At 38.9% G+C, this 72,089-nt stretch overlaps 1 protein-coding gene and 1 non-coding gene across 2 annotated transcripts; one reads left to right on the top strand and one right to left on the bottom strand.

Moving 5' to 3' along the window:
- Nucleotides 1-3,443: 3,443 nt before the first annotated feature.
- Nucleotides 3,444-3,574, top strand: LOC122730254. The gene has a single exon (XR_006353446.1). It is a non-coding gene; the product is annotated as a small nucleolar RNA SNORA31 (small nucleolar RNA).
- A 50,328-nt stretch (nucleotides 3,575-53,902) lies between these two features.
- TMEM229A (transmembrane protein 229A) lies at nucleotides 53,903-56,014 on the bottom strand. The gene has a single exon (XM_043969285.1). The coding sequence runs from the start codon at nucleotides 55,608-55,610 to the stop codon at nucleotides 54,168-54,170; it is 1,443 nt and encodes a 480-aa protein (XP_043825220.1). The 5' UTR covers nucleotides 55,611-56,014; the 3' UTR covers nucleotides 53,903-54,167.
- Between the last annotated feature and the right edge of the window lie 16,075 nt (nucleotides 56,015-72,089).

Raw genomic sequence — 72,089 nt, 5'->3', positions numbered from 1 at the left:
AAGGAGATCACGACCTAATAAATTTACAGGGGCATCAGGCATGAGTAAAAATGAATGTTCCACTGTTAAGGGCCCCATAGATACCATGCGAGGATTCAATTTTGCCACTCTCTGGCTCTTTCCTGAGACTCCCACTACATTCAAAAATCCTACAGGTCTACACCCAGCATCTGGTTTGCTTACTAATACTGATTTAGAGGCTCCTGTGTCTAGCAGACAATCATAATAAGTCTCCCCCACTTTTAAGGTGACATGTGGTTCATTACTCTGGGGAGGTGAATGGACTGGCACAAGTGCATTCAAAAAATCCGGATCTGGGAATATATGGCTTTCATTATCTATGTTCCATTCCTCCCCAAGACACCATCATTCCTGTGTCCTCTTCTGAGGGGGGTCTTGGTTACCATTATTCTGGTACTGCCTTTCTGTATTCCTCCAAAAAGATCTATTTCTATTTTGATTTCGCCTGTAATTAGAATTAGAATTTCTTCTCCAAGTCCTACACTCTCTCAATTCATGCCCCTCCTTACGACAGTAACAACACACCTTAGTGTCCTTGTTCCAGTGTCCACATGGCTGACTAGGAATCGCTGGTGCCAGAATGCTCTGTTTAGGGTGATCTGGATCTTCCTCACGTGAGTCAAAGACATAATTTGCAAGTTCCTTAATTCTATCTACTGAGAGATTTCTCCAGTCTGGACATTGTTTCAGAAAGTATCTGCGTATTTCTGGCAGTGAATTATAAACAAATGTGTTGAGAATGATACAGGAATCTCTTAAATCTACTGGATCCAATCTGGTGTACTGTCTAGCGGCCTCACAAAGTCTATCATAAAATCTGTTTGGTCTTTCATTAGCCTCCTGAGGTAGGCTTAAAAATTTCTGCCAGTTTTCCGGTTTTCTAGAGCAAGATTCCATTCCCTTCAGAAGTGTTTCTCTAGCATCTTTTAATCTTTGGAAATCCCTATCATCATTATAATTCCACTCTGGATCCTTTAGAGGCCATTCCACATCGGCCTTACCTTTCGCAACAAGGGCATTTCCTGCTGAGATAATATCTGTAATCTCAGTTGGGGACAGTAAAGTTTCCAAAAGGCAAGTAACATCAGCCCAACTGGGTTGATATGCATTAAATATAGTCCTTAACTGTGAAATTACAGTGTTTGGATTTTTCTCAAAACTAGGGATGATTGATTTCCATGCGCTCAAGTCACTTGGTCTAAAGGGGCTATATTTTCTGACTTGAATTGGCACTCCCTTCTTACTATGTTCTATAGCTTCCTGCAGAGGGAGTAGTTTCTGCTGATCTGATTCTGAACTTGGATCATCTCTAGTAGAAACAGCCATTTTGAGGTCTCTCTCCATATGTGAGAGTTTCCCCCACATCATAACAATGATAATAACAAAAACAATGATAATAACAAAAACAACAAAAAAACAACAAAAAAAAATAAAATCCTTAGTCGTATGAACTATGGATGTGGTATTAAAAGGTATTTCAATTGCAGGCATAAAATTTCTACTTATATTAAACGTATTTTCCCAAAGATTCTCACGTATACTATTATACAAAAGACCTTTTGCTGCCTGAATGAGGAAAAAACCAATAATGTTATGAAGGACCATTGAGTAAACTATTCCTCTAAGTCGGGATGTTATGCTGTCCCAATACATTCCGATGAGAAAAATCAAAGGGATGGTAGAATATTCGAGCATCTTGCCCTTTAAACTGGGCTGGCTTTTCTGTTTAAAGCAAGACTTTTAGAGGCTTAAAGTCTTTAAGGGAGATTAGACAAAGGGAAAGTCCGCGGGGGGGGGGGGGGGGGGGTATTTGGAAAATCCACCGAATTAGCCGGCTTATGGCCAAACTAGGGAGGGTGGGAGGGTCCTTAAGGTCCCTTCGGGGTCGCCAAACTGTGAGATTTAAAATTGGATATTAGATCATAAATCTCCCCTACTTAACCCTTCCCTTAACTCATCTCCCAGACTAGTAAATGGAAGAAGCTTCTGGTTTTCTAGATAGAGCCTTTATTGTATATAAGGTGTTGTTGATTAGAAGGATAGGAAAACAGAAATACAGTACAAATCGTCTTAAATCTAGGCTTAGTCTATATTCCTTATAAAAACTCACCAAACCGATTTAGGCCACCTTTGGAGTGAGTCAGACCGTCCGTGCCGCGCCGCCCGGAGTCCCGCCAAGCCGGCAAAAAAAAAGGCTACTCCCCTTCTCTCCACCCCGGAAGTCAAAAAACCCGGCAGGCAGTCTGACATGCGCAGCAGGCGGACTGTACCCGGCAGGCAGTCTGACATGCGCAGCAGGCGGACTGTACCCGGCAGGCAGTCTGACATGCGCAGCAGGCGGACTGTTCATCTCCTCCCCAAAAGGGTGGTCCTTGAAAAACTGGCGTCTTTCAGTTATCCTAGCCGACTGTTAAAAACTTTCATATTTTACCACACATGGTTATTGTTGGTTATTTTTAGGTATAATCCTCCCTAGGTCCTTCACACACCCAAGATCAGACTGGGAAAAACCTCATTATTGGCTTCCCCATTGGAGCCTGTCAGTTTCAGAACTTTGTCTATGATCAGCTTTTCCTCTATAAAATCAAAATCTTGCCTCTCAAGACAAAGTACTTGTGGGACACAGCTCAGCCAGCTAAGTAGTGACTGTAGATTGTCTGATTTTTATTTATTTATTTTTAAAATAATAACTTTCTGCTCACCAAGTGAGATACCCTGTTAGGGTTAGAAATTCCTTGTAACTCTTTCTTGATGTATGATTATCAGGTCAGCTTATGACATTCCCCTGCACAAGTAACTCCCTATTGTCTCTAGCTATAAAAAATAAACTCTTCTGTTTGGCACCTTTAAAGACCTTCATAATCTGACTCCAGCCTACCTTCCCAGATTTATTCCACATTACTTTCCTTTACACACTCCACAATGATTGGCACATAGTACTTTATATTATATGTCGGTTGATTGATTATGAAACTATACTCCATCAGACTCATTATAAGGGGTTCCTTTTCAACAAGCCACCAGCAGAGGTCTAGATCTGAGGGTCTTTGTTTTTTTTCAGCTCAGAGATTCTTTTGTTGTTATTGTTGTTGTTTCCCAAGTAAATGAACAGTAAGGGTCTAGGTAAAGATAGAAAATCTTTAGATAGGACTACCTGTGAGGCATGAAGCTCTACCTTAATTCTTTGTTTCAAATTCCTGTCTTTATTATGTATGCATGACATATGACAAATATCTCCAGGCTTTGAGCTAGGCCATACATCAAAAGGCTAGCCATCCTAACAAGGAAACAACAACAACAGATCAGAATTTCAGAAAGTCTTCTGTATCAGCATCAGCCAGGACAGTTTATATCAGAGGCCAGACTTGTACCAAGGTCTTCTTGGCTCTGTGGACAGCTCTTTATTCAAAGTATCACACAGTATGCATCTCTTTGACAGACCTGGAGCAGTTATGTCTGCTTTTACGGTTTCCACTAAGATGCAAGAAAAATTTTCCTCATGCTTTCTTTCTGCCTGATTGTGGCAGTCTAGATTGAATAGGGGAATACATCTTTATGTGAATATTTTTAGAGTCCTTTTATAATTTTTATTTTTGGTAGGCATTTTGGAACAGAAGTATGACAAAAGTATCCTAGCTCTGCCAATTTGCTAGACTTTTTGAGGTTGAGCAAGTCCTATAAGATTAGTTTCGGATAGAATGATTTAGAATTTTTGAATAATATAGGTCAGATTCTGAAATAGTAATTGTTGCAGGATGTGACCATTTTGATGATATGGGGCAGAAGTATGACTCTTAAAGTCTGAGGTCTGAACTTATTTCCAAGTCTAGCTTGCAGTTAGAAGCCTCCCACCTAAAGGTAGAGGTCGATTATACCTGGAAGTCCCAGATTGATTTTTTAAAAAGAAGCTCAAGTGTTGAATCCTATAAATAAAACTGAGTTTTATGTCTGAAAAAAAGGTATCACACAGCCTCTCTTGAACTATGATGGCCTATGATTTTCCTCTTATTTTTTAAAAAGTTTTTATTGATGTTTCTGTTTCTTACATTTACCATAGTTATCCTAAGAATCCCTTCCCTTCCCCTCTCAGAGAACCATCCTATATAACAAGTGTTTTTTTTTCTTTTAGAAAGGAAAAAAAGTTAGTACAACTTATCTATAATTTGAAAAGCTCTGAAAGCATGCACAAAGTGTAACATCTGTAGACAGAAGGATGTATTTGTAGTAGCTCTGGGTTCAAGTCCTATTTCTGACCCTGTGCTTCTGTGACCATGGACAAATCATAATTCCTTTTAAGTTTCTTTCCTCATTAATAAAATGAGGATAGGGGCAGTTAGGTGGTACAGTGGATAGAGTTGTGGGACTGGAGTCAGGAAGACTCATCTTGAATTCAAATCTGGCCTCAGATATTTACTAGTTATGTGATCCTGGGCAGGTCGCTTAACCCTATTTGCCTTAGTTTCCTCATCTGTAAAATGAACTGGATTAGGAAATGGCAAACCACTCTAGTATCTTCGCCAAGAAAACCGTATATGGGGTTAGAAAGAGTTGGACAGGACTGAAAAACAACAACAACAAAACAACAAAGACCCAACAAAATGAGCATAACAAAACCTGTAGTAACCACTTCACCAGGGTTATTATGAAATAAAAATGAAATAAGGCTTAAAAATGTTTTTCTAACTTTAAATGCTATATAGGGCTTATTTAGCCTATGCTGACTTTGGAGATCCACTGCAAAGCTGTTGCCATTCAACCAAACCAATTCAACACAATTTATTAATCAATCAGCCAGCATTTATTAGGTTGTACCATATGCCAGGCACTGTGTTAAGCTTTAAGGATACAAAGCAAAAGCAAACAGTCCCAGCCTACATTAATACTCTATTTTGTGCAAGTCAATATGTTTTAGGTGCTGAGACACAGCCATAAATGTGATTCAGACACTGCTTTTAAGAATTTATGATCAAATCTGTGAAGGCAAGTTCACAAATATGTATAAGTGCAAAGGAGAACTCCAAGCAAAATACTATGAGGAATTTGAAGACAAAAGATTTTTGGTTGAAGGAACTGAAGATATTTATCCTGGAGAAGAGATTATTTGGGAGGGACATGAAAAGTAGGGCAGGATAGTTGTCTTTAGCCATTTGAAAAACTCTGGGTGAGGTTGGAGGAGAGGAATTAGACAATCTGATTGGTCCCTGAAGGCAGAAATAAGAGAAATGGGTACAAGTGGCAGAGGCAAACTCAGGATTAATCCCAGGAGAAATGTCACAGTTGAACAGTCTAAGAAGAAATGTTTATTGAATGACTGACCAGTAAACTGACTGTTGGAATGGACTCCCTCCAGAGGAGGCAGGTTCCTACTCCTTAGAGGTTTATGGGCCAAGTCTGGATGACTACTTTAAAAAATAGGTTGTAGTTAGTTTTCTTGTTCAGGTGTGTGTTAGTCTAGATGGCCTATGAGATCCCATCCAACTCTGATCGGAATGGGGAGTGCACCTGTGATTTCATTGATACTTGAGTTTTCTAGATGAATAAAGATCCCTTTATTGATACAGGATGGCACCTTCTCTGAGGCAGCTAAGTGATACAGTCGATAAAGCAGCTGGACCTGAGTTCAAATGCAGCCTCAGACATTTACAGGCTTTGTGAACCTGGGCAAGTTGCTTAAATTCTGTAGGCCTCAGTTCCCTCTATAGTAGCACCTGCCTCCCAGGCTGTTGTGAGAATCAAATTGGTAAAGAGTTTAATAAATGCTTGTTTCCTTTCTGCTCTGCAACATATAGTATTAGAGAAATGCTTAAAGCACTGAAAGGTTAAGTGATTTGGCTGGTGTCACACAGCCAGTATACGTCAGAGACGGATTTGTGCCAAAGTCTTCTTGCCTCTGAAAACAGCTTTTTATTCAGTGCATCACACAGCCTCTTTCAAATTCTAAGAATGTATGATTTTATTTTATTTTAAAAAAGTTTTTATTGATATTTTCTGTTTATTACATTGTCATAGCTATCACAAATATACCTCCCCTCCTAGAGAACCATCCCTTATGACATTATTATTAGTGATTTGGTACAATTATTTTAGAAAAGAATAAAAAAGTCAGTACAACTCATCAATACAATGAAAAAGTCTGAAAACAGGCACAATGTTTAACATCTATGGACCTCCCACCTCCATGAAAGGATAGGTTTGGGGTATCATCTCTTCTCTTTTCATTCAAGTCCTGTTTGATCTTTATAATTTTGTTACATTTCCTTTTGATTTTAGTTATTCTTTCCATTTACCTTGTTGTAGTTATTATGTTTTTGTGGCTTTATTCATGCAGATCTTTCCATGCTCTTGTGTATTCATCACACTCATCATTTCTTACAGCACTGTAATATTTCATTACATTCATGTACCATAATTTATTTAGCCATTCCCTAACTGATGGATATCTACTTTGTTTCCAATTCTTAGCTATCACAAAAGTATTGATATAAATATTTTGGAGTGTATGGGGACTTTTTTGACTATCAATGGCTTCCTTGGGGGCATGGGCCCAGGAATTGGGTCTCTGATTCAAAGGGTATGGACATTATAGTCACTTTATTTGCCTGATTCTATATTGTATTTGTAGGCAGTTGTACCATTTCACAGCTCCATCAATGGTGTATTAGTGTGCCTACCTTTCCACAACCTCTCCAACATTGACTGTTGCCATTTTGGGGTCATTTTTGCCAACATGCAAGGTGTGGTTTACATTTCTCTTATTCATGATCTGATACATTTTTTTAATGCGGTTGTGAATAATACCATAGAAGGATTTTTTTTGGAGAAATTTGTTCATATCCTTTGACTTTTGACCTTGATTTATTTGTTGGGGAAAGTCTATTAGTCATGCATAGATTTATTAATTACTTATATTTCTTAGATAGCAAACTCTTTTGAGAGAAATTTGATGCTAAGATTTTTTCCACTTAACTCTTTCCCTTCTTACCCTAGATGCATTAATGTTGTCTGTGCAGAAGTTTTTTTGGTTTCAAGTAATCAAAGTTTTTGTTTTATTTTATCCTCCCTGTGCCTATTTCCCTTATTGGTAAAATGAGGGGACTAGATTAGCTGACTTCTAAATTCTTCATAGATCTAGATCAAGGTACTCTTAAGTTTGGGTTAATGAACTTAGTTTGTTAGAGATATTTCAATAACTCTATTTGAATATAGTTTCCTTTTTAATCCTATGTATTTTATGTCTTTAAAAATATTATTTTGAGAAGTCCACAGTTTTAACCAAACTGCTAGAGAGATCCATGACATTAAAAGGTTAAAAATCCCTCATGTAGATTTATGATTCTATGATCTCTTCTCTCTACTCCCATTATAACTATCCTAGCTCATACTCTTAGCTTTCCTTGACTAAACTTCTTTAATAGCCTCCTCACAGGTTTTCCTGCTTCTAATCTAACATTTCTCCAACATCCCTTTTATAACACTTCCTGAATTATCTTCCTCTTATCATTTTATTCCCAACCTACTTTTTCAGATTTGCCTCATAATACTTCCTTTCACATACTATACTTTTCAATCAGACTAGAATCTCCGATCCATAGCTATAATATCTATATGATCTATTTCTCTTCTAATTTTTAAATAGTATGATCTTTAATATTAAGGTCACATATCAATTGAGGATGCATTGTGAAATGTGGTGTAAAGTGTGGGTATAAGCCTAATTTCTGCTAGACAGCTTTCCAGTTTTTCTAGCAGTTAGTTTTTCCTTAGGTAATTTATGTTTTCTACTTTATCATGCACTTTAGAAGTCTTAATATTTCTGACTCTCCCTTATCTAGTCTGTTCCATTGATCTATCTATTAGCCAATGCTGGATGGATTTGATGGCTGCCAGGTTATAATATAGTTTGAGGTCTAGATGCGCTATTGCTACTTTATCTCTACTTCTGTTCATCATTTCCATTCATTTGCCAGATCTTTTGTTTTTCCAAGTGAATTTTATTATCATTTTATCAAGTTCTGTAAAATATCCCCTCGGTAATTTGACTAGGCAGCTCGGTGGCACAGTGGATTGAGTGTTAGGCCTGGAGTCAGGAACATGAGTCTTCCTCAGTTCAAATCTGGCCTTAGACACTTACTAGCTATCTAACCCTGGGCAAATCACTTAATCCTGTTTGCCTCAGTTCTTCATCTATAAAGTAAGCTGGAAAAGGAAATGGTAAAACACTCCAGCATCTTTTCCAAGAAAACCCCAAATGGGGTCACAAAGAGTCAGGCATGACTGAAATGACTGAATAACAATGAAATTTGATTGATACAGCATTAAAGTGTAAATTAATTTTGGTAATATTGTTATTTTTATTATATTGGCATGGCCTAGCTACAAACACTAAATATCTCTCCAGCTACTTAAATTGTTCTTTATTTCATTAAGGAGCATTTTGTAATCTATACCAGTTTTTTGTGTGTTTTTGGAGGTTGATCCAAGTCTATGATTTTCAGCTAGGGTTGTAGATGGTAAAGGAAATCTTCTTTGAGATGGCACCTGAATTGAACTTTGAAGGAAAGGAAAGAATTCCATTAGATGAACAGGGATTGTCTTTTGTCTTTGTATCCAAAATGCTTAGCATGGTACCTGGAAGATAGTAGGTGCTTAATAAATGTTTATCATCTGAATACATTCCAGAAATGGGGGAGAGAATGAGAAACTGTACAGAACAGGGAAAGAAAGGATCAGGATGTGGGAAGCAGAATAGTCTTGACTGGCTGAAAAGTACAGTATGTGTAGTGACTTCCCTGAGCTCTCCCCAAGACCCCTTCAAATACCTTCAAATAATGCCATAAGAAAAGGACAGTATGTGAAAGGGAGTATTATGAAGCAAATCTGAAAAAGTAGTTTGGGAATAAAATGATAAGAGGAAGATAATTTAGTCAGTGTTTGAATGAGATGTTGGAGAAAGCTTAGACGAGAAATAGGAAAACCTAGGAGGAGGCTATTATAGAATTCGAGTCAAGTGAAGCCAAGGTTATGAAATAGGATATTTACAATGGGAGTGGAGAGAAGAGGCCATAGAATCATAAATCTATATATAGAAGGTTTTCTTAAGCTTTTTATGCCATGGACCTCTTTGGTAGTCTGGTTAAGGTTATGTACTTCTTTTCAGAATAGTATTTTTAAAGGCATAAAACAAAATACAGAGGATTAAAAAGGAAGCCAAATGTATTCAAATAGTTATTAAAATATTTCTAACAAACCAAGTTCATTAACCTAAGGTTAAGAATACCTTTATCTAGAGCTATGAGGGATTTAGAAGTCAACTAATCTCATCCTTTCCTTTTTACCAATAAGAGAAACAGGCACAGGGAGGATAAACTAAATGAAGTCATTAACAAAAATGATTAAGTACTGTGCTAAATGTTGTAGGTACAAATTGCTGCAAAAAGAAAGAAGTTTCTGGCTCTCAAGGATCTTACATTCAGATGAGGAGACACAACACATAAAAGGGAGCTTGAAGGCAGGGAGGGCATGGTGGTAAAGTCTGGAGATGAAGAATGGCTGCTCTCAGCCTTTCCTCAAAATGGAGGTGCGAGGAGGAACTGACTGGTAGAAGAAGGGAGCCACAGGGCCAAAGAGAGAACATGGTTGAATCATGATGGTAAAAGAAGGAGAATGAATGGCTTGCTTAAAAATATAGGTGGTAAGTGTCAGATGTGGAATTTAAATCCAGGTTCCCCAACTCGAGTGCTAGCATTCTTTTTCACTATGCTTTCCAAGGGGACAAGTGTGAGAAATATTAGTGAGATAGAATTAAAAGAACCTGGCAACTAATTGGGTGTTTTGACTTCAGGAAAAGAGAAGAGGATGGATGACTTTGACATTAAACGTTTGGGCGACTGGAAGTAAAGCATAGAGGAATACAGATCATATAATTTCCCTCATGCAAGCTTCAGGCAGTTTCAGTTGTGCCAGCTATCCTGACTCAAGAGATTGATTACCTGCTGAAGCTGCAGGATACTTGTACCACTGTAACCTATGGCTTAGTTTGAATAGAAAAACACACAAGTAAAAAGCTCTTTGATCTTTGATTTTAACAAATGGAATTGATCCAAATGCAACTGCTTGAGCTTACATGGGCCCTCCCTTACTATCATTGGATGATCCAAGCTTGATTCACAAGCTAGGATCTGTCACAAACTTGTCAAACAGGCTTTAAAGAAGCACAAAAGATAATTTAATCATTTGGGGATTTTTAGAGAAAGAATGCATAAATAATCATTGAACCAAGAAAACTGCCTCTTATATGTCTCTTGGAAAGAACATTTCAAACTCCCTCTTCACATAGATCTATTCTTCAAATAGAGCTCCCTGGCATGAAAATTCATTGGTAAAGCTGAATGCATCTAGTCCCATTCCCTTATTGTACAGAAGAGGAAACTGAAGGCCAGAGAGGAAATATAGGGGACTTGGCAAGTACCCAAGCTAGATAGTAGAACTGGGTAACACTCTGTACACAATACTTCATCTAACTGTGAGAAAAGAAATGAGGGGACAGAAGATACAAATTTGTTGACAGGCCACATGGAGCCATGGGAAGACCTTTGAATCTAAACTGTGACACTACCTCCCTAATTCTGTAATGATTGACAAATAGCTTCACCTCTATGCATTTCAGTTTCCTCATCTATAAAACAGGGCTAATATTTAACAACAATTCACCTTTAATGCTATACTAATGAGAGTACTATTCAATCAACAAGTATTTATTAAATATCTATTGCATGCCAGCCATGGAAAATACAGACAAAAGGGAAACAGCCCTTCCCTTGCAGGAATTTACAAGTTATAAGGGGAAACAACCTGTATGTGTAATATAACTGCTACTGTGCTCAGGGAGTCTGGAGTGCCTGTCCTCTTCTAATGAACCTTCTAGCTCTGAAATACATGTTTTCAGGCTAGGTTCAATCCTTAGTAATCCCTGCAGAGAAGAGTCAGGCTCATTTTTTCTAGAACTCAGGCTTTTTATGCCTCATCCCCTACTACAGATCCTCAGGGTAATAATGTAGATTTGGTTCATGTCTAGGTTCTCCCCAAATAGGAGTGTAAAAATGTATTTGATATGCAATGTAGATAAGGTATTGGACAGTTATTTATTTCTTTTACATAGAAGAAATACTTAAAAAAATGAACATTCACAAGTATGCATTGGTGAAGACTTGAATGTGAAATTGTATTTTAGGATTACTACTCTTTTCTGGGAGGTTGATACTTAAAACAATGCAAAGATTCTTAATCTTTTCTGTGTCATGTACCCCCTGGCAGTCTGGTGAAGCCTATGAATCCTTTCCCAGAATAATATTTTTAAATGTGTTGTGGAGAAATAGGTGGGGGTTTAGGATAGGGATAGGGGTTTGGGGTTCTTAGGAATTCCTCTTTAAAGAATTATACCCTCTTGCACACAAAACCAATAGAATAAGATAATAGTTTATTTAGGGGCTGGGGAAAGGAAACCAAGAGAGAAATCCTTGGACTTCTTCTCATGGGGAGAAGGCATTGCACAGTGTATGGCTCTGAGATACCAATCTCCTTGAGCAGGAGATAGGCAGATACTTTTTTTTTGTGAGGCAATTGGGGTTAAGTGACTTGCCCAGGGTCACCACAGCTAGTAAGTGTCAAGTGTCTGAGGCTGGATTTGAACTCAGGTCCTCCTGAATCTAGGGCTGGTGCTCTATCAACTGTGCCACCTAGCTGCCCCAAGACAGATACTTTTATAGAGGACTGATGGGGGTGATCATCTGACTATGGAAAGTTCCCTTATTGAGGGAGGACCATCCCCCACTGGGGGTAGCTGGGGGAGTTGGGTGAGGGGTGGCAGAGTATCTCTCAAGCCATCTCTCTCCTCCTCCCACCACAAAGGCCACAGCTAATCTTATATCCCCAGGGATAGGGGAGACTGGAATGAAGGGTGGTGGTCCTGGAGCTAGCTCAGTAGCCATTCCAGTGTCAATTATCTCTTTAGGTGTGTCTGTCCTTTGGTTTACTTTCTCAAGGAGAAGGTTCTTTGATGTACCCCAGAAAACTTCTGGGGTGCTAGGCTCATGACAAATGCATACAATAAACCACATAGGATTACAAAGAAAATGCATTAAAAACAAAGAGGTATTTTTTTTCCTCTCCATGTTCACACATGTCCTGAAATCTATTCATGGGTGCCTTGGAGGTTTTGATAACAACCATGCATTTGGTCTGTGATTTAGTGAGACTTTAATAAACATTTTGCCTTTACCCTGGGTTTACACTGGTACTCCCATAGTGTCCTTTAGACAGATCTGATGAAGAGGGGTTCCCCTGATTTTGCCCATTACATCTTAATAAATGTATATAGAACATAAGTGGATACAAAATATATAAAAGGTAATATTGGGAGGGGAGTTAACAACTGGGAGAAGGAAGAAAGGCATTATATAGGAGGTGGCATTTGAGTTAATCTTTGGGGAAAAAACCCTAAAGATGATAAGAGGTAGAGGTGAAAAGAGTGCATTCTAGGCATGTAAGAATAGCTTGTACAAAGGCACAGAGATGGCTGATGGGAGGTCAAGTATACAGAACAGTAAGAATCCCTAGTTATAAAAAAATCCAATACAGCCAAAAGGCTTTATGTATGTCCAGAAAGGCAGGCTCTAGCAATGACCTGCAGGGCTTAACATACCAAACAGAGGAGTTTGTATTTCATACTAGTGGTGATAGAGATCTGCTGAATTTATTGAACAGGGGTGTTAACACAGTCAAACCTGTACTTTAGGAGTAGTTATTCTGATCATTGGAGTTGAATAGCATTCACAATAGTGTTGCCTCCATCTCTGCCTGAACTCCAAAGCTAGGAGAGACAAAAATGAGATACTAGGAGGAGAAAGCAATTTGGAAAAAGTCCTAAGGCCTAGAAAAATACAAAGATTGTGGTGGTATCAAAATAGAGGCCCATCTCCACTTCCCCTGCTGATTATTTCAAGTCTAGGTTTGAAATTGTTCTCACAATCCAAACAAAGCTACATTTTCTCCCCACTACAAGTTAAGCCACAAACACAGATTCTATTAGGGCACATTCCCATTAGAAAAGCTTGAGTCTCAGGGAACTTGTTATTCCTGGAAGCAAAGACACAATACATTACAAAGGTTTTTAATTGGCCCCTATTCAAAATCTTTACTTTTGGGTCATAGAATTTGCATGATGCTGGGTCCCAGAAACAACAGAAGTGCTGACTGGCAGCTTTTCATTTTCCTGGCCCAAGGGTGGAAGCTAGGCATACTTTTGTACAAATTTTACAAAGCCAAACACACTGTCAGCTCTTTCCTGATGAAAATGATGCTAAGCAGGCGATGTCCAGGATAGAGGGAGACATGAGCTACAGTTGGAAAGGCTACACTTTAACCCGAGATGCATCACTGAGTTACTATGCAACACTCTGAAAGGATAAATTCTTCATTTACTCATTTGGAAAATCTAGAGGAAATCCCTGTTTCAAATATTCAGGTGGATTCACATCATGTGATTTGCTTACAGTGGAGCTTCACCTGCAAACAGAATGCCAGCCTCTTGTCATTCACAATTATTATTGATGATTTCCCAATTGTATTAAGATATAGCATTTGTAAAGCAGTCAGTGGAGAAAAAGAAATTAAATGAATAAAAACTGAGCAAGTTACCACTTTTGCAGAGGAAGGCTCCTTCAGTCAACGGTCTTGATTAATTCACCAATCATTTAACACTGGTTCTTTCCATGATGACAATGACCAACAAGCTTTCTCAGGATCACAGGATTCAGAGTTAGAAAGGACCCTAGAAAACATCTGGTTTTTATTCTTCCCCTAACAGATGATGAAACTGGGGCCCAGAGAAGGTTTTGACTTGCTCAGATAAGTTAGCACAGCAGAGATTTTAATCCAAGTTCTCTGAAGCCCGGATTCAGGGAACTTGCTCCTGTAACACAGTTGCTGAAATGGTTTCTGAACATTGCAACCAAACAATGTTCCATAGAATTACAGCATCTTGGAGCTTGAAAGCCCTTTGGAATGATGACTGAGCCCAATCCAATCTAATCCATTCCTATCCTATCCTACCCTATCCATTCTTATCCTATCCATTCCTATCCTACCCTACCCTATCCTACCCTATCCTGTCCTATCCTGTCCTACCCTGTCCTACCCTGTCCTACCCTGTCCTACCCTGTCCTATCCTATCCTATCCTATCCTATCCTATCCTATCCTATCCTATCCTATCCTATCCTATCCTATCCTATCCTATCCTATCCTATCCTATCCTATCCTATCCTATCCTATCCTATCCTACCCTATCCTATCCTACCCTATCCTACCCTATCCTGTCCTACCCTGTCCTATCCTATCCTGTCCTATCCTGTCCTATCCTGTCCTATCCTATCCTACCCTGTCCTATCCTATCCTATCCTATCCTATCCTATCCTATCCTATCCTATCCTATCCTATCCTATCCTATCCTATCCTATCCTATCCTATCCTATCCTATCCTGTCCTGTCCTGTCCTGTCCTGTCCTGTCCTGTCCTATCCTGTCCTATCCTACCCTGTCCTATCCTATCCTGTCCTGTCCTGTCCTGTCCTATCCTATCCTATCCTATCCTGTCCTGTCCTATCCTATCCTATCCTATCCTATCCTATCCTATCCTATCCTATCCTATCCTATCCTATCCTATCCTATCCTATCCTATCCTATCCTATCCTATCCTATCCTATCCTACCCTATCCTACCCTATCCTATCCTATCCTATCCTACCCTGTCCTATCCTATCCTATCCTATCCTGTCCTATCCTATCCTATCCTATCCTACCCTGTCCTATCCTATCCTATCCTATCCTATCCTATCCTATCCTATCCTATCCTATCCTATCCTATCCTATCCTATCCTATCCTATCCTATCCTATCCTATCCTATCCTATCCTATCCTGTCCTGTCCTGTCCTGTCCTGTCCTATCCTATCCTATCCTATCCTGTCCTATCCTATCCTGTCCTACCCTGTCCTATCCTATCCTGTCCTACCCTACCCTATCCTACCCTACCCTATCCTATCCTGTCCTACCCTGTCCTATCCTATCCTACCCTATCCTATCCTGGCCTATCCTGTCCTATCCTATCCTATCCTGTCCTATCCTGTCTTATCCTGTCCTGTCCTATCCTATCCAGTCTAATCAGAATTTCCACACTTGGGAGCAAGAACTATTTTCTTTTTGTCTGTATCCCCAGCACCTAGTATAGCCTGGGCTGATAGTAGGCACTTAATAAATGCTCATCCATTCACTAATTGATTACAAGGTACTGTACTAAACACTGAGTATACAAAGACAAAATAAAAACAAAAAACCCAGTTCCTGCCTTGAAGAAGAGATATAATATATAAACCACTATTTTCTCTATTTTCTCTCTCTCTATCTCTCTCTATCTCTCGCTCTCTCACTCTCTCACTCTCTCTCTTCTTTCTCTTTTTCTATTTCAGGATAGAGTGAGAGAACACTAACAACTAGGTGGCCCAGGAAAGACTCCTCTTAGGAGATGGTACATGAGTGGAGGCTTAGATGAAACTAGGGATTCTAAGACACAGATCTGAGGAGGGAATGCTTTTCTAGGCATGGGGTGTGAGGAGGGGAAAACCTATACAAAGAGTGAGAGATGAAATGCCTTGTTTGAGGAGTAGCAAAAAGGCCAGTGTAAATGGCATACCAAGTGTGTTAAAAGATGACATGTGAAATTGTTTAGGAAAGGTGGGTTGAAATCTGATTGTGAAGGGCTTAAAATGCCAAGATGAAGAGTTTGTGTTTTGTCCAAGAGGTAATACAAAGTCATCAATAAGTCTTGAGCAATGGACCAACATTATCAGATTTTTACTTTGGAAGATTGTTTCAACAGCTTTGTGCAAGAAAGATTGAGGAGGAGGGAGTTGTAAAACGGAAGTCCATTTAGGAAGCTGTTGTAATAATTTAGGTCAGATCTGATGAAGACATGGATTGGGGTGTTGACTGATGGATAGAGAAAAGGGAATGGATGTAAAATATTTTTCAGAGATAGAATTGAGAAAACTTGGTCACCGATTAGATAAGGGGAGCAAGGGAGAAAGAAGAGTAGAGGACAATTATGAGGTTGAGAACCTAGGAAACTGGAAAGATTGTGTTGCCTTTAATGGAAATGGGGGATTTGGGTGAATAGATTTAGGTAGATAATGAGTTCGAACCATGTTGAGTCATAGATTCATAAGGAGCATCTAGGTACAGATGACTAATAGGTAAGTAGAGAGGCATGAGTAGAGCTTAGGAGAGAGATAAAGCCAGGGGATATATATCTAAGAGTCTTTTGCACAGAGAATGATAATTGAATCCTCTGGAGTTTATGACATCATCAAGAGAGCATAGAGAGAATAGAACAAAAGCCCGGACAGAGTTCATTGCTTCAGCTTGCAGATGATGGAACTGGATATAGGTTGTTGATATGATTTATCTAGCCATGGTCATATAATTAATTAGTGGAAGAGCTAGAACAAACGTCTGGGTCTCTTGAAGCCTTGTTAGGAGCTATTCCTACCATGCTATACTACTTTCTTTAAAGTTCATTTCTGTTTATCCACTAATAATCAGAGCTTAAAATAATGAACTCAGAGATGTGAATGAACTCTTTTGCTTAGCTCAATAAATGGTTAACAATTAAGTGGTTATTTTGGAGAAAGAAATGGCAAAACATTCCAGTATCTTTGCCAAGAAAACCCCAAATGGGGTCACAAAGAGTCAGATGTGACTGAAACAACTGAACAACAAAAAGTGGTTAGTTGATCAAATTTGCATGTATCACACCATCTTTATAAGTGAATGATGAGGGGCAGCTAGGTGGCGCAGCGGTTAGAGCACCAGCCCTGGAGTCAGGAGTACCTGGGTTCAAATCTGGCCTCAGACACTTACCAGCTGTGTGACCTTGGGCAAGTCACTTAACCCCAACTGCCTCAGTAAAAAAAAAAAAAAACCAAACCAAAAAAAAAATAAGTGAATGGTGAAATCTAAGAGTACCATTGTATTCTGAATAAGTTTTGTTGATTTTAAACTTTATTATGGTTCTTTTAAGAGGTTTACTTAAGCAGTCCAGTTTTATAGACATACAGGAATCATTTACTTTCCCATCAATGTATTACTAACTTTGTGACACTGTTGGCTTGAGAACAATGGTTCTCAGATGACAAGCTCATGCAACAATAGCCAATATCTTCTTTAACTTTTAAAGAAATTCCAATCCACAAAAATGAATCAAGCACCTATCATGTTGAAGACAGTCTGCTAAGGTATCAGGGACACATAGATGGAATAAAAGAGTTTCTTCCCTCAAGGAACTTACAGTAGAACAGTAGGGATGTAGTATGTGCACAAATAAGTCTGATGCAAGCTAGAGAGTATAATAGGGACAACATAGAGATCCAGAAAAAAGGTGGGATCTAATCTACCTCTTAGACCACATAGCTTTTCAGTTTGGCTAGAACATAGTATAATGTGAAGGTGAATAGTCTGATAAAAGATTGAAAAGGCAGGTGGGAGCCAGATTGTGGAGGGTATTAAATAGAAGGTTACAAAGTTGAGATTTTGTCCTATCAGCAAGAAAAAAGAATGAAAGTTTTTTGAGCAAAGGGGTAATGTTTTTCAATGCTTGAAAGTTGAATATGGCAACTATGTGAAGAGTGGTTTAGGGAGGGGAACCTCAAACTAGAGAGATCATTCAAGAGGCTACTATCATAGTCCAGAGGAGATACGATGAAGGTCTGAACTGCTACTGGTGACCGTGTGAGATGGATGGGAGGGAAGCTACTTGAGAGCGATGGATAAAAGTGGTATCCTTTGTTAGGAGTTAAGGGGCAAGATCTCATTCTCCTTGGGTGGGGATGGTGGAGCCCCCATTCAAGCCCACTGACAAAAAGGATCAAGAATAGAAAATTGTGTGAAGACCAAAGCTTTTGCTTTTTGTTTTGTTTTATTTTGCATATGGACATGGAAATTGCCTCTGAATGAAGGAGTTTTCCAAGATACATAGCAATATGTGAGGAGAAGGCTTTAAGCTATCAGATTCAAGGTCTTTATTAAACTGTTTCTTTGAATATGTCATATAAGGATTTTTCCTATTATTGAGGAAACAGGAGAGAAATAAGATTAGAAAGCAAGGTTGTATGTAAGTTTTAAATGAAAAGCAAAATAGGTGTTCCATTTTTCACCCAAGTTCTCTTTCAATAGTGAGCTCCTTCAGTTCTTTTATAATGTTAGCAATGAGCAAAAACTCCATTTATTCATAACTTTTCAGGAATGCATATGTTGTGTAGGTAAACCTGTAAGAACAACTGCATATGCCAAGTTTCCCAAGGGAAATAATTTATTCACAGTGAAAGTACACTAAAATAAAAAAAATACTGTTTTCAAGATGATCCCTATGTGCATTAAGATGTAAGTCTCCAAGTATTGGAGTTTTCCAGGGTCATGGGCATTTCCCGGGGGCTATGATGAAGACATTCCTTCATATTGACTACTTCCTGTTATTCTTGAGACATGTTCAGTGAAATCAGTAGTGATTAATTCAGCTAACATTGAATAGCTATTGAGGCCTCTATGGAAATAATTTGGTAGTTCAAGATGAATTCTAGAACATGTACTATAGCAGCAGGTCATTCATTTTTTCCCCAAATCAGATAGATGTGTTGCTTTTAAAATGGATATATGTGAAAAACATCTGGATAATTCTTTTTGAATCATGATGGACCTCTTTGAGATGGCCATATCAAGATTAGAATTTGAATTGAACTTTTTGTTGTTTTTGTTCAGTCATGTTCCACTCTTCACAAGCCTATTTGGGGTTTTCTTGGCAAACATACTGGAATGGTTTTACATTTCTTTCTTGAGCTCATTTTATAGATGAGGAAACTGAGGCAAACAGGGTTAAGTTGCTTGTCCAGGATCACAAACTAGTTAGTGTCTGAGGCCAGGTTCAAACTCATGAAGATGAATCTTCCTAATTCTAAGCTCTGTTCTCTAACTACTAGCTACTGCCTAGCTATTAGGAATGATCCTTAGTTGTTTTTTTTTTCCTTTGCTGCTCAGGCATCATCAAGAAGTAGGCATTCTGGTATAGTGCTGTATGCTCTGGGACTAAGGAGCATCCCTAGTATTCTAGTCCCTGCTCTACTTAATCTCTCTCTGGGCCTTAGTTTCTTCATCTGTAAAAAGAGGGAGTTGGTATCTCTGAGGTCTCTTTCATTTCTAACAGTCCATAGCTCTACTTCTTATTGACTTAATTTAGCACTTTTGATTGCTGATAAGATAGAGCTGTTCCCCCTGGGCATCAATATTTCCAAGCTTACTATCCTATTTGAGGATACATTATTTCAGTGGTATTGGTATTTCTTCTGCTGTCATAGACCCCTTTCTCATCTCAGTGTCTCAGTAGATAATCTTTACTTTTTGCTGTGGCCACAAAATGCAACAGGCAGTTGGGTGACATAGTGTTGGAGCCAGGAAGATTAGTGTGAATCTTGCTTCAGCCACTCATGTTACCCAGGGAAAGTCACTTGACTTCTGTAAACCCTTAATTTCCTTACTGTAGAAGAGGGATAGTAAAACCAACTATCTCAGATGACTTTTGGGAGAACCAAATGAGATCCTATATGTAAAGCGGTTTGTAAACCTCAAAGCATTCTATAAATATTAGCTATCATCAATACCACCTTTTGGAGCTAACCTCTAAGAGTGGACTTGTGCATACGAGCTTATAGCCCCTAAACCAAAGATTATGTCTTTGTGGTTTCTCAGGAATACTATCCATATTTGGAGGTAAAGTTTGCTTCCTCCCCTTCCCTTTATCTTTTTTTATTGGCTATTATTAGTTATTTGTTTTACTTTTATTAATTTTTTCTTTGCAAGTCTGTTTGGGACCTTGGGATGACTTTTGTAAGCACTGAGGCAACACAAAGATATACATACATTTTTTTGTGGGGCAATAAGGGTTAAGTGACTTGCCCAGGGTCACACAGCTAGTAGGTGCCAAGTGGCTGAGGTCAGATTTGAACTCAGGTCACCCTGAATCCAGGGCGGGTGCTTTATCCACTGTACCACCTAGCTGCCCCTATAAATATGCACACATTTTCGAGAAGGAAACTCATTGCCTGGGTATCGTAGTGGGTAGAGTGCTGGATTTGGAGTCGGGAAGACCTGAGTTTGAACCCTTCCTCAGATACTCTCTGGGCAAGTCATTTAAACTCTCTTAGCTTTAGCTTCTTCATCCATAAAAGAGGGATAGGAGCATCTCCCTCACGATATTTTTATGAGGGTCAAATGAAATAACACATGTAATATATTATGCAAATATGAGCTATTATAATTGTCACCCTGTGGTTTGCCTTCTGCTGATGAGCCACTCTTAATTTAGCCAGATTGTTCTGTGCTACTAGGACACAATCTGTTACTGAGACCCTACATGAAGACTCTCCAATTTGTTAGGCTCTGCCAGAGCTTGTGCACTTTTGGCATACTAGCTCTAGACGTCCCTGCATCTTTTACACATCCTGATGTGTAAAATCCCTACTCATCTGAGTAGGATTTCAGTACATTTGTTAATGAACTGGTCAAAGTTCATATGAAAATAAGTTAGACTTGTATGTTGTTCAGTAAAGCATCATCTCCTTGAGGGCAGGGTCCATTTAGCCATATGTCTTTGTAAAAAAGATGGTGAGGGGGCAGCTGGGTGGCACAGTGGATAAAGCACCGGCCCTGGATTCAGGAGGACCTGAGTTCGGCCTCAGACACTTGACACTTACTAGCTGTGTGACCCTGGGCAAGTCACTTAACCCCCATTCCCCCAAAAACCCTCCCCAAACAAAACAAAACAAACAAAAAAAGAAAGATGGTGCAACATGAAGAGAGCTAGACTCAAAGTCAGAAAGAATTGGGTTGAAGTCCTTCTTTTTGGACACAGTGGCTGTGTGATATTGGTCAAGCCACCTCTCAGTACTTAACCTCTCAGTGCCTCTAAGACTATAAGTTGCAGAGAAAGTACCAACTTGTATCATGTAGAAGGAATGTCCTTACCTGGGAATTCCCAATACTAATGAAATCACTAGGCTAGTCCCTATTCTTAGCATGGTGCCTGCCACACACTAGACACTTAGTAAATGTTTGTTATATTGGAGTAGTTTGCTATTGATGCTCCCTGCTTGACTCAATAGGCTGTAAACACCTTGAGAGTAGAGACAGTTCTGTTCTTTGCTTTTATGTACCCAACTCCTAACACAGCCCCTTGTACATAATAGGTGCTTAATAAATGTATGCTGATTGAGTCAGTTTTTACATATGAGATAGCTCTTCTCTCAGAAGGTATTCTGTTCTCTATACTAATTTTGTTTAAAACAGAATTCAAGAAAACTCCATGGATTAATTTAGCCTACATTCTCTTCCTTAAAAATAAAAACCCAGATTTAGACATTTATTCCTTTGCATTTCTCTTACTTAAAATAGTAAACTGGGTTTATTATTCTAAAATTCTTTCTTAAACCCTCTCATAGTTATATGTGTATTTTAAGGTCTTATGATTTTATCATTGTGGGGGAAAATCTCACTGTGGAAATTCCCTTCACTGCTGTAGATAAACACCTCAGAGAGATCAATGGTGTGGTGGTAGATAGATAGATGATAGATGATAGATAGATAGATGGATAGATTGATAGATAGATGAATATAGATTGATAGATGGATGGATGGATGGATGGATGGATATAATATTTATTAAGTACTTATTATGTGCTAGGTACTGTGCTAAGTGCTGGAAGTACAAATGCAGGCAAGATAGTCCCTGCCTTCAAAGCATTCTAAAAGGGAAATACAACACAGAAAGGGGAGTGGGGAGGCTGACATGGGTGAATGGGGAGCTTACTCTCCTTGTGGCATGGTGTGGAAATGACTACGAATCAGCACAGAGTCTTGGTTCTAGGCAATACAAGACAAAAGTTCATCTATCAGATCTAAAGGCAGAATCAAGATTCAGGTGATGGAGAGAAGAGTATGGCTGAAAGCATTCAGACAACATGGTGTAAAGATGCTTGGGAAGTAAATTGTTGTTAAGTTGTTTTTTCAGTTGTGTCCAACTCTGTGTCCCCATTTAGGGTTTTCTTGACAAAGATACTGGAGTGGTTTGCTATTTCCTTCTCCAGCTCTTTTTACATATGTGGAACCTGGGGAAAAACAGAGTTAAGTGACTTGCCCAGGGTCACAAAAGTAGTGTCTGAGGCCAGATTTGAACTCTTATCTTCCTGACTCCAGGCCCAGTGCTCTATTCACTGTACCACCTAGATGCCTTCTTTAGTTTAGTAAGGCCCTCCCTAGTCAAATCCCAACCTACCTTTACAACTTCGTTTCACACTAATCCCTAATAAGCCCACTATAGCCAGAGTCATATCATACATGGTATTTCTACCACATCCCCCCACAAAGTTTCCCTGCCCTGGAATAGACTCTTCTTTTTCTATGTGAATACTAGCCATCCGTTAAAAGTCTAGTTCAAATCTCATATCCTTTTTGTACTTGGCCAAAAGGTCAAGAAGTGATCTCTCATATCCTTTTTGAAGATGTTCCTGACCATATTAGCTCTCAGTAGGTAAAACACAGGACCTATTTGGAAGATCAGAGTTTGAATCCTGTCACAGATATTAACTAGCTGTGTAACCTTGGCCATGTCATTTAACTTCTCTTAGCCTCGGTTTCCTTTATCTATAAGATCGGAATTATGAGATCTCCTACCTCATATAATTAATGAGCTAATGTGTAAAGCACTTTGCCAGCTTTAAAGTGCTACAGAAATGCTGCTTGTTGTTGTAATTGTCTACCCCTTAGAATTACTAGAAATTATTGTCTTGGACATTCATTTGGCATTTATATCCGATCTTGAATTATTAGGTATATCTTTATGTGTGCATGTTTTTATAAAGCAATTCCCTAGGACTTATATACTAAGTCATAGATCGATTGCAGAGGTTTTCACACCAGGAGTTCCCCGTGATGAGACAATCTCAGATTCTTTACATATTCCTGCATGACAAGTTATGGGTGATTTGCCAAACTAGGTCATTCAAAGTTTCCACACTAGAAGTTCCCTGCATAGAGCTATTTTTCATCTTTGTGTCTTAAATGTCTAGCATAGTAGCTTGCACATAGTAGGCACTTTTTTGAAGTGTCTTCAGGAATTTTAGGTTTCTCATCCATGAGAAATGAAATCGCATTTTAATAATACACAAATATGTAAAAAAATCTGTAATTTCCTTGGCATAGGGAATTCCAAGGAGGCAGTTCTTCCTATAGTTGATTTAATTTCATTATGTCATATCTAAAACATCATACCTCAATGCTAAACTGGAAATCATTCATCATTAGAAGTTTGGCCATCAGGTGAAGATTTTTGGGTGGGGGGAGGGTCTCAACTCTTTATCATCTACTGGTCAAACTTCTTGTGATGAATACCTTTCCAATTATTTCAGATGGTCTATGGCCAAAAGAAGGGCACTCTTTTATCAAGTCCCTATAAAAATATTTTCCATTTTAGTGGAACCTACCAGAATCTGTGGTCTGCATTCATAACCTTATAAATGTATGTTTACCCTCAGACCATAATGAGTCATTGGAAGGAAGGCTTTAGAAGAATCATACCTATAAATAGCAATCAACAAATATCTCTAGCACCACCAAGTGATAAATGACATCATCCTTGCAAAATGGTTCTTTCTTTACTGCACACTCAGAGAAACACTTGGATGTTGTGGCATTTGCCGCAACTAGAGCTTTTTATTTGCACTCTGAGCAAAGGAAGCAGCTACACAGGTGGGCTTTCCAGGTGGTAAGCAAAAGAGCAGCTTCAAATACAAAAGTATAAATGTCTGCATTGGTTCTCACAACGTGTCTCACTGCTCTGACCAGAGAAAGATCACAGGAGTTTTCTTCAAGGGAATATGAGCCTTTTAAGCTTCCCAGGTGCTTTGTAGAACATATTTTTGGCAATAGGAGCTACATATTTCCAGAGTTAATGAAGAATTAGGGTGATAGAGAAAATGGATCAATATTTAAGTAGCAACATAAACAACAAGAAATAATATGACTTTTAGATAACAGCACTATTTTGAGACTGGTCTATGATTTCGTTAGGCTCTTAGGCTAAAGTGGGACTCTGTTTCCAGGGTGGAGGGTGCACTGTCCCAAACTTCAGGGGTTTTTTGCAACTGTGTTCAGAAATACTTCTAGGGACCTGTAAGCTTTTCAGTTCTTCCAAGGTAGTATGATCTTAGGAGAAGTGTGTTTATTACTTTCCTGGCCTGTGCTCTGGTCTGTGAGTGACCACAAACACTCTTTTCTGCCCTGGAACTGTGATGGGGGGTCCCTGCTCCACTGGGGACCCAAGCTCTGGTGTGCTAGAGCTCCTCCTTGCCTTGGGACTAAGACCCCGAATAGCAACTTGGATCTGAGAATGGTTAGAGCAACATAGTCCTATCCTCAGTGCCAGAAAAGAGACCCCTGTCATCTCTTTCTGACCAATAATTGTTCGACCTCCTTACAGTCTGAGGGCTGAGAGTTCCAGAAACAGTTGCTGACACTGCTAATTCAATGGCTCCCAAGGCCTGCTCCTGGTTTGCTGGGGCCTGGTCTGCGCCCGCACAGCCTCCACTCTCACAGACCTTTTCTGTTGACTTTCTAAGTTGTTTTGGGCTGGAAAATTGTTTTGCCCTGTCCTTTTTTGGGTTCTGCTGCTACAGAATTTGTTTTAGGTCATTATTTAAAGGTGTTTGCAGAGGCTTTGGGGAGATCTCACATGAGTTGCTGCCTTTTTTTCTGCCATCTTGGCTCCACCCCCTCTTATGCCAGGATAGAGGATCATTTAACAAACTGATCAATCAAAAAGCATTTATTATTCACCTATTATGTGCCAGATATTATGGCACTGGGGATATGAAACCCCAATGAGACAGTCCTTAGGCCTCAAGATCCTGAACTTCCTGTCCACCCAAAGATGGTCACCTATGGCATAATTTTGAATATGTTGTGACAATTAAGCTTTTGTTTCAACTGTAGTGTAAAGAATTAATTGTTATTTGAGTTTTTATGGCCCCATCTTTTGGCTGGAGTTTGAGGAGACCTCGGCGTGCACACTGGCCTGGGGGCTCTGGGGTGTATGAGATGTTAAGGGAGGACTAGCACCTGTGACATGAGGGCTTGCTGACTTCTTCTCAGAGCTGTTCATCCACCGTTGTTGTCCAACCAGTCACCCATCCCTCATCTGTGGCTCTAAGAAGCTGTAGCATACACAGTGGCCATGGCCTAGTAAAACTTCCTCAGGCAGATGGGCTAAACCAGGTTCAAGGTAAACAGGCCTCAAATCCATCAGTGCCTTAGGGGGATGTCTACTCCAAGCATGTGAAGACTTCTTCTAGTGGAAGGGGCAGATGAGAACAATTTGTTCCAATGGCCATGAAGATGGGTAAAGCAGGCACTATGGGGTGTTTAGAAGATGGTAAGACATTAAATATGCCAAAGTCAACCACTGCATCCTGAGCCATTGCCAACCATCCTGACTTCTGTCTTGCCACTGGACTTTGATGACTCTGGAAGAGAAAGTGAGGTTGATGATTCCCCACCTCCCTGATCAAGATATCCCCCAAGCTGTCATGGGCCCTCTTCAGAATGAAGGACAAACAACATCCACAGCCATCTTCTAGGCTTGGAGAGAGCAAGGTTTCATTGAGACATGGAAAATGTTCTCATGCTGGGTTGGGGTCAGTTCCATTTATGTCTATGAAGAAACCCTGGGAATACCTTATTCACCTTGTAGAGTGCATAGCATCCAACCCCATCTATGTACTACAATTTCTTTCTAGGCCCAATGCTTGGAATGTTCTCCTTTCTCATCTATGCCTTGCACAATTTCTTATTTCCTCCTAGGCTGAGCTCATGCACCAACTTCTACACAAAACTTTTCTTGATTTTCCCAAACTAACCCCTCCACCCCAATTTTGGATTTATTTTGAATTTTCTTCTGTTGCTACTTGTTGCCTCCCCCCATAAGTCTTGAGATCAGGCCTACTTCATTTTTATGTTTTATTCTGAGAAATGAATTCAATACCTGTCATATAATAAGTGTGGGGACTAATTTTTAATTGGGGAGTGCTAGCTAAGCGGCTCGCCGCAATATTGGGGCAAGGAAGGAGACCGGCAGCCTCCCTCAGAACAGAACAAGATTTATTTTAACAAGAATGAACTTAAAAAAACAAACAACAACACACAAACAGGATCAGTAGGATCAAGGGAAAGGAAATAAAATGGGGAAAGGGAAATTATAATACCTGAAAAAATACCACCGCCCAGGAATCAGCTGAAAATGTGCAGCAGAATGCCTGCCACTTTCCAGCTTCCACCTAGAATGCCCAATTCTCCTCCCCCCAAGCCTAGAAACACCTCACACAGTCCCAGCCAATGGGATGGCCTCTCTGACAGTCACATGACTGCCATCACTAGGCTTCCAATCATTATAATTTTGCTAGGCCCATGTAGGCGTCAGCGAGTGGTGATGACGTGAGGTGCCAGAGCCCTGGCAATGGCTACAACCAGTGGGTGGAGCACTGTGAGGTTTGTGGAACCCCAGGCCAGTGCGCGCTGAGGCATAAAAACCTCAAATAACAATTCTTTACATTGGTGCTTAATAAATGCTTGTTGCTTGCTTTCTTGATCATGAAATCTTTAGTTTTGAGTCTACCTCATGCTTCCTAGAGAAAAGACAGGGGAGAGGCCATGGTCAACATTAGGGTCTGAACACATTTTATAGACATTAAATTTTTTTCAGAATAGGGATGCCCCCACACAGATCAGGGTCTCCTCCACGATAATTAGAAGAATTGGTCTGGATCCCCTGACTGCTATAGCAATCCCTTAGAAGACTGTCATGTTTTCACAGGGCCTCCCTCAGCATCCCCCTTCAACATCTCCAATGAGAGATCATGTCACTGACTTATTCAGTATCTTCTATCCCATATCATTACTTTTTCTCATTCACCACTAGTACTGGGTATAATAAACGTGTGCCGACCAATGATTATAGGCCAGAGGGCAACAGCTTGAAGGGTGACTAAAGTGACCATGATAGTGGGCACAGACCATCTCTGGGCTTAGCTCAAGTCACACACCCATGAACTCTGGAGTGACTCCATGTTTATCCAGTGGGCACTAATTGCCTCTTCAGTAATTGTCAGGACTCCCTTCTTTCAGAGAACAAACACTCAAATGACATATTAATTAATGTTATAATTCTAATGCAGCCACAGCATTAACACCAATTCAAAAGGTGAGAAGGAAGCACACATATTCAAAGCTTTCTAAGGTCATCTGAACCAGAATTGGGATTTTATGCCCTATGAGAAAATAATATGTTTTGGACCTTTGAACAACAAAATATTATCATATCAAAATTATTCTAAAAAGAGGCAGCACATCAATTCTGCCCAATTTTATGGCAAATTATACATAAAAGAAAATGAGTAAAAATGTATTTTTTTCTGTATATAATGGGTGGGGACTCGATCTGTGATTTCAGTGGTTTAGACAACTATCTGGTGAGGAAATGCTTTCACCGGTGGGAAATTTTCTGCAACTTAAAGTCTAAATGAGTTGCTGGAGGCACAGAGATTTTAAGTAACTTACCCAGAGTCATATAGCCAGTATGTTTCAGAGGCAGGACAATATTTTAAAGACTATCAGTCCAAATACTATGCCTGGCTGTCTCTTATAATGCCTATAACTAATAAAAAGTAATGATACTAACAACGACAAAAACAACATTTATATAGTGCTTTTAGGCCTGAAAGTGCTTTATGTATATTACCTCAGTTTACCCTCACAACAACCAGGAGAGGTAGATGTTATTATTATCCCCAATTTACAGATGAGGAAACTGAGACACAGAAAGGTTAAATGATTTGCCCATAGTCAAAAATATATTAAGTATTTGAGGCAGGATTTAAACTCAGTTCTAACAGGGGGCAGGCAGCTAGGTGGTGCAGTGGATAAAGCACTGGCCCTGGATTCAGGAGGACCTGAGTCCAAATTTGGACTCAGACACTTGACATTTACTAGCTGTGTGACCCTAGGCAAGTCACTTAACCCCAATTGCCTCAAAAATAAAAATAAATTAAAAAAATAAAAAATAAAAAAATAAACTCAGATCTTCCTAACCCTACACCCTACACTTTATTTACTGCAACACCTAGTTTCAGCTAGTCAACAAGCATTTATTAGGTCCTTACTATGTACCAGGAACTTTGTTCAGCATTGGGGATACAAAAAAAGATAGAAACAGTGCTTGCTCTTGCAGTTCACAGTCTAATGGGGAGATGACAAAAAGTATGTGCAAACAAGATATATTATACAGGACAAAATGGAGAGAATATCAAGGGTAAGGCACTAAAGCAGTGGTATGATGATAAATGGTTAATAGCTTATTCTCTGAAAAACAAAAGTCTGATCTTTCAATTTTAACTTTGAAATTGTCCATGGAAGTTTCCCTCCAATTTTCTGCATTCCTTCTGTTCTTGGCTATGTAGGTTTTATTTATTCAAGAAAAATTTGATTTGAAATAATCAAAATTATCTGTTTTACACTCTCACCTCATAATATAGTTTAAGGTCTGATACTGCTGAAACTATTTCCTTTGTATCTTTTTTCCTTAGTTTCTTTGAAGTTCCTGACCTTTTGTTCTTCCAAATGAACTTTATTATTTTTTCTAACTCAAAATATTTTTTAGTAATTCAATTGGAGTAACATTGAGTTCATATATTAGTTAGGCAAAATTTTCATTTTAAAACTTATATTGGCTTCATCTACCCATGAACAATAAATATTACTTCAATTATTTGAATCAGAGTTTATTTTTATAAAAAGTATTTTATGTTTATGTTTAATTAGTTCTTGTGTCTTGGCAGTATACACACAGGTATTTTATACTGTCTAATTATTTTCAATGATCTAAGCTAATATTAAATACTATTGCTGACACATAATGTAGTTTTTCTATTTTCTTCTTTCGATTAAATCTATTTTAACTTTAACTTTATCTGAGATCATGATTACTATCTCTGCTTTTTTGTATAATAAATTCTACTCCTGCCCTTTATTTTATCTTTGTTTGTATCTTTCATTTTTATAATGTTTCATGAAAGCACCATATTGCTGAATTCAAATTTTTATTCTGCTGTTTCCATTTGATGGGTAAATTCATCCCATTCACATTCTAAGCTACAATTACTTTTCATGTATTTTCCTCTTTCCTATTTTTCCTTACTATGCTTCTCACCCTATTTATCCTATTCCTCCTCACTCCTCTGCTTTATTTTCACCCACTACACTGCCCTCCTATTCCTTATCCTATCCATTCCTCTAAGAGTCCTTCCTTTATCTTCTTTCTCCTATCCCCTTTTAACCCATTCCTGAAGAGAGTTAGATTCCATCACTACCCACCCTTCCCTGATAGCTTCTTCTGTTTCATTTTTTCTTTTGTTCCTCATTTTTTTTTTTTTAGTGAGGCAATTGGGGTTAAGTGACTTGCCCAGGGTCACACAGCTAGTAAGTGTTAAGTGTCTGAGACCAGATTTGAACTCAGGTACTCCTGACTCCAGGGCCAGTGCTCTATCCACTGTGCTACCTAGCTGCCCCCTGTTCCTCATTTTAATGGGATCATTACTCCTATTTATCTTTCCCTACAGAATTTTATTTTTTTAGAATCACCCCGTCATACTCAGGTCAGTCAAAGCCTCCTTGTCAGACTACACAATTAATAATGACAGTCATAAAAGTATTGCCAATATTTTCACATGTAAAAAGTGAACATTGTCTTTATTAAGTCCCTTAAAATTGGTTATTAATGTTTACCTTATATTTCTCCTGGATGTAGTATGTTGAATTTTCCCTTAACTTCTGGGTTTCCCCCCCACAAAAACCTGAAAATCTTTCAATTCATTAAATGTCCATTTTTTCCTATCCAGGATTATACTTTGCTGGGTAAGTTACTCTTGGTTGTAACCCTAGCTTTTTGTTCTGTGGAATATAGTATTCCAAGACCTATGTAGAGTCCTTCAATGTATCAGCTGCTGAGTCTTGTGTAATCCTTATTGTAGCTCCATGATATTTAAATTGTTTTTTGTTTTTCTTGTTGCTTTCAATATTTTCTCCTTAACCTGAGAGCTTTGAAACTTGGCTATTATATTCCTGAAGGTTTTTCTCCTGGGATCTCTTTCAGGTGGTGATTGGTGGATTTTTTTTTTTCTATTTCTGCTTTGCCTTTTTATTCTAGAACTTCAGGGCATCTTCCCTTGATAATTTATTATAATATTGCATCAAGATTCTTTTATAATCATAGTTTTCAGGTAGTCCAATTATTCTTAAATTATTTTTCCTTGATCTGTTCTACAGATCAGTTATTTTTCTGATGAGATGTTTCACTTTCTCTTCTATTTTTTCATTCTTTTGGTTTTGCTTTATGATTTCTTGTCTCAGAATGTCATTATCTTCCCCTTGCTGAATTCTAATTTTCAAGAAATTATTTTCTTCCTTAAGTTTATGGCTCTCTTACAAGTTGATTGACTTTCTTTTTATAATTTTCTTGATTTTCTTGGGTCGTTCTTATTTTCCCCCTAATTTTCTTCAATCTTGCTTATTTGATTTTTAAAGTCCTTTTAAAGTTCTTCCAAGAATTCTTTTTGTGCTTGGGACAGTTTGACATTTCTCATAGAAAAAGGAGTGACTTTTTAAGCTCCATTATCTTCCTCTGAATATGAACCCAGATCTTTATGCCCATAGTAACTATCTATAATTGGGTTCTTTCTCCTCTGCTTGCTTATTTTTATATGTTTATTTTTTGTTTTATGTTGTTTTTAGCAGTTATTTTCTGAGGTCTATCTTGGGGTCTAACCTTGGGCTCTCCTCTTCACTCCTAAGTCATGGCTAGGCCCCCAGCCACACTGTCCCACAAATGATCTTGTTCCCTGGGATCCCTCTGGTGGCTACAAACTATAATTCTCCTCTCTACCCTGGACTTGATGCAAGTTACTCTGCTCTCCTGCAGGTGTCCATAGTCCACAGGGTCTTGACCCCTTGCTACTGCACTCATCAGGTGTGTGCTAGCTCCTTCTCTCAACAGCCACAGCCTGGGATGTGTCCAGTCAGGCCAATTGTGCTTGACTTTCCTCCACAGTAGAAAGTCTTTTGATCTTCTACTCAGCTGTCAGACCCCTACACTGTCTGTGAAATGAAAGTTTCTAAAGCAGAAGCTGCCTCTTAACCCAGATGCTTCCAGGGCTTACTGTTTGTTGATTCTGCAGTCAGCCTGGAGGTGTTTACACTCCACTCAGGCCCAAGTTCCAGCCCTAGAGGTCCAGTCTTTTTCTGAGGTCTTCTTTGATTCTTTTAGGAGGGCAATTGCTTTATCCTATGTTTATTTCTGATACTTTAAGGTGATGTTCTGTCTTTTTTTTTTTTTTGCAGAGGAAATTTGGAAAGCTTAAAGTTTTCTGATCCACCATATTTCTGGGAAAGGATTCTTATGGAAGATTTTAGTTGAGACGTGAAGGAAGTCAAGGAATTCTAGGCATGGGGGACAGGCATTGACATGGCCAAGTTGGGAAACGGAGTGCTTTGTGGGAGAAACATCAAAGAGGCCAGTGTCATTATATATTAGAGCATGTGGAGAGATATAAGGAAGGCATAACTCTAATGTAATGAAATTCTATCTACTGCTAGGACCCTCACTCTCAAACTGTCAGGTTTTTAAAGTTGTACTTATTCTCTTATTCTTTATTCTTATCTCTTCTTATTCTCTTACATTTATGTTTATTCTTATACATTTGTTGTTGCTGTTATACATTTTATACATGTTGTTGTTATATTTTTCAGTCCTGTCCAACTCTTTCACGATTCTTGTGGGATTTTCTTGGCAAAGGTACTAAAGTGGTTTGTTATTTTCTTTTCCAGCTCATTTTACAGATGAGGAAACTGAGGCAAACAGGGTATAGTGACTTGCCCAGGGTCACACAGCTATTAAGTGCCCGAGGCTGAAATTGAATTCAGGAAGAGAAGTCCTCCTGACTTCAGGCCCAGCATTCTATCTACTGTGTCACCTAACTGTCCCATTATTATGAATATTTATTATCTTCGTATTTATTTTATCTATACTCATATATTACATATTTCTCTCTTTTGATATATTTAAGCTCCTTGTATGTTTCTTATTCCACTTATTTTTGAAACCTTGGTGCCTTGCAAATAGGAGGTACTTAATAAATACTTGTTGATTGATTGATATATTTTCAGGCATGGGTTGTGAAACCAAGCCTTTTACTTATAGTCATACTTTGTTGGCAATTTCTCAACATGCCTAGGAAAGATCCATTGCAGGTAAAAGAAACTGAAGGCTAAGGAATTCAAATAGACCAGTTCACTATAATTAAGAATTAAATATAATTCAATTCCCTTCTGTTCTATTCAATGAAGATTTATTAAATGCCTGCTAGTTGATAAGGCACTCTTTATGTCACAAAATTAGCTAACAATATTGACTCTAATTTCTAGGAGTTTACAATCTAATAGAAGATAAGGACTTGCTTATGTACTGCAATGGATCTGTGTTCTCATTGATGTAGGCCCTCTTTCCAACAATGCAAATCACAACCCATATTTTACCTTATCTTATGAAATTTCCTCCAGCAACTCTTCCATAAGGGAGCTATCCAATGTACTGGAGACATTCCAATAGGAATTTTTATCTTCCTTGCAATATCAGTGCAGCCCTCAAGCTGTCCATCTATTATTATTATTATTTGTTCTTGCTACAAGACAGGTACTTTTCCTTTTCTTATCATTTCTTTTCTCAATTTCATAGTTTTTGTCCCTTCTTTGGTACACATCATTATTACTACTGCGTTGAAACTGAAATGCTCACCACGAATGTCTTCATTATCTCTTGGGTCGCCTGAAATTTTGATTTTCTGGAAATTATAGTGTTCAATGACTCATAATCTCATAGCATCTCCATAAGAATATACACATCCCAAGCAAATCCATGCAGATAAGTTTATTTTTGTGTTAGGTAGCAGTTTGGGATCATTGAAAGTGCTGCACAATTTTTCAAGTGCAATCCCCTTTTGCCCTTCTATTGATCCTGAATGATATTTTCCAATGTATTTGTTGCTATTCTTTCATATACCCACCTTCAAATTGAAGTCACCTGAAATGTGGGAAAACACAAATAGTTAAAATACAGAGGATAATGATATTGCCAAGGGGAGATCTAGGCAAAGTGCTATGATAAATCTGAGGGGTATAGGAGGGTAAAGGCAAGTCTTTATAGAGAATGTAGCAACTGAGCTGAGCCTTTAATGAAAGAAAGAACCTGAAAAGATAGAAAGGACATGGGGATTCTATTCTAGTTATGAGGAATGTTGTAAAGAAGGCACAGTTGAGGTAAAGATAAGAATGTGGGAGGTAGAGTGAGGAATACACTAGATAAGGTTAGAAACATAGGTTTGAATGATATTCAAGAAGGCCTGCAATGCTAGAATCATGAGTTTATTCTTTATTTGGTAGGCACTGGGAGGCATGGAAAACCTTAGTAGGGACACAATATGATTGGAGTGATCAAATTATTTAGGCAGATGTATGAAAGATAAATTGGAAGGAGAGGAAAGCCTGAAGGCATAGTGACAGTTATCACAGTCTAGGCAAGAAGAAATGAAGTTTCTCACAATGGAAAGGAGGTGACAGATGCATGAGATATTGTAGAGACAAAAATGATAAGAATTTTGCAATTAATTTGACTTACAGAATGAGGGAGAGGCAAGAGGCCAAGATGATTGAGGTTATAAATTTGCGTAGCTAGGATAATGATGATGCAGATGTTAACAAAAATTGTGAAGTGAGGAGGAAGAATGAGTTTTGCAGGGGAGATCATGAATTCAATTTGATTTATGTTGGATTTGCCAGTGGTACATTTAGGTGGAGTCATCAAACAGGCAATTAGAACTATTACCACACTGGAATTCACAGGAGACATTGGAAGTAGAGGTATAGATCAGAAGTCATTTGAGATCACCAAGAGAAAACTGAGAAAGAAAAGAATACCTAGGACAGAACATTTGAGTTCACCATGTTTAAAATTAGGAGATAAAAAACCCAACAGTCAGAAAATTAGTAGGTAAAGAAATGAGACCTTTAATAATATAGCATCAAAGGGAATCAAGGGAGGAGATAATATCAAACAAGGAATAGTTCATCATGTCAAATGATTCAAAGGGACCAATGAGGATGAGACCAAAGAAGAGGCAATTGTGTTTAATGGTAAGGAATCATTAATGAAAGAGCTGTTCTAGTAGAGTGATCGAAATAAGAATTCACTCAGAAAACAAAGCAGATTGACTGCTATGGAAAATCTGTTCACAAGTTTTCTCAATTAGAGATTTTTTTTTCTGGAGCTACATATACGTACTCCCTTTTGGTAAAAAAAAAAAAAAAAGACAATGCCTAGCTTCTGTTATTACCAACCTAAGCCACTTTTTGTGTAAAATAAAGAACAAAACAGCACTTTTAATGAATTCTTCACAATTATAGTATCATACATGGATATTTTTTGACTGATGTCATATATTACTTCTGTGAATGCAAGCTAATTGACAAAAATTCACTAAGGGATTTATGCTAAACAATGACCCTGGAACTAAGGCAAATATGTGTGTATGCCCATACATACATATGCATAATATATACATACATACATACATACACACATATATACACACACAGAGCTCTCTAGAACCTAGGGTCATCTTTATTCTCCATTTAGCATTTGAATGAGGCTTTCATGGTGGCTCACAAGGGATCATAGGATCATAGATGTTGACTTGGAAGGGACTTTACAAGAATATAGTTCAATCCACTCATTTTAAAAATGAGGAAACTGAAACCAGGAAGGAAGTGACTTGTCCAAAGTCACACTGGTGGTGATTATCAAGGATTTGATTTGCACCTACCTATTTCTTCTGATCCCAGAGTCATGTTCTTTCCACTCTATAACTCTGACTAGTGTGTAACTTAGAGGGTTACCTGGGGCCCTGAGAGAGTGAGTGATTTGTTTTTATTTACACATATAGTATGTATCTGAGTAAAGGCTTTAAATCAGGTCTTCCTGGCTCCAATGTCATCCTTCTTCCCAATAAGATAGGATTACAGTTTTTAAAGGATGATAGATCTTGAAATGTTAGGAGAAAAAGATGAAAGACAAAGGAATGGAATTGTCTAATATGGACTATGAAGGAATTTCTCTTCTGGGAAAACTCACATGAGTTCCATATGACAGTATAATTCTAGGGATGATATATGGCTATGAGTCATAGAAAACCACAGTCTTTTTAAGCATTAAAACTGAGGGCAATGCCAGGTCCAAGGTGGATTTGAGTAGACTGAAAAACATTACAGAAAACTATATAACAGATGTCATCAGAAATGTATGACTGGAAAAGGAGATGGGCTAGAAATGTAGCAGGATTAAAGGGGGTAACCAATAGGCATTCTACATCGTGCCATTGGTATTTTTGAAATGTCACAGGATTTAGAGGAAGGTTCCCGGACTGTCTGGTGGATTCCCTGTGGAAGATTTCTGGGATGATATGGGCAAGAGTTAGACAGGATGGATGGCTATCTATTTTCAGAGAGATTGCTCATCTCAATAAGAATTCAGATTCATTAAAATATTAATATAAAAATTTGTTTGTTTTATATTGCTATAATGAATTTTAAAAAAGGAAATGGAATGAAATATTCAAGTTCATATGTTGACTCAACTTTGCCTTTAATGGATCTGTTCATTCTCTTCACATTATAAGAATTAAAATCACAGTGTGATCAACCAGATAAGAATTCAGAGATAATTCATATAGAGAGAGGAAATCAGCTTAATTATTATTTTGAATATCAAGAGCAGTAATATTCATCCAGGAAAATGCCATTCGCTAAATAGGCAGTAATTGACTACAGTGAAAATTGACAAAATTTTGATGAACAAATCCCACCATAAGGCACTTCAGAAAAGACATCCTGGGAGGTTTAATTCTGGGGAGAGAGGAAGGGAGGGAAAGAGAGGCAAACATACAAGTCGAAAATATATGATGGAGTTGTAGGACTTTCTAGAACATAACTTTAATGTTGTATCATATGAGTGACATAATCATTTGTTACTATCATGTTGTTTTTGGATTATGTTCATAAAATACACACAAGAAATTTAAAAGTCCATATGTATTGACATCCAGAGAAATATAGGGCTTTTCATTTGTCCATCGAAATCTTGATTACTTAGGAACTTCACTAATATCTGATCCTGATAGCCACTCTCAAAAAAGCAGGATGACAAATTCAACCCTAAAACTATGTTTCAGTTTACTGATCCATATAGTAAGAAGCTTATTCTACATGATCTTTGAGGGCCCTTCCTGCTCCAATAGTCTAAGTTTTGTTTCTTCTGCCTATTCATTCCTCCACTAAAAGGAGAAAGAGAATTATGTGGAGTGAGGGAAAGAAAGAAAAGATAAACGATCTGTTGCCTACTTATTGGGTATTGATTCCACTTAAGTTACCTCACTACCCAGCTCCAAATAGAGCTGAAACTAGAATTTTTGCATGTGGGGGAAATCATGGTTATGGGAAAGGGGTAGATTTATTCTGTATTTGGGGAGGAAGCTTATCCTGGAATACCACAAAACATCGAAGCTACTGAAGGGGAGGAAGACTGCCCTGGGATAAGGCCATCTCTACTGTTGTTATGATGGAGTAGGGCAGGAGCAATATTTGCATCACATAGTTTTTTTTCCTTAAAAGGCACTTATAGCATACTTGAGACTTAATTGCAGTGGACCAAGCCTCGCACTGTTGACATAGTTTCTCAGTGATATAAATAGAGTAACCTAGTGCGTAAGGAGGAGTAAGGGCTTCTTTAGGTTAGACACATGGCATCATGACAATGCAAAGGCATAGGGCAGATTTGCCCGTAAGAATCACTTGTCGAATATCCTTTTGTGTCACTATTAAGTAAATATCTTTTTACTCAGATGGTCTATGATTGTATCATTTTCTTCCAATCCCACTTTTGAACAACTTGACTGGTCTGAGTCAGCCTTGACCTACAACACAGGCCCAGACAAAGGAAGCAGCATGTCTTGGTAAGTATTTTTGGTGCCCTCTAAATCTTTCTTCCTAGAACAAAACCCTGACCACTCTGCCCTAGTTACATTGAGCTGTGCACCACAGGATCAGAGAAATGAAAGGCACTTCTCTTTGTCCTTTCTTTAAAATTGTCCAAGTGAAGCACTCCATAATTTATTGGAGAATAGATATAGAACTAGGAGAAACATCAGAGTCCCTCTAGTCTAATCCTTTCATTTTCAGATGGGGAAACTGATTGCAGAAGTTTTAAGTGTGTATTAAGTGACTTAATATTAAGAAATGAATATACATCTCTATGTTAGATAATAAGATATATAATATCAATGGCTTATCCATGGCCTTACCTCAGACATTAAGTGGATTACCTATGGTCACATGAGAAGTAGATAACAGAGCTGAAATTTGAAATGAGGTTCTATAACTCCAAAGCCATTTTTGATCTGATGGTACTATATTGCATCTTTATCTTAAGGAATAACAAGGAGCAAACATTTAGAGGTGAAGAGGGAAAATTTTCAGTTATCAGGTGAAGTTGGTACTAGTTAAGAAAAGGGAGATGGGAAAAGAGAAACAAAAAAGGTTAAGAAAAGAAGAGGAAGGTTTGATGTGCTGCTATTAAACACTTTTGGGGCAGTAGAAGGAGGGAAAATGAATGAAATCACTTCATGTTTCAGTTTTTTTTTTATTAATTTTTTTTTTTGCAGGGCAATGGGAGTTAAGTGACTTGACCAAGGTCACACAGCTAGTAAGTGTCAAGTGTCTGAGGCCGGATTTGAACTCAGGAACTCCTGAATCCAGGGCCGGTGCTTTATCCACTGCGCCACCTAGCCGCCCCATGTTTCAGTTTTTAAAATTTGTTATGCTCAATTTACAGGGTGTTTCTTTAAAGTAATATTCTGAAGATCATTAAAAAGAGCCAAACTCTGAATAACTGAAAAACCAGTGATCTAAGAGAACAGATAATGAACTTCACTTCTCTTAGTGAAGGGGATGAAGAGGAAGAAGGGCTTACCAGAATAGAATATTATATATATAGTCAGATATGGGCACTGTCAGGTGGTTTTGTTTAACTTTTTTTTCTTTGTTACAAAGGAAGGTTCCATTTTGGGGCAGGAAAGAGGAAGGGTTATTTCCCAGAATGACTATGGTATAACAACAAAAGGCACTAGCAAAATACATTTTTAAACAGTTACATTCTGGTCTGCTGTTTTATAATTCCAAGGTCCTTTGGAAAATAATTTATATTCCAAGTCTATCTGTTTAAATTTGAAGGGGAAGGGTAATCCTGTTGAAGGGAACTGATAAGTGAGTAAAGTTATATCTTGTGCATTAATTTCAAATACTTTATAGGAGGGAAAACTTGGTGTAAGGTTGCCAGACCCTCAAAAATCTTTTGTTGAGCCAGAGGAAGACAATCAATCATAGGGACTTACAAAAGCAATATTTTCATCCTCCCTTTTTTAAAGGCAGCTAGGTGGTACAGTGGATAGAACACTAGATGTATAATCAGGAAGCCGAGTTCAAATGTGACCTCAAAGACTTACTATCTATATGACCCTGAGCTAGTTACTTAACCCTGTTTGCCTTGGTTTCCTCATCGGTAAAGTGAGCTGGAGAAGGAAATAGAAAACCAGTCCAGTAACTTTGCCAAAAAAAAAACCCCAAATGGAGTCATGAAGAGTTGGATACAACTGAAACAACTGGACAACAACAACAACAACAAAATGGAGATGACAATAGTATCTTTCCAATAGGGTTGGTGTGAGGATAAAATAGGAGTCTATTTTAAAGCACTTTGCAAACCTTAAAGCTCTATGTAAATACTAGCTATTTTTTAATATTGATTTCTGCCAAAGTGCATGGAAAGAAGAAAAGAACTCCCAAAAGACAGGGGCTAAAATATTTCTGGGGAAATTACCCTGGGGAATAATTTCCTAAACTGAACAACTCCTTGGATAGGGAGCAGGAAAACATACTGCTACATTTCTCTATCACACATGAACTTTCTTTCATGCGTTAGAAGATAAAGCAAGAAACAGAAATGAAAGATAGCCTCTATACATTCTATTTAAAGACGGTTTTAAAATTGCTAATGTTTGCATTTAGTTCTTTCAATATAAATATTTTAAGGTTCTTTTCTAAATGATGAAAGTAGTATTTATGGAAGATTATTCTGTTGGCCTCAGGCATGTCATGGAGGTTGACCCTGGGTTCTTGAAGATTATGACAAACTCTGGAAGGTTCTAATTGACAAAGATCATAGAATGGTGGATAAAGTACCAGATTTGGAATCAGGAAGTGTAACCTTGTGTAACCTTGGGCAAGTCACTTATTCTCCCTGAGGCTCAATTTTCTTGACTTTAAATGGCAATTAGACTTAATGGTCTTTAAGATCCTTTCCATCTCCAAATCTAAGATTTCATGAACTTTTAGTTCTGGCGATGGGACTGTATATGCTGTCTGAAGGACAGTCTTTCTCAGTTCAGAGGCTGATCACTGTCAGGTTGACCTCTAGGTGGTAAATTACTTGGCCATGGTGATTCATGAAATATATACTTTCATCATGATGCAAAATAGGTGGCCTGAGGGTGGGAATGGAGATTGGAATTTGGAAGACCAGTCACAAGGAGATTTTACTAGCTCTGCTGTCAGACGTTGAGGGTCTAAACTGGGATGGAGCCATTGAGGACAGGAAGGACAAAGAAAGCTTGACAGACCTTTTTCAATAACTTGGTATGGCTGATAAAGGAGAGGAGATATTTATAGCTACATTGCAAAGAGTATTGAATTTGGAGTTGTAGGTTTAGGGTTTGAATCTCTGCTCTGACACCTACTACCTTTGACAAGTCATTGATTCTCTCTGGGCCTCAGTTTCCTCATCTTTGAAATAGGGTTGAACTAAATGACTTTTTTTAAAAGTCAGGCAATTGGGGTTAAGTGACTTGCCCAGGGTCACACAGCCAGTAAGTGTTAAGTGTCTGAGGTAGGATTTGAACTCAGGTACTCCTGAATCCAGAGCAGGTGCTCTATCCACTGCGCCACCAAGTTGCCCCAGACTAAATGACTTCTAAGGTCCCTTTTAGCTATAAATATATAATCCTTTAATTGAGTTACTCTAGAATTTTGAAATACTAAAGGAAGGATTTGTATTGTCAAAATCATTGCCGAAGCTGTTAAGATGATAGCTGATTACAGAAATGAAAATCTAATGATAATTTTTAAAATAGATACATTATACTTGTATACTTTGTGACTTCAGATCCCTAAGTACTCCTGGAAGCATGTTTATAGGTTTAAAAATAGCATTTGTATTATCTTTGGTCACATGAAATCTTTTAATCTACATTTTTCTTCTAATTTAAATTTTTTATTATGTTTTAATCAATTTCATAAGGTATTTGAATCTATTTTGAATAGTACATAGTCTAGTGAGATGGTATTGAAACCACAGAACTAATTTTTTTTTTTGGTGGGGCAATGAGGGTTAAGTGACTTGCCCAGGGTCACACAGCTAGTGAATGTCGAGTGTCTAAGGCCAGATTTGAACTCGGGGCCTTCTGAATCCAGGGATGGTGCTTTATCCACTGCGCCACCTAGCCGCCCCCCACAGAACTAATTTTTTAAAAAAACTATTCCAGTTTGATTCTGTTCTATCTTCTATTTCAGTGATCTCTGAAGTTTTTCGATTGTATGCATTACACACACACACACACACACACACACACACACACACACACATATATATATGGTATGCATACAATAAAACTTTATATATATTATATATTTTCCATATGTAGGCATGTCTGTGTGTATATTTGTATTTATGTATGTATATTTTTCTAGTTACTGGCATTTATTGAGTAGGGGAGTGACATGTTCAGATCTGTCCTTTAGGAAGATCACTTTGACACAACTTTGTGGAGAATGGATTGAAGTAGGGAAAAGACTTGAGGCTGTAATACCAATTAGGAGGTTATTGCAAAAGTACAGGCAAGAGGTGATAAGGATCTGAACTAGGATAGAGGCTGTGTGAGCAGAGAGGAGACAAATACCAGAGACATGGTGGCAGAACCAACAAGATTTAGCAACTGATTGCATATATGGATGGGGGGGGGGTGAGGTAAAGTGAGGGGGTAGAAAATGACACTGAGATTGTGAGAGCCTAGGTGACTGGAAGGATGGTAGTGTCCTCAACAATAACAGGGAATTTATGAAAATAGGTAGACTTACGGGAAAAAAAGATAATGTCATAATATCTTTGATTCAGATCACAATTCATCAAACCCTGCTCATCCTATGTAATTTCCTCTGTCCCACCATATTGAGTCAGTGGAGAATGAAAATGAAAAGTTGAAGAAGTGGTGAAATGAAAATGAAAATCTTTCTCATTAATCACTATCCCCAAGCACAGAGCCCATCCTTCCTGGAGCACTTGCCTCTTGGGGCCTGCCTTTGGGGGCAGGCATTTCTGGAAAGGAGTGGAGCCAGAATTTTCCCAGTGACACTTGGACAGCTACTACAAGTAGCAGCTCTGAGAGACCAATAGTAGGTTCAGAAGGGTTGAGGTTGAGAGCATATTCCACATAGAATAAAGCAGAGTGGGAGAGTTTTGAGACACAAGGGAAGATATGATCATCCACAGTTGGTTATTGTAGCAAGGATAGGATGTGATTCTATTCCCACAATCTGAATGGTTAATCACACATCCCTTGGGTTCAGATCACATACCCTCTAGAGGGCCCTGGTCCTCCCTTTAAAGACTAATGTTCTGAATACAGAATATGAGTGTATCATGTAAAACATTTATCAGTAGAATAATTTTGCCTCAGTTTTATAATCTCCTTTTCCAATATGGACATACAAAATTAAAGAATCTCAGAGTTGGAAGGTACCTCATAGTTCATATAGTCCAACATATATCTGATCAAGATTCCCTGTTAAAAAATCTCTTCCAGTTGAGTATTCTATCTATTCTTGAAGACATTCAGTGATGGAGAACTCACTTCTTTTAGAGGCAGTCCATTTCACTTTCAGTCAACTCTCTTGGTTATAACATTTTGTTTTATTTGGGGAGGAAAGCAATTTGATTACAGAATTAAAGTAATTAAAGTAATTAACACTAAATGTATGGATGAAGATAGAGTTAATTCTTCCTGATTTTAAAATAATGTACATTTGAAAAGAAAAGTGTGCATGCCAGATAGGCTTAACTCTTCTAGGAGTCACTATTTGGTACAATGTTTGGAATAGAGAGGTTTTAAAAGTCTGGGATTAGGGGTGGGTCTCCAGCATTATGAATCCCCCTCCTGGATTACATCTTCAATATCCCCTTACCTCCCAAGCACAGGCATCAGCAGACTGTCACCCCACTTCTGCAAGGTTGATGACCTCTGATCTGCACTTAGTAACATCAGCACATTTGACACATTTATATTGATGCCAAGTTGTGCTACTCTGTTGATAGACCAATTAATGGGTCTGAGTGAATATAGCAATTGAAACAATTATCACAACCATTCTAATGAGAATATACTCAGCAATTAGGTCATTTAAATTTCTTTCTTTAATGGACTTGTTACTATGCAAGGGGTTAAAAAATAATTTTATTGATAACTACTGTTTTATATCACCTACATTTCCCAATTTATCTTTTCCTCTCTCAGAGGAAAGTGGGTGCCCATCAGTTGCATAGAAGTTCACAATAATATATACATTTTCAGACATGGTCAAAGTATGAATTTGTTTTACTTGGCTAAACTTATTTATTAAAATGGAGGGTTTAAATTTTAGTTGTTGCGAGAGTTTAGGTGTCAGATTAGGTGAGTAGTGATGATGTAAAAAAGAAGTAAAGAAAGAGAACATTGGTGAAACATTTAAAAATTCTCCTAGTGGAGAGAAAAGAAGGAAGTTCAGAAGGGGACACAGACAAGTAGAGCATTTCATTTGAAAACAAATACTGCAATAGAAGGTCATCATTTCATAAACAAGTCTTTTTTTGTTTCTTTGTATATTAAAAGGTTCATATTAATTGAAATTTATAGAGCCCATAATAAAAAAGAGAATTAGAAAACTTACAAAAAGGAAGTAGATATTGTTTGGTATAACAAAAAATTCTGAACAATGAATGAGCTTTCTGAAAATTGAATGGGCTTACTCACAGGAAATGAATTTGTCCCTGGATGTTTCAAGTGACTGATTGCTTGCCTGGTATGTTGTTGAAGACCTTCTTGATTCAAAATGGAGTTGGGCCTCTCCTTTTTCTTTCCAGTTCAAAGCTTATTGAATTTTTTGGCAATAAATTCAAGCTTTTTTATGAATGAACCTCAAGATTTTTGAGTAACTGAAAATAATGTAGTTAAGTTCAGTGGTCCTTTGGAATAACAGACTTGTTTTAATAACTACCTCTCTCAACATCTCTAAATATTTTCTTTGCCTAGAATACTTGCTGAAACAGGGAGGAAACAACTGTTCTTTAGTATTCTTACAAGTGCATTCTCCTAAAAAAGTAGCTTGTGGGGTCATGGCTTGACTGTGATGAATTAAAACATATCACATCCTCCTAATTGCTTCATGTGTTTGTATTTGGCCTTGACTTATCATTTTCCATGAGGTAATTTTTACTGGATACTGTAGCTTCTTAATATAAATGTGTGAAGACAAAAATGGGCCCAGGAATCTAGTTATAGATGTGTATTTTTTGTGTATACTTGAGCTATTTTGTGCATTTATTTTACTTGGAAGAAAAATGAGAGTTAAGTTTGCAAACAATGGGTGTAGCCACCTCTAAATCCATCATTTGCTTTTGCCTCATAAGTTACTAGAATTAGTGTGCAGTTTCTAAAATGATATAATTGATTTCTTTATTTTTTTTAGAAATCTTTCAGCCGTTCAAGATAGAGAGATATGTTGTCATGCTAGTTCATGCAATGAAAAGCATAGTCTACATAAGCATATTTTGAAGTTATTTATAGATTGTTAAGAAATGTATTAGAATTGGATACTTCTCAAAAATGGTTATAAATATCCTATGATCTTGATGGAACTGTGGTTGCTCACTATATCTGTTCTTTGATAATATACAGAAAATGACATTCTACTGCTGAACAATATCATAGAGTCTCATATCTTAACGCCTCTTCCATGACATCATGCAAATTGGCTGCAAGCAAAGATGAAATCTAAGGCCCTGTCTCAGCTACCATAAAGTGTTGGAGACACAGTGTCTGAGATAAAAAAATTCCAGAGCTTTAACCTCTGGAGTATTTGAATAAACAAGCTCTTTAAAAAATTCAAAAAAGGAAGTAAAAGCATTTAAGTAGGAAAACTTAGAACTGGGTGCTTATAATGCATTCCTGAATGGAGTTAGAGGATATTTGAAAGGACAAAGTTAGTAGGAAATTGCTCTTATTTGAAAAAATTTTCAATTCTTTCCTAATCCCTTGTCTTGACTTTTCTGAGTCTGTTCGAGAACTTGGAGCCTCTCTTGTAAATATGATCTCAGGTGCAGAGATAGGATCACAACTCTGTAACTCGAACAGATCTCAGGCACCATTTAATCCAACACTTACATTTTACAGATGAGGAAACTAATGAGAAAGGTTAAGTCTAAAAGTCATACACATAGTAAGTAGCATGAGTAGTATTTGAACATGGATCTCTAGACGTCAAAACCAATTTTCTTTCCATTGCCTCATGGTGTAAGAGCTTCTGGTGTTCCCTGAACTTGAAAAATATTTCAGAATTCTGATCTTACGTGATATAAAAATTGTGGCTAAGTAGCCAAAAATCTGATTTGCTATCAGCCCTGGTTTGCATAGGCCTTTACTAGCAAACATTTTCTTTTCTGCTTGCTCATGCTGAAGGTCCTAGTCATTGTGAATTCTTGCAGTTCATAATACTGCAAAACTTTATGTTTTGAGGAACTAGAGTCTCACCGAATATCTTTTTGGATGCTAGATAGCTGTGGCTTCTTGTTTCCTTTAAGATAACTTTAAATACATCTCTGGAACAAAATTTGGTTTTTTGAAGAACTGGGCATGAACTTACTTTAACCCTTTCCCTACCCTAAATTCCCTACCTTGACCTAAATAATTGGAAAAATATTAATTGATCTAGGATAAGTTGAGTCAATTTACTAAAATGACACTACAAAAATCAATACCAAAGGATTACTTATAGAGTTAGAAAAAATAACAAAGGGCAGCTAGGTGGCACAGTGGATAAAGCACCTGCCCTGGATTCTGGAGGGCCTGAGTTTAAATCCGGACTCAGATACCTGACACTTAGTAGCTGTGTGACCCTGGGCAAATCACTTAACCCTCACTGCTCTGAAAAACAAACAAAAGCAAAAGCAAAAACACACACATGAAATTCTTTGAGATAGTTTTAAATCCTATTGTTAGATACCACATAACTATTGGAATTCACTCTCCTCTCCCTCCCCTCCCACCTCCCCACTACTTTCCATCACGCCTTTATGTATGATCTTACTTCCACTTGAACATAAGATCCTTGAAGACAAGCAGGGTTGTCTTGCTTATAATATTTATAACCCTAGCACTTAGGATAGGCCTGGAAAATAAGAACTTAATAAATGGTCTACCTACCTATCCATCTATGCTGAAAGTTAGTGAGTTTTTCTTTACTGTCCTTCCTCATTAAACCAATATCCTTTCTATCTTCTGATCTCCCCTCATTTTATGAGAGGCAGTATAGTATAGTGGATAGGTCCCTGGACCTGGAGTCAGAAAAGACTTGGGTTCATATCCTATTTCAGACACTTATTACATGTGTGACCTTGGGTAAGTCATTTAACCTCTTGATGCCTCAGTTTCCTCATGTATAAAATAAGTGATATGGAATTGATGACCTTTAAATTCTTTTCCTGATCTAAATATGTAATTTCTGTTCAATGCAATTTAATAATCACATATCGAGTGCCTAGTATGTATAACGCACTGGAATAGGCACTGGGTATAGAAGGGTAAAAGTGAAAAATTCTTTGCCCTCAAAGATTTTATAATGTATGTATATATATATATATGCATACATACATGCATATATATGCATATGTACTGTGTTATAGATTATGTATATATAATGTATTATTGTATGTGTGTATACATATTTGTGTATATGTATATACATGTGTATATGTAGGTGTATATACACACACACACACACACACAAATAGGCATACAAAGAAATTAATACAAAGTAATTTTAAAAGGGAGAGAGAGAGTGCTAATAACTGGAAGGGGGCAGGAAAAGCCTGTAGCTCATGTGTAAAAAAACCCTTTGATGTGACCCTTGGATAGTATCCCCTTTTAGTGGGACAGGCTAAAATTACCATGCTGAGGGGACTTTTCCTTGGCTGAAACACAGCCTTGGCTCCTTGTCTACTACACTTCTATTACTGTTGCCATAGTTTGACTGAACTCTTTCTGGAGGCATCACAGTCCTTTTTTTTATCCTAATCCTGGTGAGGTTCTCTGAGGTCAGCGGATCTGTTTCAAGAAATGAGGTGCTATAAGAGAGAGAAATTAACTTGTAAGTGATAGACTAGAGGCATCTCTAGCACAAATGTGTTTTTAAACAAAGGGGGAAATGGTTTCTAGAAATTTTCACTGCATTGAAATTATATTTTCCTGGAAAAATAGAATTTAGACTATGTATTAGTTTCTAAAAGTCTTCATACATTATTGAGAAATGTGATTAATAACCATCACTTTCACATAGTACTTCCTTTAAATAGAGCATCTCATTAAAGTCTTTTAATAACCCCATCAGAGAGGCACTATAAGTTTTTTTATTCTAATTTTATAGATGAAAAAACTGAGAATCAGAGAGATTAAATGACTTGTCTGTGATCATAAAATTATAAAGTGTTGGGAACAGGATTCAAGCCTAGGTTTTCCTCCATCATAGTGATATACTTTGCCATAGTACATCTCAATAAATACTGAATCTAAGCAGCCAAATATGTTATAATTTTGTAGCTCATTTTATCACCACTAAGTCTCAGTATTAAAAGCAAAAATAGAACTTTCATGAGATAAAATGTGAAAGAGCAAAGATGAAAATTAAATGCTTTTGTATAGCCAGTTCTACCCCAGAAGTTGGCTGGATGATAATCTGTTAGAACATTTTTGCATAAAACTAATAAAGAATCTCTATCAGAAGTGGGAAGCACTTCCCATTGGTGGCTTGTGCCTGAAGGCCATTACTTTTAGTGGTGGGCAGTTCCCTGATTCTAAATGAAACTGGATTAAGACCAATTTTAGTGAATAAATGGCCACTAGGAAAACTACCACTTTTTGTTGGCTCCCCTAGCACTGAGGCTAAAAAGAGAGAAAGTTGGCAGTAGAAGTATTTCTTACCAGGGCAGGATGTTAAAGGAAAGAGACAAAGGAGCCTCCATTCAATATTTAACCATTGATTTGGCACGTTTTTATTAAGACCCTGTTATGTTCAAGGGACTTTTCAAGGGAAGATATAAAAGTGACTGAGATATAACCCTTACCATCAAGAAACTGATAGTCAAGTATAGGAGATGACTCATACACAATACAAAATAGAATATAAATGTGTAAGAGAAGTAAAAATAAGGTACTATGAGAGGTAGGAGGGGGAGGTTCCTTCTGGTTGGGGGAACAGGGAAAGCTTCATGTAGGAGGTGGTATTTGAACCTGAAAGATGAGTAAGATTACACCAGGCTGAAAGTGAAGGAATTCCAGGCATAGCAAAAGACTTGGGTGAAGAAATGGAGGTATAAAAACATCAAATCCTTATTGCTATATGATCACCTTTTCTTCTATCTCTGATGTGCTCACACTCCCCACAGTGGCTACTTCAGATCTTTTCTCTTCTTAAGTCCACAGTTCTGATCCCAAATACCCCGAAGTCCATGTTCTCAGTTCCCTATGACTTTATCTCAGTAGACACTCAGGTTAACAACTCTGTTCAAGTCAAACTTAGATTGCCAAACTCAATGGCCTTTTTTCAGCTCTCATCCTCTTTGAACTTCCTCCAACATTTTGTACTATTGACACCCACACTTTCTGAATGTTCTTTCCTTTCTTGATCTCTGTGATACTGCTATCTTTTATCCCCCTCCCTTATTGTTCTGGTCTTATCTTTCTCCTTTGCTTATTTATCACTCTTCTTCTGTCCATATGTGTAGATGTCCCCTATGTCCATCTTCAGCTCTTTCCCCCCCTCTTCATTCTCTCCCTTGGTGAGTCCATTTATTTCTGAGGTTTTAATTATTTATTACCTTTATTTACTCAAATCTATATAGTCAGTCTTTATTCCCCATCCTCTGAACTTTACTCTTCTAGGAATTATCTGCTAAGCATCTCCATGTGGATATCGTATAGGCAACTCAAATATGGTATATCATTAAACTTATTCATCCTGTTAATGGTACCACCATCCTCCTACACATTCAGATTGAAAACATTGGAATCATCTTTGATTCTTCCTTTTCCTTTATTACCCACATTTAACCAATTGCCAAGACCTAGACATTCTGTGTATGTCTTCTCCCTTTTCATGATGCTACTCGAGTTCAAACCCTCATCACCTTTCATCTAGATTATTGTTAATAGCTTCCTTTCTGGTCTCTTTGATTCTGAATCTCTATTATCTCTAATTTATTCTTTATGCAGCTGCCAAAGTAATTTCCCAAATCACAGATCTGCCCATGTCCCTTCTCCCAAATCCTTCAGTAGTTCTCTATTCTTAGAGTAAAATTCAGTCTTTAGCCTGACATTTAAGACCATCCACAATATATGACTCTATCTTGTCTTTATGCCTTTATTACTCATGACTTCTTACTTCATATATTCTAAGCAAAACTGCATTTCTAGTTCTTAAGTTGATATTACATTCCTTTTGTCTCCAAGCATCCATGTTGTACAGCCACCATTCCTAGAACAAATTCCTTTCTCATCTCTGCTTTTCAGAACCTTCCTCTTCCTCTAAGGTTCTTCCTCTAAGGTTTCATTCAAGTGTCATTTTCTCTGTGAATTTTTCCTTGAAACCTTCAGCTACAAGTATTTTTATTTGCCCTCATATTTTTCTAAGGCACTTTGTCTGGATCTCTCCTTTGCTCCCATCAAACCTTACCTTTTATTATATATACCTGTGTATATAATATATCTATTACCCCTCCCACTATAATTCCCTGAGGGCCAGCTCAGTCTTAAAAAAATTCCCAGTAAAACTATAAAACTGTGCATACCCTTTGATTCAACAATACCACTACAAGGTCTATATCCCCCCAAAAGATAAAAGAAAATGCAAAAATATTTATAGCAGCTCTTTTTGTGGTATCAAAGAATTGGAAATTGAGGGGATGTTCATCAATTGGGGAATGGTTGAACAAGTTATGGTATATGATTGTAATGGAATACTATTGTGGTATAAAAAATGATGAGCAGAATGATTTCAGAAAAACGTAGAAAGACATACAAACTGATGCAAAGTGAAGTGAGCAGAACCAGGAGAACATTGTACACAGTAATAGCAATATTATATGTTGATCAACTGTGAGTGATTCAAGATAATTCCAAAAGACTCATGATGAAAAATGTTATCCACCTCTAGAGAAAGAATGTATGGAGTTTGAATGCAGATTGAAGCATGCTCTTTTTCACTTTTTTTCATCATGGTTTTTTTTTTTTCTTGGTCTATGTTTTCTTTTACAACATGATTAATATAGAAATAGGTTTTGCATGATTGCACATGTATAGCCTAAATCAAATACCTTCTCAGATTTGGAGAAAGGGAGGAAGGGAGAGAATTTAGAACTCAAAAATAAAAAAAAGGTTAAAAGTTATTTTGCATGTAAATGGGAAAAATAAAATGTTAAAAAAACTTCCCCGCATAGCATCCCATGTATTTTGCAAAATGGCAAGAAGTCTATTTTGGCAGAAGATTTAGGTTGGAGGTTTTAAAGTCAGGCTAAAGACTTCATTTTATTGGCAATGAGAGTGTTTTGAAGGTTTCTGAGGGCCTTATTGACTTTATCCTTATTTGCTGTCCCCAGAAAAGGAATCTGTACTTCACTACTACTACTACTACTACTACACTACTACTACAACTACACATACTACTACATATATAGTATATATATGTGTATGTATATGTGCATATTCATGTACATATTTATATGTAGCATGTATAATCTCTAACTCAATGTATAGTGGAAGCATCAGCATAGCACAGTGGATAAAGGACTAGACCCTGGCCTTTTAATCAGGAAGATGTAGGTAGAGGTCTTGCCTCTCACACATACTGACTGAGTGACCAGGGGAGAGTCATTGAACTTTTCAGTGACCCAAACAACTCTCTAAGAATTCCAGCTACAGAGGAGTTGCTGCTGATTTGAATCAGGAAGTTTCCACACCAGGGAGCTTCCAACACTGTTGAAAGCCCAGTTCTGAAAACAAAAGAAACTCACAAAAACCAGCTTAATGGAATATATAATGCATAGGATTTTTCAGTGCGGTGATGCATAAGATATATAAAATTAATTTAAAACCCAGTGTATTTTTATGTTGCTGCCTTTTAATATAGGCAAAAATAGATTTTAAAAACTGCTTTCAGACATTACACTGTGCTTGTTTGTCATTCCAAGTCAAGATAACTTCCTTTCCATTGTTATTAATTTCAGGTATACATTACTGAAAAAGGAAATGAAGCCAATTGTTTCTTTGAACTTCTTTCTCCCATCCTCTGAAGCAGAACCAGGCAGATCCTGCTTATCATTTCAAAAATAGTTAAGATTACTTTACAAAAATGCGAAGTTTGTTCATTTAGCTATGTTTCCTACACAACAAGAGACTTCCTAAGCTGTATTCATTGAATGAAAGTTTATGTATGGAAACTGTTAAATATTGACATAAAATATCAGAAACTGAATAAACTACATTATAGCCAGTCAGTCAAACTATGATCATGTATGTGAGTTTTATACCTATACATATTACTACAAATAACATTTCACGATGACAAGGTTTTTGGGAAAATAGAACTAGTACATATTACTGATATGAGTCTCAGATTCAATTTCCTTTTACCTATCAATTTCTTTAATGAGGAGAATGTTGTAAACAGCTTTTGCCGTAACATAGACAACTTATGACCACTGGTGATGGGAGATAAAAAATAATATGGATAATTAAAATTCACAAGGAATTGAAAATATTTTGATTGCTATATTTCCTTATCAGACTTTGAATACTACTGCTACCAAAAAGTTATATAATTGTCTAGTTTATTACTTCCTTTCTCTAGTTTTCCTTTGGGTGTAGATAGGTAGGTAATAACAGTGAAATGGCATTTAAGCACAAATCTGAACACATTTAAAAATAAATAACATTGGATCGAGGAGCCTTGGATAACCCACAGTTCTGATAATAACTTAGTGAATAAGAGCTGTCGCCATATAGATCTGGTAAAATGATAACTGCTAGTGAATTATTATTTCATAGAATCATAGAGCTGAAAGGGGATGCCTACTTTAGCTCCTTTTATTTTGCAGAAAGTAGAAACCTGGAGAGGTTAAGTGACTAGACCTTAAATTGTGGAACTGAGTTAGTGACAGATTTGAGATTTGAATCCAGGACTTCTGATTTCCAACAACAACAAAACATCATTGTCTTCACAGATATCTTGTTGATAGATGGATACTCTAGCTGATATTTTAACTTGGAGGTCTAATGAGTAGGCTCTATGAACTTCAGCAGTTTTGTACATAACAAATAATAACAGCATTATATAGAGCTTTAAGGTTTGGGAAAACACTTTTTGACAAAAATTATCTCATTTGATCCTCGCAACCACCCTGTGAGTTAAGTGCTATTTTTAACCCCATCTTACAGATGAGGGAATTGAGATGTAAAGAGGATAATTGACACAAGAAATTAAAGATGCTTATGTAGTTCAGTTATACCACTTGGCCCTAGATAGAGACAAGTGGTGATTTCAGGAGCAGTTCCCTTCCTTATATCCACTGAACCATTTCGCTAAAACCCAGGCAGCTAGGGTTTAGTAGTTTGCTTTCTTGCATTTTACCTGTATGTCAATTCATTTCAAGTAAACAAATAAGGCACTGGGAGTACAGACAAAAATGAGCAGTGCCTGCCCTCAAGCCACATACATTTGCTTGGGTTTGATCAAATGTGGCAAATTTTACTTTACCCAGTAAATCAATGTAATACTGAGGATAGGTGAGGAAAACTGAAGTCAAAGAATTTATATGTAAACAAGTGTGTTTAAATAAAACAACATTTATATTTTAAAACACTTTCAGATCTTCCTATCTCTGTAATGAGCATTGAGATGGTTTTGATTAATTTTATGTAGTATGTATTAAGCACTGGTCTATCCTCCTCCCCCTGGATTTAACAACCCCTAGAAAGGTCATTTTTTTTTTTGTGGGGCAATGGGGGTTAAGTGACTTGCCCAGGGTCACACAGCTAGTAAATGTCAAGTGTCTGAGGCCAGATTTGAACTCAGGTACTCCTGAATCCAGGGCTGGTGCTTTATCCACTGCGCCACCTAGCTGCCCCAGAAAGGTCATTTTTAATTAAACAAGTTTTCTTGGTTTTTGCAAAATGGTTTTTTTCTCTATTTCATTTATTTAGGGATGAATCACAAAAATCCACTGATTTATCTGAAGCATTGATTCATCAGGCCTATGTACCCTAGGGGTCCCAGATAAAGTGATACACTTTCAAAGAAGTTATGGAGCAGGTATAGGCCAGATGATAGGTCTGTGTTGATATCTAACAGTGTAGGTCTATGTAACCTTGGGCAATTCACTTAACCTCTTCTGAGCTCCAGTATCTTTACCTGTAAAATCAAAGAGTCAGAATAGACAATCTAGTCCTTTCCAATTTTGAATCCTATGAATTTATGGTAAGTACTTTAGTCTTCTGGGTTTTTGTTTCTTCTCGGGATCATAGTAGTATCATGGATTTTTGAGCTTGACCTAGAAAAAGGGCCTCGCAGTAAGAGTCCTTTTGAAGGAGATTCTCATTGCTGGAAGTATGCATTTTGTTTTATAGCACATTTTTAAAAAATCAAGCATAGATAAAATGATATTTTATCAACTTTAATACACTTGGTGTTTAAGGCTAACCAACACTGGAAAGCAGTCATTTCCAAGATGGAGATCAAATGTCTCAACGCAGTGTCAACTGTCTGAGCTGTTGGGAAAGACTTCTTATTTAGATACTCTTCTTAGGGTGTATTCCCACATTTATCAGTTTCCTTCCACTTAAATGCTAGACAGAGGCACTTTAAGAGTTACAAGCTGCAATTTCATGTGTACAGGTCAGTGAATTTCAGCAGGCATTGGTGACATGGAAAGTAGCAGACTGGATTAATATTTAAAGGAAAATTAGAAAACTTTACTAAATCTTTCGAAAGTTATTGGTCTTTCATTGGAGCACTTCCCATTTACAAGGTTAGTAGCTGTCACTGATGTACACACAAGTAAGTGCAAACCACAGCTTTCAGTCTTTAAGGTAGGAAGGTGTGTGTGTGTGTGTGTGTGTGTGTGTGTGTGTGTGTGTGTGTAGTAAAAGTTTTAAGAGTTAAATACTTTGAGTTAGCATTCCTCTCCAAAGTGCCATAATTCAAAGTACTATATTACCCATAGGTTCAAAACACCCAGAAAATCAAAAGTGTAAATAAAACATGTTTAAAGAGACTTTAGTAAAATGTATAAAAAGTAAAAGATTAAAAAACACTCCCCCCACCCCTTCTTAAACTTCCTTTAAAAAATATCCCGGGACTTCCACTTATTATTTTCTGTTTCATTTAGCTGGTATGTATTGTACACGCCACAACACATTAGACAGCAGGTCCTGGTAGAAGCTAAGAAATATCCAACCCGGCAAATACATCAAGGTGATGAGTCCCATGAAATTCAACGGATAGTGAGAGTAGTCCCACGAGCATCCCCCACACATGCGGAGTCCCAGTCCCCAAGACAATTCCCACGTGTAGATGAAGAGAACGTAGATGGGAATCCTCTTACAGGTGCCCCAGCCTCGGCTGTAGTGCAAGTAGAAATACAGCTTTTCCACCACGAAGCTGCAGCTGCCGTACATAAGAAAAGACCAGAGCGAAGTGTGACCGTTGATGGCCCCGTCCTCCGGCCCCAGGAGGTTAAAGAAGAAAGTGAAAAAGATCTCATCTAGGAAACCGTGCATCCCAAAGAAGAGAAAGCGGAGGAGATCAGGGAGTCCTTGTCTGGGAGCTCCCCCGACCACCCTGGCGCCCCGGGGCCGCCCGCTGTTGGGCGCCGCAGCTGTCCGAGAGCCGGACGACGGAGAGGGACCGCGCCACGGTGGCTGTGGCGGTGGCTGCGGCTGCGGCTGAGGCTGTGGCTGCGGGCGGCGGTATCGCAAGCGCAGGAACCTCTTGAGAAACACTTGGGAGTAATAGACTGCCAGCACATACTGGAGAGCCAGATCCAGCGCTCCCGGCGCCGCTTCGCCCAACTGCCGCCCCCCGTGGCTTATCAGCAGCAGCGCCTTGCCCACCAGGGTCTGCAGCCCCAAGTGGGCCGAAGGGTACAAGAGGAAATGAAAGGCGAAGCTGCTCGGACAGTGCCGCCGCTGCAGGTAGACCTTCTCCAGGGCAAACTGAGTGAGCGAGTGCAGCAGACAGTGGTAGGGAGTGGAGAAGCCCAGCATCTTCAGGTCGGGGCTGTGGAGGAAACCCCGAACCGAGGAAATGAGCACGTCCAAGGTGATGCCGTGCATCCCGTAGAAGTAGAGGCGCATCCAGGCTGGGAGTGTCGTGTCTTCGGCCCCGGGAGCCCCGGGGGCCCCGGGGGCTTCAGCAGTGGACAGCGTCCCCGGGCAAGCGGCAGTAGCCGGGGCCCGGGGCCCCGCTTTACTGACAGCTACAGCTTTGCTGCTGGGGACTCCAACTGGGTTCCAGGCCGGCTCCGGGGGCTTCCCGAGACGCCGAGGAGCGCCGACTGCATCCCTGTCGCCGCGGGCCATCAGTTCTGAAGCATTGCCTAGCCCCGAGCCTCTCTCGCCATCGGGTGAGTGGAGCCGTTGGGCCGAAGCGGGGAGCTCCGGGCCGGGTCCTGGCCGCTGCCTGCAGGGGTTAGGGCAGAAGCCTCCATCTCCTCCGCGCTCCGCCGAGCTACCTCTTCCTTCTCTTCCTCCTCCTCCTCCCCCTCCTCCTCCTCCTCCTCCTCCTCCTCCTCCGAGCCGCTGGTGCCGCGGGAGCGACTGCATCTCCGGGGCTTGCTGTTGATTCCTCCCGGCGGGGCTTCGCGCTGCCAGCTGCCTAGGCGCACTCCTCTTTTGCTCTGCTCTTCTTTCCAACCCCCGGGGATGGGGTTGACTCTGAGCTGCAGTCGACCCTTTCCCGTCCAGTCCAAGCAGCAGACTCGGGGCAAGGTCTCCTCTCCCCGGGGCTCACAGTGCGAGGCCTAATGCCGCCGGCTGGTCGGCTGCGGGAGCTCGGCCCCAGCTAATCAGAAGGCGGCGCGCAGGCTGCAGGGAGAAATACAGAGAATTTCACAAACCCTTTAGCTCCAACCCCACAGCCGCCGCCAAGCTCCCTCAGCAGACACTGGGAGCGTAATGTGAGATGCTTACACACTCCCCTGCTCGCTCTAAGCCTTTTTCACATGCCTTCCTTTTCATCCCTCTTGCCCCCTCCTCCATCCAGCCTCATCCTTCCCTCTAGGTTCACACTTCCCTCTGACCCGCCCCTAAGCCCCCATTTCAGCTTATGAGGCCGAGTTTGTTTGTCAAGAGCTCTGACATCTGGCTTCCTTTCCTCCTCTTGACCCTTCCTTTAGTGTCCTAGCTCCCCGATTCCTTCCCCACCCTTAGGTGTGCCTGAGTACACATATACAGAATTACAGCAAAGGGTGTTGAGGCACAGGCGATGTCTGAAGTGGAGATTTCCTAACAGGTGTATATGGCAGGGTATTTCCTGGAATGGGGTCATGGGGCCAGGGCCTGGTTGGCAGGGATGAATGGCTAAGTGCCACAGACCAAAGCTTTGGGCTGGAGACCAAACTACAGTACTATATTTTTAATGTACCTTCTGAAGGCCAACTCTGTTCTAAATATTTGTCCTAGCAAATGAACCACCAGTCCTGTTCTACTAAGAGGACTTAGAGAGTAGCACCCCCCTCTCCATATTCCATAATTTCTGATAACATTTCTCCCAGTTCTTAATTCACATTCTTAACATATCAATTTGTCCTGGAACAATTCTTTGTGTGTGTGTGTGGGGGGGTGCATCCCTTCCTATTGCTTTTTTTTTCCCTTTATCTTGTGCCAATTTCCTATGACAATAAAAGGAACAGGGAAAAATAATCTTAGGTTAATCTCTCTCTCTCTCTCTCTCTCTCTCTCTCTCTCCCCCAAGCATCTTTATTTTACTTAGGAAAGGCAGGCCCAGACAATTTGTGACTTGTCTAAGGTCACCCAGTTCCTAAATTGTGGAGATGGAGCAGCTTGGGAATCAAGACAGGCTATGGTCTTGCTCTCCCATGTATTTACGTGGTGAACTTGGACAAGTCTTTTAACTTCTTTAGGTTTCTTCATACATGGAATTCTGAGCTGTGAGGTCTGGCACTTTAGTTCCTTTCCTTCCTCTTTCTGAACCCGACACCTTTAGATTTTTTTTTTTTTTACCTTTAGATTTTGAATCTCAAACTTGGATAATCTTGTTCTTCTGATTGGTCAGTGAGGGAATGGGAGGAGGAGGTCGGGGAGGAAAAGTTGAAGAAGTTGCCAAGGAGTTTTACCTTCTCAGAGTGATTTGCATAGTATCCCTCCCCAACTAGGAATCCCTTCCTTGTGCCTATGTTCACATGTCTAGCTAGCGACTGCCCTAGCAGGCCCTGGAGTGCTTTGGGACCAGAGAAAAAGGGGTGGAAGTGGAATAGATAATGAAAGTGATTTATTTGGATGTGGATGTGGGCTAAAGGAAGGAGACAAGCATTCATTGCCTATTGGGCTCCAGGCCCTTTACAAATATTTTCTCACTCAATCTTCACAACCCTGTGAGGTAGGTGCTATTATTATCTCTATTTTATAGGAGAGGAAACTGAGGCAAGGCAGAAGCTTGTGACTTGCCCAAGGTCATAAGCTAGTATGTAGCATGACAGAATTTGAACTCTGGTCTTCCTGACTCCAGGCCCAGCACTCTATTCAATGGTTTGGAATCTAAACTTATGACCTAAAATAAAATCTCCTTCCTCTTTTTCTGGCCTATAATATAAAGCACATCATAAGTACTTGTTGATGAATTGATTTTCTCTGCTCTATTGACTTCTCCAAGTTAAAATCACAGAATTTTGGAACTCAAGGAGACCTTGGGAATTAGGATTGGGAATCCAGCCCCTTCATTTTACACATAAAGAGAAAAATGCCCAAAGAGGTCACATTACTAGTTCATGGCAAAATCTGGGTTTCCTGATTCTCAATCTAGTGCTTCAGTTCTACAATTTAGATAGCCGTGTAACCACTGACAAACCATTACTACCCTAGGCCTCTGTTTCCATATGTATAAAAATGGGGCTTGATTAGATTTCTTAAAGGTTCTATTTTTAAATTCTGTTCCCAGCCATCCTGATCCTTAAGTGTTTAGTGAAGACTAGTGTTTTTCACTGAGTTGTACCTCAGTCTAAACAGTGTCCCAGGATCAGCTATTAATTTCTAGGCAGACGTTTGGACAGGAGGACATCTTGACAGTTTGGATCTGGAGAAATCATATTCTTAGCAGTACCTTCTTCCATGCCATTCATTCTCCCTCCCCTTCCTCTCTCTTTCTTTCCCTTTCTTCTTGTAGTTGTTTCCTTGAAATTTGGCAGTAAAAAGATGAGAAAAATGTTATGATGTTGCCAATATGATATAAAACTGGTTTATAAAAAGTTTACTTACTTGAGATTTTTTTTTTTGTGGGGCAATGAGGGTTAAGTGACTTGCCCAGGGTCCCACAGCTAGTAAATGTCAAGTGTTTGAGGCTGTATTTGAACTCAGGTCCTCCTGAAGCTAGGGCCAGTGCTTTATCCACTGTGCCACCTAGCTGCCCCATACTTGAGAAATAATTAATAATAATAATGATAATAACTATTATTATTATTTAAAAGTGTTACTCTCTGAAATCCTCTAAGACTCATGACTATCTAATGCTTTCTTTCTAATTTGAAAAGCAGGTGCTTATTTGCACTGGTAGGGTGTTACCATTGGGAATTTACTACTACCAGTAAAATCATAAATCTAACCTTTCCAACCCCTCTGCCCTCTCTTAAAAATGGTTAAAATACCCCCATGTCCTGCCTATTGACAGTCACTGGTGCACTCGTGTGACATTTAGATGTCAAGGACAGAAGTCTGTTAGTACACACATCAGAATAGCTGCTTTGTACAGACAAGCCCAGTTGTCAAAATACCTGAAGCAAATAACTATGAAACGAGGTGAGCATCATAATAAAAAAAGCAACAAAACCCATTTATTGAACACAATGATGTGCCAGCTTCCACTAACTTCCTGTACTGATACCTCAGCTGGACAGATTTATGACCCTGGATTCTTGAAGGCTGGGCCAACAGAAAGAAGCCCTCTGGCAGGTCCTATTCAATGTGGGAAGGTTTTGGGTAGATTCCAGGGCATAAACTGTTCATCCATTGTCTGAAGATCAACTCAGTGAAGTTTGGAAGACTCCAAGATAGTAAATTTTTCTGCCGCAGAAACTCTTCTGCAATTTTTTTTTTCTAGAAGAATCATTCTGTGGTTACTTCTTTCATTTTCTTTTTTTTTTTTAATTATTCTTTTTTTTTTTTTTAGTGAGGCAATTGGAGTTGCGTGACTTGCCCAAGGTCACACAGCTAGTAAGTGTTAAGTGTCTGAGGCTGGATTTGAACTCAGGTCCTCCTGAATCCAGGGCTGATGCTCTATTGACTGCGCCACCTAGCTGCCCCCTTCATTCACTTTTTGCTGTTTTTATTACATTATTGGGCATCTTTGTTGTTGGCTTAGGATGGTATGGGGTAGCCAAACCTAGGCTAACTCTTAACCTACCATCTTCCTTCCATGTCAGCCTCCATGATCTTCCTGCCTTAGCAGCTCTTGAAAACTATCTGCTAAATTATAGAAATATTGAGATCACTGGTAGTGGAGGTACTAGCTATACCAAAAAATGTCACAGATCTTTGAAATAAGTATATAAAGTGCCATATGCTGAGTCTCAAAAATGTATGCTGTCATCTTTGTCTTAAAGAAGTTTATCATCAAATTGAAATTATATAAAAGCAGCATGGCAAGAAGCCTTGAAGTTCATAGGATCACAGTTTGAGATAGTTGGCAAGGACTTCAGAATCCATTTAGTCCAACCTCCTGATTTTCCAGATGAAAGTACTGAGGGAAGTTAAGTGACTAGCCCATGGTCACCCAGGTAGAAAATAGCAGAGCTGGGATCTGAAATCAGATTTTGAAAGTACAAAATTGCTATTTTAACCCAGAAAACTCTTCATTATAATATAAATGTAGCCAGATGTCCACATATTAAATGACAGGCTTATATTTTAGTGATTTTAGTAGCCATAACTTTGTTGTCAGGGGAGTTCCCTCATCAATGTAGACTATAATGTCATCAAGCCTTGGTAGATAGTCTTGATGAGTTGTTTTGGGGAAAAAAAGGAAAGAAAAAGCTAACAAAAAGGAGAACAAGAACAAAAACAAGAAAGAATCCCTTGATCAAAATTCTGTTAATAAGCATAGCCATGAAATGAGAATGGCTTAGGTGTCCTGGCACATGCTCTGTCCACAGGCATGGTAATAAGTCTTTCTTTATGACTCACATATAGTTTCTCTTTAATGATCACACTTGGAGCCTTTCTAGCTTGGTAGGTTCTGACAGAGCTTGTACTCCTTTGACATAGATTTTATTCACCCTGCTGACTTCTAGGCACTGGTGAGACATTGGCAGAGTAGGTTAGTGAAATAATCTGAGTGAAAAAGTTGAGTGATCTTTATTTTGTGTTAAGGCACCAGAGTAGAATAGATTAGCTTCCCCCCAAAATACCAACTCAACCCAAAAGTCCTTCAGTCTTCTGTTCATTAATTTTTCAAAATTATGCCAGGAGAAGTCAAAGGAAGCCATGAGAATTCTAGTTTTATAATCAGTGAAGTGTTTAACATAGTATATCAGTTGTATTAAAATGTTCTCATTTCCTGGTCTGCTTTTTTCAGAATACCTGCTTGTTATACATCTTGATTAGGATGAAATATAATGGATGTTTATTTTCTTAAATTGGACCAACACTTAAAGAAACACGTAAAATGTCAAAACGTAAAACTTAATTATTCCTTGTTGATGTGTTCTTTTTGATGTGTTTCATTCTCTCTCTCTCTCTCTCTCTCTCTCTCTCTCTCTCTCTCTCTCTCTCAATATCTCTCACAATCTTGAGAAAAATGCTTCTGAACCTTTATTTGTCTGCTTTAATGTTCTCTTGATTCTTCCTTGTCAAAATGAAATTTAGTCATTACTTATGCCTCCTCCCCAAATTTCCAAAGAGGTTTACCACACTTTTAAAGCTTATGTCATCTCTAAAAAAATGGTTTGAATCATTCTTCAAATGGCTCAGAAATCTGCTCTATCATTCCCCTCCGTCCCCCCTCTATGATTTTACAGAGTTCCTTCCTTCTCCTCGTTTTGTCTTTTTCTGAACCCTTGAGAAAATTAAGGGACATTATAGTAATATTGGAAAATCTTTCCAGAGGTTCTCTTTACTTGTCCCCCTTGTGGTATTTTTTCCTGCCCTCCTCAGTGTTAACTCCATGACTTCTAGGCCCCTTTAGTGTTAGAAGCTTGGGAGACATGATGAAAAGGGGAAGACAGAAGCAAGGAAATATTTCCTACTACCTATATCCTACCATTGTGCAGACAGCTGAGGGGGAAGCAAGGGAGACATTTTTAAGGGGCAGTATTTAGGGATGTTAGGAAGCAGCCAAAACACTGGTGGTGTGGAGGTTGCCTGATGGCTTGAATGCAGCAGTATGGAAGGAGAGTTGGTAGTTCCAGTGAATACATTCTGGAGTGAGTAGGAAAAGTGTTGAGAGAGTGATTGTGGTTAATGATTTTCAGACAAAGGAGGCCTAGTGTGAGGTGGAGAGCCAAAGCAGCTGGGAGACTTTGACAGCCTTGGGGTACTGAGCTCAGCAGTGCATTTGGGATTTTGCATGAGTGGAGAGAGAGAGAGAGAGAGAGCGCATGCCTGGGAGTGAGGATGAAACTGAGAGTTTGAACAGCTGTGGCATGCTGTTTTGGGAGAATCCAGAGAGAAAGAAGTAGAGTGAAGTGAGAGGGGGTGAGCCCACTGATTTGGTTAGGACTTGGTTTCTGGTTGCTATCCCTTTTCCCTCCCAGTCATTCATTCAACAGCTAGGTAACACAGTGGATAGAGCACTGGCCCTGAAGTTGGGAGGAGGAACTGATTTAAAATCTCACCTAAGACATCTACTAGCTGTGTGATTTTGGTAAGTCACTAACCCTAATTGCCTCAAACATCCAGGGCCATCTCCAGTCATCCTGTTATCTATCTTGCCACTGGACCCAGATGGCTCTGGAGGAGAGAGTGAGGTTGGTGACTTTGCACAGTCCTCCCTCACTTAAATCCAATTCACTGCAAGCCATGATATCACCTGATGTTGTGGTCTTCTTCAAGAATGAAGAACAAACAACAACAAGACTCATTCAACAGGAATTTAAGTTCCTACTTAGTGCCAGTGTGTTAGGTGCTGAGGACACAGAGTCAAAAATGAAATGATCTCTGCCTTTCAAGGAACTTATATCCTTTCAGGGGAAACAAAGTAAATGCAGAGCACACACAATTTATGAGAATAAAAGGCTCAAAGGTCAGATTTTGTCTAATTGAATTCTTCTGAATCAGGAGCTGTTGAATTCACCTCTGAATTTTATCTCATAAGGATAATATCCAGGTTGAATGGGAGTACTGTACTTTAGGTGCTTGGCAGAGCAGAAAAAAATGCTGGATTTTGAGTCAGAGGGGCAGAATTTGAATCCTACTTCTGCCACTCATCACCTATGGGACCTGCCTAATTTTCCTCATCTATAAAATGGGAATATAGGACTACATGCCCTTTGATCATCCCCTCAGCTCTGAATCTATGATCCTATGAGCTTAATACCATCGTGTCCTTTCACTGTGTCTCACCAGGTCTCCTAATATTTATCGGACTATTCTTTCAAATACCTGGAGGTTTTTCAGAATAGAACCGTTTCCTTGAAGTATGCCTAGTAACTGTTCAAAATATTAAGCCATTACTCTGGACTTCTAAGAGACAGGGTGTCCATTGTAATACTTTATTAAAAAAATAATAACAGTCACCTTTTAACCAAGTTGATTTCTCTGGAGTTTGATTCAAGATAAGATTTTTCTGTGGGCCTGAGAGTTTTTGAAGCTACTATCCTTCCAAGCTAGTTTCAAGACTGTGAGCTCCTTGAGAGCAGAGACTGTCTTTTGCCTTTCTTTGTGTTCCTAACACTCAGCAAAGTGTCTGGCACATAGTAGGTTCTTTAAAAATACTTATTGACTGCCGATAAATGAAGAAGCCAATAGCTTTGTCTTTTAATAGCATAATACGAAGCAAATGAAGCAAGAAATCTATCTCCTTTTGATTTTGGAGATTGGATATCCATCATCAGGGAGCACATTGGGTTGTGCTGGAAGGGTAGTTGATTTGCAGAGACAGAAGCTATAGTTGTTGCTAATAATCCTAATGAGGGAACAAGTTTCTGTTCCAGTCTGGGAGGAATATACATAAACAAGTAAAAGCAGAAAGAGCCCAGACTTCTGTGTTGGTTTTTCTAAATTGGCCATAGTCTGTGGCTACAAAGCTGATTGTGTTGGAAAGAGAGAGAGCAAGGGAGCCAGGAGAGAACTCAGTGTGACTCTGGGACGCCTGGTAAGGTGAATGGTTTTCCTTGACTGTCTATTTTTGTCTTCTCTTGCATTATGTTTTCCTGGAAAAAGCTTTGTGTTGGGCTGAGAGAAGAGGTGAAGGATATAAGCATTTATATAGTGACTACTATGTGCTAGGCACTGTATTACCTAATAGTACCAATAAGAAGGGCAGTGATGAAGTTGTGTCTTAAGGTCAATGACAGCCATGCCCTTGAAAACAACACCTTCTGAGTCTTTCATTATTCTCTCATGTGTGTCCATATAAACATTAGAAGAACATAGTGGTTAGTATTTTCAAGACCAGGAGAAGGCATTTAACTCATGGAAAATCTAGGAAATATTTTTGTAATGGGTACATTTTATATTGTGTACAAATATCTGGTGGGTGACAAACACCTTTGGTATAGAAGATAGAATGTTGGACCTGGAATTAGGAAAACTTTGGTTAAAACTCCACATTTAAGGGGCAGCTAGGTGGCGCAGTGGATAGAGCACCGGCCCTGGAGTCAGGAGTACCTGAGTTCAAATCCGGCCTCAGACACTTGACACTTACTAGCTGTGTGACCCTGGGCAAGTCACTTAACCCCAATTGCCTCATTAAAAAAAAAAAAAACAAACTCCACATTTAACACTACCTGTGGAAATCTGGAACCCCCTTAGCATTTATCCACTAAGTCATAGACTTTGCTATCTAAGTAGAGAGAGGGAGTTCCCATGTTGGGAATTCTCCATCTGACAAAATCACATATCCTTCACTTATTTGCTTATTTGTATATCTTGTACTCGAATCACTGACCAATTACTCCCACTCTAACCACTTCTCAAACCTATCCAATCAGTCTTAATTATTTATATTTTTATTGTTTTATCTTTCCTTCTTGTTTGATGCATAAATAGGAATGTACAAATGTGGAGGTATGCCTATGGGTAGGTGTAAATAGATAGGTATTTCCTGTGGGGAGATAGAAGATGAGGGCAGTGTAACAGTTGGCATATTTGCATTATAGTAGCTATGCCTAGAGAAGGAGAAGGGGAATTTGGAGTCTGGTTGTTGAAGGGGAAAGGTTCAGGGAGTTGTGAATGATGCATGTTTGGGAAAAGAGGTATACACAGGGATGTAGTAGGGGAAGGATGAGGAATGTGTGGTGGGCAACTTTGGCAAGGTTGGTTTTAGTGGGCAGCATGGGAAACTAAGCCTGCAGGGATGAATTAACAACTGACAGGTGGCATAATGGAATGCTGGGCTTGAAGACATGAAGACTTGAGTTCATAAGTGGTCTCGGACATTAGCTGTATAACTCTGGGGAAGTCACAACCTCTGCTTTCCTCAGTTTCCTCAACTTTAAGATGGGGATAATGACAGTACCTACCTTCCAGAGTTTTTGTGAAAATCAAATGGGATAGGATTTGTAAAGCACTTAGGACAGTGCCTCGCCCCATAGTGGATGCTATATAGATACTTATTCCTTTCTGTTCCTTTCCCTTCCCACCACAGCTACCTCCAGTTTTTCTGTTGTTTTTCTCATTGGTCCTCCTTCCTCATCACTGTTTCTGACACCTCCACCCCTCTAGGTCTTTCTAGACTTCCAACCATGTTGATAAGACAGAAAGTCACAGTAATTTTACAGTGGTAACTATTGCTTATGTTTCTACTTGCTCTGAGATGAGAGAGCTGAAGATGAATTGGGCTACTGAGTGGTATTAAATGTGTCAGCTGGCCATATGCAAAGCTGCTTAGTCAGAACCTGCATGGTAGTGGTCTAGAGCAGTTAAAGAACTTTTCCAAGATCACATAGTTAGTAAATGGCAGAGCCAGGAATGGGTGTTATATGACAGCAATTACTGTATTCTAAGTTATTTGACGAGGACAAACATTCCAATAAATCTAATGAGTTAATAAAATGAAAACCAACCCTGATGAGATTTGGAGCTGCCAACTATTTCTTAATTTCCTTTAGGAAGGTCTTGACGATTAGTTCTTGTAAACAAGAACTTGATGGTCCACTTTGTTAGCACTTGGTGTTTGTGTTTCAACACATCTACCAGGCTAGAGTTATTTCCCTAATCAAATGTTGATTGCCAAAGCCAATGGCCTTTTCCCATTTCTCCGTCTCCTTGACATTTCTGAAGCACGGTCAATCATTCCCTTCAGGATATTTACTTTTTCCTCCTTTGACTTAGTGATAATGCTTTCATCTGGTTCTTTTCATTTTCTCTGTTTATTGGTTCATCTTCCTGCTGATTCCTAAATGTAGGATTTTCCTCTTTTTCATTGTCTTTCTTCTCTTTTCTTTTTATACTCCCTTTACTCTCTCATATAAGCTTTGTAGAGATGGTTACCAAATCTATATTTCCATCTACAATCTCTGCCCTGAATTCTAGTCCTAGATTTCTACCTTTCTCTTAAGCTTTTCCATGTCCTGTCAGCATCTTAAACTTGACATGTTTAAGGCTGACATCAACCTTTCACCAAAGCCTGCTATTTCTTCATATTCCCTATCATCCATCCATCCATCACCCATCTGTCTATTTACCATCCTTCCTACATTCCTTTCTTCCTCCATCCCTTCTTTTTCTTTTCTTCCTTCCTTCCTTCCTTCCTTCCTTCCTTCCTTCCTTCCTTCCTTCCTTCCTTCCTTCCTTCCTTCCTTCCTTCCTTCCTTCCTTTCTTTCTTTCTTTCTTTCTTTCTTTCTATTTGATCTATTTAGTTATTTATCTTAGAAATTGTATCATCGGTTAGTATCCAGTAAATAGGGGAATAGATATACCTCAGGGAATCAAGAAGAGCTCAGGAATTAATTAGGGAGAGATGTTGTCAGGGATGTAGCTGTTGTGACATGACCTTGTGACATAGAGTCATCAGTACCCCAGCTATTTACTGTATGTTGTACTTTGGGACTTCTATCAGTTTTCAGTGTTGCTCAGTGCACAGGAATCTTTCCAGAGCCACCCACAACACAGAGAATGCCACCCAAATAAATAAGATTTTGAGAGCTTCACTTCTTTATCTCAGAGAAGTCTCACTTGCCCCCTCCCCCTCTCTCTCTTGCAGGGTAATGAGAGTTAAGTGACTTGCCCAGGGTCACACAGCTAGTAAGTATCAAGTGTCTAAGGCTGGATTTGAACTCAGGTCCTCCTGAATCCAGGGTCAGTGCTTTATCCACTGTGCCACCTAGCTACCCCCACTTGCCTCTCTCTCTTGACAACAGTCAGCACTATAGAATGAGCTTCAGGTAGAAAATACTAGTCTAGAACCTTGAGTTAATTTGCTTTACAAAGGTTGACGGGGAAAGGGACTAAGGGACTGGTGCCCTTAACAGAATTTAGAGTTGGAACAGACCTCAGCATTCATTTAGTCCAACCTTGCCAGTCTTATTGACAAAAACTCCAGCCTTTGTTTCTTCAGCTCCACTGTCCTAGTTTCTTGATTGTGATAATAGTATCTCCCCTCTAAGATCAATCCTCCCCCTTTCCTTTGTCTAGCCTGTGAAGATACATGATTTGACCTACTTACATGTACTTGGGGAAAATTGGTTCACACCATTAAGGGAATGGGCATTTCCCCTCTGTTCATTGGCATTCCATGTGGTTGCCAAGGTCTTTACAACTGTCAGTTATTGGTCATTTCCCACTCTGAAGTTATGAGTAACAGTGCATTCAAATACAGAACTCTCTCATGAGTTTCTTCTACTATTAAAGGGCTGGTTAGTACCAGTAGCTACTCTAATTATTCCTTCTGTTCCTTTTCTTTCTGAGTGATGGGGTCCTGACTGGAGGGGCAGATTTCTGGTTTCTTTGGTTTCCTTTATTCCCATGCCTTATCTACCCAAGAAATCTAAGTTCAAAAGCCTTATTTTCTGATATTCATAAACAAGTTCCTATGAATAGAACTTCTTATGGTAAGACAGATTAACTCTTCACCTTGGTGAACTTGTCTAGCTCCAGTTGTTATTTGGGAGAGTCTCCTTTTCCTTGGGTACCATATGATCCCCTTATATTGCCAATGCAAATTAGGGCAAACCTCCTTACCACTTGCCCATTAAGGCTTTTCTTTGCATATGGTCTAGAGGAGCAACCCTACCCTTGTCGCCGGAGTCCATTAGGTGTCTGATTTCTTCTCCCCTTCCAGAGTGGAACATGGTGCTGCCCTATGCTATTTTCATCCATTTATCTTGGAGGACCTGAGGCTTCAATGTCTATGATGTGAGCTAGGTTCAGGGAAGGATTACAAATCATACATATGCAGCTGGAAAAAATCCTGGAGATCATCTAATCCAACTACCTCATTTTGCAGAGTGGGAACTGAGGCATAGGAAGCTGTGACCTGCCCAAGGCCATACAGGTAGAAAGCATCAGAAGTGGGATTTGAACCAATCTTCCCTGACCCCAGAGGTATTGCTCCTTGCGCTGTCCCATTTATTGACCTTAACTTTGATTGAGGCAGAGATTTCACTCTATGTATAGCTTTGCTACTTCCAGTAGAGCCCATGTTGGCCAGACCCGCAGTTACTTGACCTCAATTACCTGGCCTTGTGAAATGGTTGTCTGGCATGGCAGACCCATAGAGCAGGTCTCTCTTCTTCTTCTATAACTACTCCCCATGGGGTGATCTTTTCTTGGCAAGGCATATCCTATTGCTCTACTGAGATCTGAGGCCCCAGAACCCATCACAGCTTATGTCCATGCAACATGCTTTGGCCCCTGGATACTAAGAAAAAATGGACCTTCATTGGAATTGAGAGAGAAGCTGAGCAGTCTGGATTTTATCCCATCACCAGTGGGTCTTCTTCACTCAGTTCTTTACTTCCTGTGCCTCTGGAGCCACCACCTTGGATGTGCTATTTAGATCAACCCTGTTATTCTAAAGACTGCCAAACTAAGGCCCAGAGAGGTGAAGAAACTTGCCCCATGTGACACAAGAACAAAGACAAATCGTCAACCTAGGCCCTCTGATTGAATATCCAGTAACTTTTTTCTTTGGAGGGGGCACATTACACTGCATCTCCTAGTGGTCACATTTTATTTGTTATGGGGATATACCAAGTATCATGAACTTTGTAAACCTTAAAGTTCCACATTAAGTGCTAGCTATTTATTATTTTTAGTAATTATAATAATAACTCTTCCTTGAAGTGCTGGTATCTCCCAAGCATAGGGGCTTCTGCTCCATTAGAGAAAATGTCCTATATAGAATTCATTCCCTACCATTGCCAGGGCTCTTGAGAAGATCCATGGTTAGATCTTAAAGCTCAGCTCCCATGAATCTAGGAAGTCTACTCTGTCTCTGGAACATGGGTGGAGACAGAATAGTAGTGTAGGCAGCAATCCTGCTATTATGAGGAAGGTGTGTTTTGTAGAATTGCTACTGTCACCCAGGTGGCATGTTATTACTGTACCACAAGGTAGTCATACCATCTCTTGTAGTTCACTCAGCCCCATGTATGATTGCCACAAAAGGCCCTCTAGGATTATAGGAGATGCGGTGGTTTCCTTCATACATCCTTATTACTTCATTCCTTCCACTTTTGAATGCCAGTCTCATGATCTCTGACTCAGCCCCACCCAAGAGGATTAGGGAAGGGCCCCTAAGGTATAGTTGCCACTGATCTGGTCATACTTTGCCATTACTGCCTGAGCTATTTTAGTGTAGCCTGCGCCTTAACACCCCTAGTAGTTAATAGTACTTACGGCCCATTGGGTGAGACTCCTCAGTGACACCCAATATAGGACAATGCAAAGACAGCCACACAGGGCAGAATACCCATCTAAGCTGATTGCCTGCAGCTGAACTGCTGGGGCACACAGATCTCACTGGGCCCCCTGGCATTCTCTTTTATGACAACATAGTCAGCTCTGGAGTATAAGAGCTGGTCTAGAAATACTGGTCTTGAGTTAGTCTGCTTTATATAGGCTGAATACAAGGAATGCCATTGGAGAGAGAGGCTTGTGCCCTCATTAAGGTTAATGGTAATGCCTACTGCTTATATGTCCACAGGTCAGTTGTATTGTCTTCCAGATTGTGGTATCATCACAAACTTCCTTCTCACTTAGTTTGGAAACCTTACAGTGCCATCTTTGATTCTTCTCTCTCCCATCCCTTCCCCTTTATATTCAATTAGTTGTCCAGCCTTGTCCCCTCTTCCAGTAAAATAGCCCATGGACTTCTGTCCTCTGCTTAATACATACAGCTCTACTTCACCCCTCTGTTCTAAACTACTGCGATAGATTTTTTTATTAGTGAGTCTGTATCCATTTTTTATCTTCTTCAACCCTTCCTTCATATAGCTGCCAAAATAATTTTCCTAATGTACAGTCTCATTGTTATCACTTTCTTGCTAAAAAACTTGAGTAGCTCCCTATTATCTATATCATAGAATATGAATTTCTTAGCCTGGCATTTAAGGCCTTCTGTAATTTGGCTCTAACCCACTCTTTCAGCTGTATTTAGCTTTATTCTCTGTTCATACTACTTTTTGCTCATTATATTTCAGCCAAAATAAATGCCTGCTTATTCTATGACCTTGGGCTGTATTCTCCAGCTTCTGGGCATTTCCATAGGAATTGGTCCACATTCTGGAATGCAACACCTTCTTAGCATTACTTGTTGTATGTATGTACAAATATATAACATAGACATAGACATAGACATAGACATAGACATAGACATAGACATAGACATAGACATAGATATAGATATAGATATAGTGGTTGGGTGGATATTTTTCCCCCAGTCAGTACTTTCTTACACAGTATCTTTTCCAAGGAATCTTTTTTTTTTTCTTTAGTGAGGCAATTAGGGTTAAGTGACTTCACACAGCTAGTAAGTGTTAAGTGTCTGAAGCTGGATTTGAACTCAGGTACTCCTGACTCCAGGGCCGGTGCTCTATCCACTGCACCACCTAGCTGCCCCTCCAAGGAATCTTTTTTGACTAGCTCCTTCCCTTCCTCTCCTTCCCCCCCAGCTAAAAGGGGTTTATTCCTCCTCAGATTTTCCAAGGGCACTTTACGCCTATTATAATCTATCTTTATCATATTTTATTCCTGTACACATCTATTTACCTTATTAGATATGGCTTTATATTTTTGCTTTTGTTTTTGCGGGGCAATGAGGGTTAAGTGACTTGCCCAGGGTCACACATCTAGTAAGTGTCAAGTGTCTGAGGCCAAATTTGAACTCAGGTCCTCTTGAATCCAGGGGCTGTGCGTTATCTTCTGCACCACCTAGCTGCCCCCCTTGATATGACTTTTTAAATCTCTGTGTCCCTATGGCTTAGCATAGTACCATATATCAGGGACTTGATAAATGTTTACTTGAATTCAGGTAGAGGTGCTAAAGGGGTTATCATTGTCATAAAGAAAGCTCTTTCTTACTGGAAACAGTTGCAAAATCACATTCTCACTCCTTTTCTGTCCTGAGAGGGTATGCTGGTAAATATTTAACAACCAACTTTGTGTATGTGGGGAAATGTATGTGGGAAACACTTTAATGTTAATGTTTAATGTTCATTATTAATATTTTCTCCATTACTTTCTTAGGTCTAGAAATGAACAAAACAACAAATCAAGCCCTGATCTCTAGCATTGACTGATTTTGGAGGTGTAAATAAATGCTCACACTGAAAATGTAATAATCTGCTTTAGCCAGTTAGAGATGGCTTGTCTGAAAGTTGAACAATTTAAATGGTAAGAGCAAGGCTAAGATCATAATGTTACATTTTCTTGCATTTACTTTAGTACTTGTCAAAGAATTTTTTTCCCCTCCACAACTACTGTATACTTTTATCTTCAATGAATTCTGTCAGAAAGGTATTTGGGGCCTTATTATCCCTATTTAACAGATAAGATCAGAAATAGAGGTTAAATAATTCTCACAAGGCCACATACCTTGCTGTGCAGTTGTAGAATTAGATTTGGGCTGCTTGATATCTTTATGTGTTTTCACTTAGACTAGAACCAAGGGACTTTTTTAAATTTGAAAGCTAGAATAGAAATGCTAGTTTTTCCAAGGATCTCCCATCATGAAAAGTGCAAAGTTATTGCATTCTCACTCCCACCCTCACTGCTCAAAATATATATATGTGTAGAATGCTTTATTTCCTCTTGAATCTCTTCCTTAATCATAATAGAAAGTGGCTTAATTATATGGAAAATACTAACAGAGATATCTTTTAAGAATAATTTATTTTGTTTATTTAAATCATTAAAAATTTTATATTATTTAAAATAAATTTATTTATTAAAAATGTAGTGCTACATTTTGTGTCTGAAGACCTGGGCTCAAATCATAATTTTTAGATTTAATGGCACTATAACCCTGGGCAAATTACTTAACCTCTAGGACACTGGTTTCCTTGCTATTCCTTTAAGAGGACACTCTATCAACCAACTCTGAATGTTACTCACTGGCTGTTACCCTGGAGAGAATGATCTGGCTATCCTTCTGAACAGCCTTAAGCTATCTTCCTTCTCATCTCCCACTCCTGGCTTCCATCAAGTGTCAGATTGGTGCTTTCCATCTGATTACCTCCAGTTCATGCTGCTTATATCTTGTTTCCACATAGTTGTTTGTGTGCTGTCTTCTCCATTAGACTGTGAGCTCCTTGAGAGTAGGGACTGTTTTTTTTTTTCTTTTGCCTTTTTTTATATCCCCTAAACAATTCCTGAAATATAGTAGGTGCTTAAAAATGATTGTTGATTGACCTCTCAAGAATCATTGAAAAGAGTATTGACTCTTCCCTATGAACTCGAATCTTAGATCTCTC

This window comes from Dromiciops gliroides, chromosome 5 (genome assembly GCF_019393635.1).
Source record: "Dromiciops gliroides isolate mDroGli1 chromosome 5, mDroGli1.pri, whole genome shotgun sequence".
Taxonomy (NCBI): Eukaryota; Metazoa; Chordata; class Mammalia; order Microbiotheria; family Microbiotheriidae; genus Dromiciops; species Dromiciops gliroides.
This window is presented reverse-complemented; position numbering and strand designations above follow the sequence as displayed.

Excerpts from the sequence above, each read along its gene's own strand:
- TMEM229A (XM_043969285.1), bottom strand. The coding sequence starts at position 55,610 with ATGCAGTCGCTCCCGCGGCACCAGCGGCTCGGAGGAGGAGGAGGAGGA.